Source organism: Telmatherina bonti (assembly GCF_933228915.1).
Source record: "Telmatherina bonti genome assembly, chromosome: 18".
NCBI lineage: Eukaryota > Metazoa > Chordata > Actinopteri > Atheriniformes > Telmatherinidae > Telmatherina > Telmatherina bonti.
Genome location: NC_136616.1, coordinates 15,373,700 through 15,445,788, shown reverse-complemented (window position 1 = coordinate 15,445,788; position 72,089 = coordinate 15,373,700). Strand labels below are relative to the sequence as shown.

General features: G+C 38.1%; 2 protein-coding genes across 2 annotated transcripts; one reads left to right on the top strand and one right to left on the bottom strand.

Annotated features, from left to right (window-relative positions):
* The first annotated feature begins 14,688 nt into the window (after positions 1-14,688).
* Positions 14,689-61,842, top strand: ndrg2 (NDRG family member 2). The gene is made up of 17 exons (XM_079258015.1): positions 14,689-15,086; positions 22,518-22,596; positions 46,112-46,197; positions 50,879-50,923; positions 51,871-51,976; positions 52,072-52,192; positions 52,752-52,814; positions 52,959-53,019; positions 54,467-54,553; positions 54,846-54,902; positions 54,991-55,094; positions 55,181-55,219; positions 55,325-55,376; positions 55,478-55,525; positions 55,605-55,640; positions 55,875-55,926; positions 58,751-61,842. Exons 3-17 carry the CDS (start codon positions 46,123-46,125, stop codon positions 58,912-58,914), a joined length of 1,110 nt encoding a protein of 369 aa, XP_079114141.1. The 5' UTR covers positions 14,689-15,086; positions 22,518-22,596; positions 46,112-46,122; the 3' UTR covers positions 58,915-61,842.
* Positions 61,843-65,996: 4,154 nt separating this feature from the next.
* On the bottom strand, positions 65,997-69,302 carry LOC306769187 (protein translocase subunit SecA-like; the record flags this gene model as incomplete). The annotated part of the gene is made up of 1 exon (XM_079257753.1): positions 65,997-69,302. One exon carries the CDS (start codon positions 69,300-69,302, stop codon positions 65,997-65,999), a length of 3,306 nt encoding a protein of 1,101 aa, XP_079113879.1.
* Positions 69,303-72,089: the final 2,787 nt, after the last annotated feature.

Sequence of the window (72,089 nt, the reverse complement as noted above, 5' to 3'; positions counted from 1 at the left end):
AGAGCTCAGACTTTAATCAAACTGTCTGCTAAAAGTGCACATAAACTGCAAAATAACCCACCTGACAAATGTACAGAAAATTACATAGATATTTTTCTCAGAAAATAAACTTTCTGCAAACATTATATTGAGCCTTAACCCTTTTAAGGCACTCAATGAAATACCTTGAAATTAGAAATTTTAACCTAAAATTGTCCTTCTGGTATGTACAAAGACCTCCATTTTGTTTTACTTTTTTTTTTTTTTTTTTTAATTTGTTTTATGCTGAAAATGAAAGAAAACAAAGTGATCAAAAGTAGTGACTTGCCAGATAAATGGCTAAACAACAACATACAATGTAGATGAAGCCATTCAGGTCCCAGTCAACTGCATTTTATCTGTATCTACAGTTGTGCTCATATGTATTCATCCCCTTTCATTAAAGAAAAGGCTGAATTTACAACAGTCACTCAAATAACTGGAGACTTAAAAAGGAGCAATAATTGAAAATTTGCAAAAATACAAGTTAGTAATATAAGACACTGTTTTTTTCATTTAATTGAGCTGAAGACAGAAAAAAAACAAACAAACAAACAAACAAATGGGTCCTGGACAAATTAGAGCACTTTTCTGTTGAACAGTGGGACAAAATACGTGTCAACAGGTGCAGAAGTCTGACTGAGAGGAACAGAAAACACCTGACTGGAGCGGAAACGTTAAAGGATTGTTCAACAAAATATTAGTTAATGAGTGATGTAATATGTAATTATTTATCTTATTTGTTTGCTTTTTTTTAAAAAAAAATTCTTTTGAACCAGAATTAGAAAATAATGTGATGATTTTCATAATTTTTTTTTTTATAAAATATTACTTTTGTCAATTTCAGATTATTTTAAGGGCAGCTGTTTTTCTTCTTTAATGAAAGGGTATGAATAAATATGAGCACAACTCTGTACAAATGGAGATAATTCACCTCAGTTCACTTTATTTATAGTTCAAGTTTAGAACAACAATCGTCTGAAGGCACTTTTCTCAGTGAGTAAACAAGTTAAAGTCTAATTAGATCAAATCCAATTCAAACCAATTACAGAATAATCCGACTAAATCTAATTTATCATGCAGTCATATTTCTGCAATGCTAGTCGTAAAATGTAGGAATCCCTTCCTGAGCGTCTATAGGCGAATAAAAACAGTAAAGAAGAAGAGACCTCCAGCAGAGTCAGACTCAGGACGGACGTTCACGTGTCTCCTTCTTAGAGACAAATCTGCCGGGACCATTTCCATATGAGAGGAGAGGAGCCTGATAACTGAAGGCTTTCCTTCCTGCTTTACTTTAACTCCTAAACCAGCATGACCTGGCCCTGGGCCATTTCAAAGATGATGACACAGTCATGTGGAAGAAAAATGTTTTTTGTTTGTTTGTTTGTTTTAGAAAACCAGAAGAGAGGTCTCTTAAAGTACTTGTAGATAATAAACAGATAGAGTTAATGTACTGTATATTATTATCATATCAGAAAAGCATGGATACCTTTATGAAAACCATATTTAAATATTACTGCACATGACATTCGCAGTAGTATTAAAATGTGAAATGTCTAACAGATTGCACAAGATTTTATATTAGAAGTATACATGAAAAGGGGATAAGGAAGTCTTGGAAACCTGCTGTCTATAAGCATGTAATCTTTAAGATATGGTAGAGCATGGTCATTGAGATCCTTATACATCAAGAAAAAAATGGTAGATTTTGAATGACCACTGAAGAGAAGGAGGATTTGGAGTAATAAAAGTTCTCCTGCTAATTCTCATGGATTTATTGGGTTTATGTGGAAGCATCAGATAGAATAAAGTATTGACAAAGGTTAAAAAAAAAACAAAAAAAAAAAACTTGCAGACAATCAAGCTGTTTCATTATTCAGCTCAAGCTACATTTCATTTCATTGCATCTGTGCAGACAAAACAGGAAATATATGTTGCAGACTCTCAGCAGACAACAGCATTATTATGAAAACAGACACTATATGAGTCTAAAGATTCTTCTTTTAAAAAATCTGATTGTCTAAGAACACAAACACACAACATTGTTTGCAGAAATCTCTTTGAATTAACACAAGGTGTACAAAATAGAAGCTTAGAAAAGCCTGGTGTATATCATTAGGCCAGAAGTTATTCATTGCCTGTTAGGGCTGCGATGATTTGTATTTGTCTCGATTTGATTCGATTCAGATTTTTTGGGTGCTGATTTGATTTTAATTGCGATTTTCACGATCCTTCAATATTGCTGATTTTTGTAGATTAAAAACTAAAAGAAAGTGTACAAAAAAGTGTACAAAACTTTTCTCATCATTTTTCTTTATTTCAATTAGGAAAAAACAACACAGTAGCCAGACCATCATTCTGCTGCTATAATGCAAAGAAGACAAGTAAAAAGATCAATAAAAACAATGAAAATGACAAAAAATTCTAGAATGAATTATTTTTATTCATTTGAAAAAACATTTTTTTAACAAAAAAATAATATTTAATTTTTCAATTTGACTTTCCCACCTCTAATGCCTGTTCACCTTGTAAGAAAAGGAGACTATTAAAGTGGAACAAATATGTGCATTTCAGGCTAATTTATTTGTATTTCTGAGACCAGAAGGGCTGGGATTGATTGAGTTATTGTCACAAATCGCTTTATTTACTTCAGACCGACCCTCTCCGTAGGCTGTCAGATCAGCCTGTGGGCAAAACGAGTGGATTGAGACTCTTCCGCATTAAGCCCCGCCTCCTGCCACTGCACTACAGCGGTAGCGCGCACCGCAACTGCTTTCGCCGTCATTGTAATGTCTCATAAACAGAAGGATTAGGCTCATATGAACTCAATGAAAAAACAAAATACAATGTCAACACATAGCATACAGCCCTACATGTTGGAACCTGAATCAGACCCTGAAAACGAAGTGGAAAACAGCAACCCACAGCAACGAATGCAGCAGGATGTCTCTCTTTGGTAAACTCACCAGCCATCGTTGGAAATAACTTTATCCCACGTTTTCCACCCGCCTGATGTATTTGTACATGCCCTTGTTAACAGTAGAAGGTAACCAATCACCGAACCTTATCCCCCGGGACGTCACAAGGATTTCAAAGTAGAAAAAACTCTCTAAAACGACGTGTTTTTCGTCGCCATGGAAACCGAACGGAGAGTGTGCTGGAACTCAAACTCCAACATGCGTTTAGGTGATAAAAAAAAAAAAAAAAACAGTGCCGTTCACATGTCTGATGAGGATTCAACACTGTAACACGGTAGAAAGCTCACAAAACTTGAAATACCATAATAGGACCCCTTTAAATCTTCTGTCACATTCCCCATTGACTGTATTTCCTGTCTATATGTACAACAAAACCACTTTATTGATGTCAATGTGTACTTTACACAGCTCCTACAGGCCTTTTCTTCCATTTTGCATTGGTTTCCTCCTCCCTTTTTTGTCAGAAGAGCATGAAGGGAGGATTCCATCACCATAAATAGAAGCCAGATGGTGTTTGACATTCTAAGGTAATAATATACTACATGTAGTGCAAGGTGTGTCGCCTATGCAAGTGCACTCACTTTCCCTCTCTGATTATAATCATTTCACAAGATCAATCAAAGAACAGAACGACACGTCCGTCAGAGTTTGTACAATCCGTCCTTGAAGAACAAAGTGATCATTAGGGTTTCATTGCAGGTGGCTGCATTCCTGACTATTTTCAGTAAGATTAAAGGTGAGTATGGTTCTTTAAAGTGCTGCCTTCACTGGCAATTAATACTATATTCTAAGTTATTTAGCTTCTCCTGCACTGAAGAGTTTTCAAGCTTTCTTATTCAGAGTTAACACACAAAAAAATACTTTAATAAAGGAATTCTATGAACAGAAACCACTCATGTCATCTCATTTTCATACTGGGTACATGGTCTGAGGATACAGGAGTGACCTCACTTCCATGTGGGTCAGTAAATGTGAACGCCATTAATCATTCTAGATAAGTGAGTCAGTCTAGTGCATGTAGGTCAAATGTCGTGGTGCAGAGTCTGTCGGAGATGCTGATGTTGAATTTAAAGGTATGTATGCTGGATATGAGACAAAACAAGCCAGAGCCTTCCAAAAATAGTATGCATGCCACATTACAGTGGCATTCCTAAAGACACCGCTACCCTGCAGGTATAAAAAGGTATAAAAACTGTAAATCAAAGCTTTTTTTTTTTTTTTTTTTTTTTTGCCCATTCTGGAGCTTCTCTTTACAACAATGTCCATGGTGGACAGGTAATGTCCACCATGGCTGATTTAGCAAAGAGTCTCAAAAGGACATTTTTAAGGAAAAGAAATACACATAAAAAGATTTAGAGATAAAACAAAGGTCAGCATCAGACTGACTTTTCCTGAATGAATAGAACTCAGAGAAGAGACAGGATGCAAACTGGGTACTGAATTGAGCCTCATTAGGAGCACCTGAGTGAGAAAATCCGTTAAAGTTTAGAACCCTTCTCACTGATATTTTAACCTAGTAGATAAAATAAGATAAGATAAGATAAACTTTATTTTCATCGACACAAGGTCACAGCAATAAAAACAGAAAACCTGCAACATTTAAAGAAAAAAAAATGTGTGTGATGATGTATTTCTCTGCAGAGATGCAGCCTTCTGCTGATATTTATTTAGCTGTGCTTGGGATGTTTTTGGCTGCATCCCTTTGACAGAGGGTTCAGAGACACCACCCAATGTAAAAACTAACATCATTTCACACTGCCATCACACATAGAAATATGCTCTGTTAACAAGTTAGTGTACATTAGTGTGTTATATTAATATTATACATTATTATTATTAAAATAGAAGTTTCTGACAAGTGTGTCTGTTAGTGTAAAAGTACTTGTTCAAATTAGAAAGCCGTCATAATATGTTATTCCTCTGATTTATTGTGTTATAGTAGCCGCAGTTCCATTCCATTTTTTTTGCAAAACAAAAGTGATATTTGTAAGTTTCGACAAACAAAAATTTGCGATTTGCGGGTGTCTCCATTGAACAGTATTTAGTGCATTAGCATCAGGTCTTGTAAAATCTCGTTATTCTCGCGAGATTTTACAAAAATTGCGGTTGATGCAAAGTAGCCACGTAGCGTTATTTTGGTGTTTTCTACTTACTGTGGAGAATTTTCTTCGGCTTTTCAAAGCTTTTCTCCCTCATTTTCTTTGCTAAAACTATTTGCTGTTGTTTGTTTCACACCACGCCATCTTTACGGAACTGAGCCCATGACCCTAAATGCAGTAGTGGCAACTCCTGGTCCAGAAAGTAACAATCCTGTCCAGCAGCTGCTCCAACCAGTCACCAAACGAGCTGAATTTAATGAGCAGAGTTTATTTACCAGGTAAACGAGCCTGTTAGTGAAAACATCTGTTCTAAATCTACAGGTAGATCCAAAAACATGGCAGGACTTCTACTTTCTGGACCAGGAATTGCCACCTCTGCCCCTATATCACGTCCGGGGACATGTAAATGCAAAAAAAGTGTTTCCGTTACACTTTCTTGTAATGTTTCTATATCGAAACATCTGAAACCACCTCATGAGAGCGTAAAAACATCTTGGTGATATTTCAGATTTTTTCCAAAATATATATGTTTCCATGAGCGTTTTTTTATTGCGATATTTACTTTTTCCATAATTCTAGATGTAATGGAAACACACCTAGTGTGATTGGTTCTTGCTTATTTCCACTCACGCAGCCTTAAGTGTCAACAGGGAGAGATGAGCTTTCTATCAAAAAGTTAAAAAAATACAAAGAAAACACCACAAAACGTTGACTTTTCGTGTTATTCAGAAAGGATTTTCCTTAGTAGCAGTTTAACATGCATGTTAAAATGTTAGATACAGTTGTGCTCATATTTATTCATACCCTTTCATTAAAGAAGGATAAAAACAGCTGCCTGTAAAATAAGCTGAAATTGACTAAAGTAATAAGAAATGAAAATTTTAAGAAAATCATTACATTATTTTCTAATTCTGGCTCAATAGAAGTATTTTTTTAAAAAGCAAACAAATAAGATAATTTATTACATATTACATCACTCATAAACTAATATTTTATTGAACAATCCTTTAATGTTTCCGCTACAGTCAGGTGTTTTCTGTTCCTCTCAGTCAGACTTCTGCACCTGTTGACAGGTATTTTGTCCCACTGTTCAACAGAAAAGTGCTCCAATTTGTCCAGGACCAATTTGTTTGGTTTTTTTTTCTTCAACTCAATTAAATGAAAAAAAAAACAGTGTCTTATATTATTAAAATATATTTTTGCAAGTTTTTAGTTATTGTTCCTTTTCTAAGTCTCCAGTTATTTGAGTGACTGTTGTAAATTTAGCCTTTTCTTTAATGAAAGGGGATAAATACATATGAGCACAACTGTATGTAAATAAGAAAAATAAAAATCCCAGGAAAAAGTGTCACTACTATCACTCAACCCACCCCCTTGACTTTATCCTCGCTTTCTAGATTTCTAAATAGAACTAGATTTCCTTTTTGGTGGAGGCAGATGGCTGCCCTCCCTGAGCCGGGTTCTGCCGGAGGTTTTCTTCCTGTTAAAGGGGAGTTTTTTCCTTCCCACTGTCGCTGCATGCATGCTCAGGATGGGGGATTGGATCAAAGTCATGACTCGATGTAATCAGTCGGTTTATAAAATAGGATATGTATGAATCGGCTCGAAATGATGTGTATGTTGATTTGTGTATGTAAAGTGCCCTGTGACCACATTGTTGTGAAGTGGCGCGATACAAATAAAGTTGAATTGAATTGAAATTGAGCATGCAAGCCATTTTATGTATTTAGAAGTATAAACTTCATAAAGTATGTTATTTATTTTCATTCTTTTCTCTTTCAGTCAGCCTTATCGTGGTGAACTACAGCCCGCAGGATGGTGTTTAGGTTAAAAGGGGGTATTTAGAGGGTTGGGGAGAAATTGAACTAATATATCTGTTTATGTATAGACAGCCGACAGAGCCATAATTTCAGCATTCGATACTAAAAGAGATTTAAGCTCAGCTAATGAGGTCTTCTACTGCACTACCATATGTGTTACCCAGACTGATTTCAAGTGACTGAGAGAAGAGAAAGTGACTGCAGATTAATATATCCTCATCAACATTTTTTGTCACATGAAACTTCCAAACAAAAGCAACAAATCTTCTGAATAGGAGCTGGTATAGTGTTGTAATCAGGGTATGGGAGAAGTACTGCTAGCTTAAATTTAGAACCAGCAATCACTCATAGAGACATTTGCTTGGCTTACTAAAGGCTGATCAAAGGTCTCAACACTGCTGATTGCTCTTGTTGCTGTTTTTAGATACATCAAAGATTTTCAAATGAATGAAATCTGAAGTCTAGAAAGAACATGTACAACAAAAGGAGAAATGGGCACAGAGAAGCCAATAATGATGATAATGAGGATGACGGTTTCAAACAATGTTGCTAAACTGGACCAGGAACACACAATTCAGCTCATTTGTACTGACAGTGACACAGATACATACAATTATTACACAGTTATGACATACTTTAAATTGAATATAGCAGAAATTCAAAGAAACCTCTAAGGACAACTCTCTCTAGAAGATGGCATTTCCATTCATCCTACCTTCCATCCTGCAGCACTCTGGCTGAGCATCTTTCAGCTACTTGTAATTTTTATGGCACTCTGATGGAAGACCATGTTCTTCCCTAAAACAAAGCCATTTAATAGTTCATACAGGTAATTGTGATCCACATTTTCATTAAAAATTAGATTTGATTATGATACAGCAGCATGAAAAGTGCTATCAGCTTTTAATCTGATGGTAGGATTTTCTCATTTTGACCAAAGAACCATTAAATGTCCCAAACAGGTCGAAACAAAACTGTCCTTGTAAAATTTTTCTTTTTAAGTTAGTGACTGAATGTAACCTCCAACATGTGTGAGCAAGGACTCCATTACTTTGATCGCGACACCTGTTGCATTAAAGTGGTTTTAGAGTATTTCTTTGAGAAATCAAAGGGCAAAATGCAAAAGATCGTTTACATTTCTGACTGTGCTCCAAGCAGCAAATACCCAAAGCCACAAGGATACCATTTGAGTATTTTAGAGCTCAAACACAAGCTATTTGTCAAATAAGTTGCTACTTCCCACAAAAGTGTTCCCTAAACTCATCAGGTGACCAGAAAAAAAAATGATTAGACGCCTACCTAGACTGATATATCATTTAAGAGTAATTTGATTTCATTCTAAGATTGTGCCCAGAATTTGACCCAATCTCATTATATAATGTCGCAAAGCAAGACTGAAGCAATGAAGCTGGAAGGTTTTGAATTAACGTAATTAGCCACTATGAACTGTGGCGAGCTTGTGCTCGAGTTAGCAGAATGACATGACCTTTCAAGGCAGACAACTGGTGCTTTGTAGTCAAGCTATGCAAACTGCACCGACCTGACTATGATCAAGTCTCAGTCCAAGTTAGACCACCTCCAGATGTTGTCTGGCTGATCTCACATAAAACAGACTCAGCAGTGTACAGCCTTCATGCCACACATCCAGCTGGGTTTGTACTAAAAACAGAAAATGTGACAGATACTTTTCCTTGCCTTCTGGCTGATTGCATGAACCTCCCGTAACTCTGTGTGTCTCCCAACAGTTCAATCATGATTAATCTGAAATCTCATCACTTTAATAGCACTATGGTGAATTACACCATTCAGGCTGGCATTTGATCGACACAGTGGGTGAAGTTGATTATAATGGAAGGATAGGCGGTGGCAGCATCCTGCACAATCAACAGTCCGGGCGAGATGTGAAAGTGTTTAGCAAAATGTACAATTTACTCGTGATAAAAAATTAAAAGTAAGCTGACCCGGGCACCGCTGGGTCCTTTGGAAATTTGAGTGTCAGGTGTTGTTTGAATGTTATGCCGCATGCAGTGCCAGTTAAGCTCTCTGTAATGTCACATCCTGCTCAACGTGTATCTGTTGGCTTGTCTTTGTCACTCAGCAGCCAATATTTTATCAGGAAAATAAACAAAACCTGATTGTTGTCCAGGCTACTTGTCTGTTTTTGCATAATATTACAGCATATGGGCACAATATTTTCCTCCTGCTAACCTTTCCATTGGCAGAGGTGCAAAAGCAAAGTCCTCTGTACTACTAAGTGACATGTTTATACTTGAAGCTATGTGTGTTTTTGCCAGTGCTGGTGGACTTGAGATGTGCGACAAATCCCTATAAACCACACACACGCACACACACACTGATGGTGATGGTGTGCATATTCAAGAATGGTTTATATAATAAATGTGCTCAAGGAAAAACTTGTGCCGAACCATTCATTCTGCCATGACGTCTCTGTTTGGTTGAGTAGAAATACTCAATCATGTGCAGCTTCGGCATGTTTAGATAACACATAAGACAAGCTGGTGGTTAAGCCTTAATGGCTTTGAGAAATACAGTTGAAATGGTTGTTACATCTCGACTCAGCTAATAGAGAGCATCAAATAATATCTTGTAGAAATCCATCCATCAATTTTATTAACTTGGTCCAATTTAAGGCCACGGATCCCACAGATATCCATCCGTCCATTCATCACACAACAATGGGAGGAAATAAAATCAACTCTGTCCCAAAGCAGGCTTAGCCAGTGAGTCCAGTGCTCCCTGACCAGCAGGTCCTCGATCCGCTTCAGGATGAATGAAGGGATGGGTTTGAATGTTAGCCCTGAAAGGAAATACTTCTAATACCTCCCATTGTACCTTTTCATTCAATCTTAAATAGAAAGAACCCCCAGATTGCAGAGAAAATTAGCCTCGCCCATTGGATTTTGTCTTTTTTTTTTTGCAGCAGGAAGAAGTTATCGTTAGCTATTTTAAACCAAGTAAAGTGGAAAGGCTGTTTGGGCATTTTTGATTTTGAAACATAAACTCAGTTGAATTTAATTGTTAACATTTTTTATCATTTGCTTATTTGCTTTGTGGTGACTATCATCAGATGACCGAGTCATTAGAGGAAAATGATCAAAGTGACGTCTTCGGTAATCAAAGGATAGCCTGTATGGACAATGGACATTAAATATCAAGGACAGAAAAACCCAGAAAAGACTACCCTACAAACATGCTATGAACGGAAACCAGAAGTTGTCTATAATCAAAATCTCATATGACTCTCACAGATCACAAATGGTCATATGTTTGCTAATGAAGATTAGCCTGCTAGCATACAGATGCATCACAACGCTCCTGTCATATAAAAGTATCATTTTAACACTGCTTTATTGACACAAACAGGATGTTAAGTTAAAATAATTGAGCTGTAAATGCGCTGACAGACCTATATCATTACTTTTAAACATGAATTGTGTTAAAAGTTACCCTGCTTTCAGTATCTGGGCAATGTTAAGCTAGCAAGCTAATTGGAAATCATGGTGAAAATATTGCTTTGCTGCTTTTTTATTTCACGATGCTTCATCTCTGACCACACACAGTGATAATGAAACTGTTCCCCAACACACCCTGGAGTAAGCATCTGTATTACTAGATACTATTAACTAAAACCGTCTAGCCATGTTAAGCACTTTGAGGGAAAATCAGGACTTTATGTCTTAAAGACACGTTTTAATCAGCAGAGAAAATCTCTCCCTTCATACATTTCAAACTGTGTTTCCATGACTTACTCCCACAGAGGTGAAAGTGTGACCGATCCTGCTGATTCAACAATTTACGGCACACACAGAGGATCCACTGTTTTTAGGAGCATCATTACATTAGAGAAATATGTAGCAGAAATATCTGCACAAACTGCGCCTGTTGAGGATGCTTATTCACTTCTTATTGACACAACCAGATAGCTAACGCTGATGTTGGAGGGTGTAGGTCAACTGCAAAGTGCTTTAATCCATCTGGGCTGCACAGCTGTGAGACCAAGATAAGCGATGACCACTGATATATACAACCGCAGAAATTACAGCTGCTTTTGAGAGTCTGTTGTGCTCTGCAGGTACCATCTCAGCTCTAAATGAGGCAAATGATGTAACAAATTACTGGATTCAACGGGACAAAGTGCTGCTTTTTTGTCTCCTAAATGGAGACATGAACCGCAGCACGGCAAGTCGCCTAGTTTTTCTTTTTTGTTTGTTTGTTTCCAGCTAAGTGTGGGGACATGTGTACCGTATGTGTGGATCTGGGATGAATCCAGTGGCAAAATTCCTCATCTAAATGCACACCAATGTGTTCTGGTGGAACAAATATGTGGCTCACCACAGCCTGACTGAAGCAAGGGATCATTATGTAAGCTGGTTCAAACAGAACCGCAAAGAGATTAAGCTACTAACTACAGTATTCTCTTATACACGTCACATATATACACATGCACAATAAAATCATTTGATTCCTACATAAAGCCAAACATTTTACTGGCTCTCATCTTTACCTCTTGTAGTCAAACCTCTGATCATACCACCAGTATTGCTATAATATGCAATATTCTCAGATTGAGAGTATTTTTATATGTATATATGATGTATTATTCACGCTTCCTTTAACTGTTTTATTGTTTGTTTTTCTGTCTGCACTTGTTTTAATGTATCTTTTTACCTTAAAATTAAATTTTGAGTATGTGCTTGCACAAAAATTCCCATTTACAAACATGTACAAATGGCGAACAAACTATCTGAATCTAAATTTAAAAAAATCCATGTAAATGTTATTATCACCAGGTTTACTCAAAACATTCATAATTAATCCTCAGAGGAATATTGCATAGTGTTGTTGTCATGTTCCACTCTGAATGTTGCTGGGAAGCACACACAGGAAACTATGTGGTCATCCAAAGGCAATACAATAAGACTCTATGTGTGTCACTTGGGGAAACTATGACCCGACTTACATAACCATCATTCTCAGCGCCTCTATTCTGTGTCAACTACGCAGCATAGACGCAACTGGATTAAACGTATCATGTTTATTTTTCCCTTTGCTTCTGTATGAAAGAGTTTTTTTATGCAGAGATTTATAAATGCAGGCGACTTTATGGCTAAATGTTCTTTACCTGTGATTAAAGGGTCATCACAGTTTGTGAAAGTTGTTACAGTTTACAGTATGCACATAATAACATGTGAAATACTGTAAAATAGGTATTTACATATTCTTAGCCTGATACAAATCATCGTCCACACTGGTTTATTTTAATATAAGTAGAAAGACTGTAAACAAGCCAGTTATCAAACCAGTTATCACCAATAAGACTACTCAGGGGTGTCTGCTTACCTTTTTTCTTTTAAGTGTTTTCATATTCAGTCAGTGCATTGAAACCAACATATAGGGAGCTGAGCTAAATTGAAATTTAAAGGCGACAGGAGACACTAATGACCTGCTCTAAATGCTAGAATTTCACAGGGATTTTTTTCCTTTTCTCTTTTAAGTAATGAAAGTTGGCATTTGACATAAAGCTAATCAAGGCTCTAACCCAGCGCAAGTCATGTCAAGCCAATCAAATTTCCTCTGACCCAGAGAGCAATAATAGTTCATTAACAGATTAGAATTCAGTACCAATTATTTTTAGCATGCTTTTTTTCTAACCCATTTGTGGAGAATTGGAGACCCTTTCTAACATACAGCAAAAAAAATATAATGCGCTTGAACTTCTAATACTCATAACAGGAAAGGGAATAACAAATGTTAAACAAAGGCAGAATTTCTTTTAAGCAAAACGTTCAGAAACATTATAAAGAATCTGCTGGTTAAAGGAATTCATGGTCAGCATGATGGCAAGGTGGCGCCCAGGTGTTGTTGCTGCAAAACAAGCCCAAATCATCAGCCTTCCACCACCGTGCTTGACAGTTGTTTTTGTGGTGTTATATGCTTTATTTGGTTTCCTTCAAACATGGTTCTGTAAATAATGATTTTTTTATTCGTCTAAAGGACATCGCTCCTGATGCTTTGGGGTTTGTTCAGATTCAACTTGCCACAGCAAGGCCGTGTTTTCTCCAGGCAACCCTCCCAAAAAAGTCTTCTGAGATGCAGTTGGGTCTTTTTTTATGCTGATTTTTTTGCAGATCATCTGAGTTTTGAACAACCTAATCTGAGAGTGGACTGTTAGTTGTCCACTCCTGGGAAGATTGGCAGCTGTTTTGAATATTTGAATATTTTCCACTTCTTAACAGTGGCGGATTTAAGAGATTTGGGGCAACAGGCAAAGGCAGGCATGGGGCCCCATGGTAAATATTGCACGTTCTACTCCACTACTGTATATTACTTGCGTTGCTAACAAACAGCCCGTGTAAAAGTCTCTTTGCTGACTGAGAGGACCGTGTATAATGACAGGGAAGGGTTGCTTCACTCGATGAACTGATCATTTATTATGACGAGTCATTCTTTACGTTACAGATCAACTCACTGACCGCATCACACACACACACACACACACACACACAGATCACATTAGGTATTAGTCCGTGGCCCTATATACCTGAAGGGGCGGAGCCGAGACACATAATATAATAATCATTCTGTTGACAGTTTAGCGAATGCATTTTAATGAAAAACATAATTTTTGTTAGTAATAAGTAACAAAGTAATAAATAACCATAAGTGTGTGACAGGTTTTATGGGGCCCTAAAGAACTGGGGGCCCTGGTCAATGGCTTAGTTTCGCCTAATGGTAAGTCTGCCCCTGATGGACTCCAAATTGGTTGTAAATGGCTAAATAAAACCCCTTTCTGCCTTATGCTACGATAACAACTCTTTCTTGAAGGTCATTGCTGATGTTTTTCTCACTTGGCAAGGTGAACTATATCATGCGCCATTGTTGATCTGTGCTAGGGTTGACCTGATTATAGGACCTGGTTGGAATGATTTCTTCTCTTCCCACCAACATAAGTAATGAAAGCATACTACATGCATTTACATGACGATATGAAACTACAGCTGTTGGTCATGTTTGATAAATGATCAATTAAAAGGAAAGAAAGGTAATCAGTCTATTTATCTTCCACAGAGATTACAAATTATTCTCTGGATTTCATTTTTAACAATATTACATATGATATTTGTTAAATTAGCAGCATTTTGTGTTTTTCCCCCCCCCCCACATTTTGTATGTTTTTCTGAGCTAATATAAAGGAAACTGGACATTGCCATCTACCCAGTTTGCAAAAGTTAAATAATGTTAAACATCCTTTTGTTTCCATACTTTTTTTTCCTTGTTGAAAGATCGTCCTCAGGGTATGCTTTAACTTTACATTATGAGAAGGTTTTTTTTTTATGTTTTGTGAAGGAAATGCTTGTGACAGTTCAAACAGGCAACAACTTTCATTGTTCCAGTGGACCAGAAACAGAGCAGAGTTCCCAGACCACCGCTTCGGGTTTTCAGGTCTTATTGTTTGCCTCCTTGAAGCTGAAACCACCCGTTGCTTTTCCTCCACATCTTTGTTCTTACACCAGGTATGTTTGTTTACCTGCTGACTCGAAGCCAGGCGGGAACCGTCTCTCACCCGGCTCCGCTGTACAAGCCCAGCAAGGACGGACTGTACCAACCTCAACACCACCAGGAGGCGGGGGGGGAACCAAAAAGTAAAACAAAATATTTTCCCTCCTTGTCAGAGCAGCGTTTGGTCTGGTCCCAGCCCTGAGCTGTCACAACGTCTATCAAATATCATTTAACATATTTTGGAGTTAATCTAACCCCTTTTGCTTGGCTTCTCTGTGAATTTATACACAAACAACTCTCCTTTGGCACCCCTACAAACTCTAAGACTCCATCTTGCCGTTTGATTGACCGCTACGTTTCTTTTTTTTTTCTTTCTGGTTGCTTAATTTTTTTTCCTGCTGGAGAAAAGAGAGGGGAAGAAAAAACGGCAACACAGGGAGACTGAGAGGAAGAAGGCACAGAGGGAAATAAAGGAGGTGAGGGGAAAAAAAAGTGAAATAACAGATTAGCGGGAAAACAAGACGGACAGGTTGGAAAGAGAGCAAGAAGACATTGCGCAAGTGGAGAAGGAGACTTGCCACATATATATAAATATATTTAGAAGTCAGAATTTGCACGGAGATCCTTGTTTGCTGTCTGCTCGTGAAAAGGTGAGTTCTCTCTCTCTCTTTTTTTTAATGATTTTTTTCTTTCCTTCCTTAATGCAAAACAGATCAGTAATCTATTTCACATTGTTTACTCGGTGCTTTTTCTAGAAAGTCTAAGAGTCTCATGTGCATTCAACAGACCTAAGACTGCTAAAAAAAAAAAAAAAAAAAAAAAAAAGAAGTAAAAACAAAGGGAACAGAGAAAAAAACCCAGAAATACTTCAGTTTTCACCTCACATGAGCTTGTTGTGCAAAACGCAGAAGGGATGCAAGGAGATCCATCGCGTTATTATTGCTTTATGTAAAGCGATGCGTGTTTTTCACGCACATAAAACATACCAACACGTATGAAATAATAATAAAAAAAAATGAATACCCACTTTAACGTAGATATATATTGTGTTGTGAATACGCTAGAGCTTGTGACACACATTAAGAGTGCGTGTTGTGGACGCGCACATGTGGCACAGCCAGAGGCTCTTTGTTGTCCCCCCCACCCCCCTTTTCTACAATGGTCATGACAGCTCAATGGCATGGCTTAAATCTGATGCAGGGAGAATATAGGCCAGTATTGACATGTTGGTTTCGCATGAACTTGAGTCGCACGAGCTCTTCTTGCCGTCACGTGTGTATTAAGCCACATATCAGCCAAAAGGCGCATCTTTTCCGTCCCTTTGTGTTGTTTTTTAAACAGAGCTGCATTACTGCTGGTTTTACGGTGCAATTCCTTCACGCTATAGAAAGCCTGTATATAGATATTTTTCTCCAATAGGAGAGAAGGAGGTGGGGGAGTTAGTCAAGGATTCATGAGGAGGGGGTGCTCTTGCTCTGCCGCCCCATTGCCTAATATGAGCCAATGTCAAATGGAGGTGTGTCCCCTATGTGTGTGTTTAAGGGCCTTCGTAGTAGCTTGTACGAAAACATCTGGCAACAAAAAGTGCAAAAATCTTGTATGTGGCATCTGCTGATCAGGGCGCGAGGAGGAATGTTTTGATTCTGTCGTGCCAGAGCAAGTACGCACACTCACTCACACACACACACACACACACATGCGTAAACATACACAGTCCTCTGGCTACACACCGCTCTCCAGACAGGTTTTCACCGTTGCGCAGGGCGCACGCGCGCACTCTAGCAAGCCAGCAGCTCGCGCGCATATCCTGTGAGTCATACCGCAGTTGGGAGACTCGCGGCCTCACTGCTCTTTGAGTGAAGTGGAGCCCCTGCTGATAAGCGTGCACGTGCACACTCAGACGGCCTTTTATTTTATTTTATTTTTTCCTGAAGCAGACATTTTTTTTTATTAGCTTCTCTTTCTCTCATTTGTCAAAGCTGATGTGTGGACATTTAAGGAGCACGAGGACGCAAGCGCACACCTGCTCTGCACGTACAGTGGCGGAAACACAGCTACACACAGGAGTGTGATGGTTGGGTGTGGTATTAGTCCACCAGCCACGAATCCACATTTCTACATATTGACTAGAATGGGTGACAACAATGACAACTTCCTTCTTGGAAAATACTGCTGAAGGTGTATTAAAGGGTCAATCCAACCAAATCTTCACCAAGTTTGATCTTTATCTGCTGAGGTTTTGGGATATCTGCCTCTTAAGTTTGATGCAATGGGATTAATGGTGGTGTGACAATGGGTACGGTTACATGGTGTTTTTTCAATTCGGAATTAATAATTCGGAATTAACATATTCTCTTACGAGTTTACATGAAGATAATAATTCCAAATGAACGTTTACATGAAACACATCCTCACTTAATTCCTCTTTAGAGCGGCGGGTTGGGAAGGATTCTGATTGGACAGAGGGTGCACGTGACGTATGACGTATCCTGGAAATAAACAAAGTTGGCTCCCTGCTTCTTGTCTTTTCAGTCGTAACTTGTAAAAACTACTTAATGAGTACCAGTTTCACCACTATTTTTATTACAATTTTGAAGTATCAGCTCAATACAAGCATACTACTTCACTTTTCGTGGCAACAGAGAAGAAAAAGAAAGATAGATCACCGAACACGGGAGGCAAAACAACGCGCGTCATCGGGACAGGACAGGGTAATGAGCATACACAGAACGACTGGAATTAACTTGTCAGAGGAATTAAATAATTCGGAATTAAAATGCGAATAAACCAGCCACTTACATCGGAATTAAGTTTAATTCAGAATAGAAATTAGCATTAGGAATTAAGTGTTTACATGGTCGTTTTTCATCAGTTTAAAGCGGAATTAACTTTTATTCGGAATTAACTAAATATGTCCATGTAAACGCACAGAATCTGTTGTTTTTGGAACCATGTTTTGTTACAATTATCACTGTTTTTATATGACAGTTTAGTACTGTGATGAACTGGAGGCTTGCCTACCTGAAGAAAATGTCAAACTGTTTTGAAAAATGGTTAAAAAGAAAACAGCTAAAGCCTGCTAATATCTGGATTTTTGCAGTGGGAAAGTGGTAATTGGTATTTGGTGCCACTCTATAGAAGGCACGAGCTTTTTAGCTTAACCTCTGATCTGCGTTTGGAAGATACGAACAAGAAAGATTAAAAGAGATGCTAATAACTGAAGAAAACATAACCCTAAACCCTCTACTAATGTAGAATAAAGTTTACACAACCACTTGTGGTATTTTTTTGTTTCTTTCTAAAGGAAAACAGGAGGAAATTTACAAATCCTGTCTGACCTGACAAGTAATGAAATAGCTTGTCTCGCCAGCTGCTTCAGGCCTGAGCAAACAAAAAAGATATTCGCAGATATAATAACAAGAGATGAAGGTATTTTCTGAAGAAAACTCTCTCCATTTACCTCTTGTGGATTTTCCCCTCAGCAATATTTTTTGTCCAGTTTGGACAGCAACTTTGAATTATACCTCCAGTCAGAGGTTTTGGGAAACTTTCCCATTAAATCCAATGGGAAACTTATAACCAGTATTGTTTTAACACATGTATCACAGTCTGTGTCGCCACCCTCTGGTTGTACTATTTTCTTCTTCACGTGGGTCTTGTCCTCTCTTTTGCTAAATATAAATATATATTAATCTAAGGTTCATTTCACAAAGTGCAGCGTAAACGCAATCTTGGTCGGCATGGATACACCTCCTTACATCTGAGCTGAGTCCCCAACTAGACCGACCCTATTGGACTATCCTGATGTGAATGCACTCTAAAAGAATCTTGGTTCGGTTTGCTTACAGTGTGAAAGCAAACAGACCAATTCAATTCAGTTCAATTCAACTTTATTTATATGCATCAAATCACGGCAATGCCATCTCAAGATGCTTTACAGACAGGAAAAAAACATAATGAAAGCCAACTCATAATAGTCTATATAAGGAAACCAACAGATTGAGTTGGAGGCTCCAACTAATCTCCCATCCTGAGCAAACACACTGGCGACAGTGGGAAGAAAAAAAACTCCCTTTTAACAAGAAGGAAACCTCCGGCAGAACCCGGCTCAAGGACAGGCAGCCATCTGCCTCTGCTGTGTGGGGTGAAGAGGACAGAAAGACAACAGACAACAGGAACTGCTACTCCTGGCAGGGAGACCTGCTGAGACAGGAGACCATCTAGAGACCATCTTACTATCTAGTTAACCAGAACGTAATGCAGTGTGCAGGGTAGCTTGCTGCCTCTCCTGCTAATCATACTGGATAGCTTCTAGTGAAAACTACATGAGGAAACACTGAAAAAAGAGCTGAAACCCCAAGTTGGCTTGAGCTTGGTCTCTAATTGTTTATTTGTAGTGAAGGAGCTGTTTTAGATCCTACCCAGTTTCTTCTTCATCTTTATTTGCTTCTCAGTCGGTTATCGTTTTGGGAAGTATCAACCCCTGAGCCGTTGTTGCGATTGCGATACGTTGTCCAATTGGTTTGCTCTACTTCAAGTAAATGCAATATGAAAGCAAACCAAACAAAATAAAGATGCAGAATTTCTAGGGATTCCTTACCCAATTGAAAGTCCCCCAGACTATAATAGCCTGAATGCAGCCTGAGAAATTAACTGTAGCCCAACTAAATATGTAGGTTTCGGTACACTTCATGTAAAGCGAATGCATAAGTAGACTACAACTGATGCATGGAAAAAAAAACACCACTGGATTAACTGACACAAGAGTAAGTTATTTTGTCATTGGCTCGGTTTCCATTACAGTTTTCTGCAAGATAAAAGCAAAAATTGAAATGTTTAGACAAACAACTATTAGGATTTGCATGTGTTTCTATTGAACAGTGTTGAGCGCATAAGCCGCAGTTCTCGTAAAATCTCGTCTGGCTGATGAAATTTTACGAGAATTACTGCTCATGCAAGGTAGCTACATCGCATAATTTCAGGGTTTTCTACGTGCTCCAGAGGATTCGCCACAGCTTTTTGAAGCCCTTCTCCCTCATTTCTTATTCTAATTCATTGTAAAACTGCATATTGCCATTGTTTGCTCCATTCCGCACCATCTTTACTGGAAACAAAGTGGTCACATGACATTTCTTATGTCATGTCCCAGGCCACATAAACGTGGAAGAAAGTGTTTCTATTACACTCTTGCAATACACTGCTATACTGAAACGTCTGAAAAACCACCTCATGGGAGCGAAAAACCTTTTGGAAATGTTGGGGTTTCCATTAGCAATTTTTAGGTTTTGTGTTAATTCTAGTGGTAATGGAAACACAGCTATTGTTTGTATCGTCTTCCTCGTCAATACAGCAGCCGCCTCACATGAGGAGAGAAATATATCGTTCAAACGTTTCAGTTCGTTTGACTAAGTGCACTGAGGGCAAACTCGGATGAGCTTGATTTTGCAATCCCCAAAATAAACTAAGTTTTGTTGACTATTGGGTTTAAAAACATTTCTTTTCTTTTTTGCTTCATCACCGTGAGGAAATCCCACTTTCGTAAAGTCTGAGATTGACAGCAGCACCTTGCTTGAACCTGTCTGTAAGACAGCTTGTAGCTTACTCTAAAGACTGCTGCGTGGTGCTGATGTTGTGGTCCAACGCAGGATACAGTGTAGCGCTATACCTTCACGTTGCCATAGTTACAGGATGATTCCCATGAGAGTTAGCGGTAGTTTCTGCAGACACTGAAACCCCTTACAGCACTGGGGGTAAGCATGTTACAGCTCAAACTGGAAAATTGATTTAATCAGCTTGTCCCAGCACACGCAGACAAACATGAACAAGTTCATCACTCCACTTTTGGTATTAGAGAGAGCATATGAAGCCACAGCAGATGAAAGCTGAAAAACGGGAATGCTAAGCTTCAGTGTTCACCATTTGCTGCCTTTGCCTGGATGTCTGTGTTTCCAAATCGCTCCTCGACTCGTAGTCAGAAGAAGTACTTCAGTGGGAATAAAATCCTGCATGGATGGAAAAAAATAAAGAAAAGAAGCATTTTTTTCATTTCAGGAACATTTTTGAAATACCTGAGAGTTAAGATATGGATTGTGTGTGGTAACATGTGTTTGCACCCAATTTCACTGGATTCTTCATCTTTACTTCACTAAATCTATCAAAGAGTTGCATTTTCTAGTTATTCTTCAGGCAGGAACATGGTATATGATTCCCTATATTCTACTAAAAAAATGATGGTTGCAACTGTTGCAGCCCCAAATCCCTGCTCACACGCAAAGGAATAAATCATTTAACAGGCTAACTTATTTATTTGAGAATAAACCTTTTTCAAGATGGTTTTACTTCTTATTTTAAGTAAATATCTTAACATCGCTGCTTCATTACTGTTGCTCCATTAAGTTATCATATCTTATTCTCTGCAGTGTGTCCCAGAGTTGCACATCTTTTTTTGTGCCTCTGTCAGCTTTGAAAGCTGAGTGTGTTAGAGGGAAGACATGTCTGTTGACTTCAAAGGATTTCTGGCTGTCTAATCTTCTTTAAAGCATGGCTTATTTATTGAGGTCATGAGAACAAATTGTTCTTCAGTGCATTTTTTTTATTTTAATGTTATCAGTTTCCACAGATGTTGAGCTGCAGAATCAGCATTGTGGATCGCTGACACACTACTAAGGCCTCTTCTAACATGGATTAGAGATTATATGATCTCTATTAGACGTACTTTCTTTCTGTTCATCTGGTGGTAACTTAACATGCCGCCTTCTTGTCAGAACAGACACCCTGTTAGTTCAGAGATAAGATAGAAAAAGCTATTTGAAGTAGGCCTGCTGTTATTTACACATTTACATATTGATGTCAAGATGGCAAGAGTGAATGGGAAGATTTGGACAACTAGTGATGGGTTGAGTTGGAATAAGTTCCCCCCCTCAGCAGCATCCTTCAGATTATTTAGTTGACAGAAACCGCTTGTTTCCTGCAAGTGTATTGAAACTTTCTATGATGTGGAAAATTTGACAATGAAACCAATTTTTTTTAAGTGACCTGACCTGCAACTCACTTTCCTAAAGTCTCCTGCTAAATTGCATTAGACATTAGGAAATTCAATAAATTTTATCAATATAAAAGGTGCAAAAACGGCATTTTCTTATGTTCAAGCAATACAAAATAGGTGTAGCAAGAACAGCCTCCTAGCCTGGGTGTTTGAGTCGCACATAGAGGCTGTCCTGCAGTATTCGGGGAAAAAAAACATTATTTTTGATAAAACTACAAACTAAAGTGACTGCAACCTTTATGTAAACATGATATAGTTTAATTGTTATAATTTTGCACACCCACTATGTGATTAGGCATGTTTACCCTGGAAAAAATGGTGAACATTGCTTTTAGGGAAACATGTAGGTGGCCTTGAGCGCCATCGACTAGAGCTGCTGCTATTGCTAGTAAATGTATTATATTGCTTGTGTAACTTCATTTGCATTAATAGGACAAAAATAAAGCCAATAAGGGACACAATGTTGAAAAAGACCAACCAAAGAAGAATGGTCTCACTTCTGGAGGAATATATACAACTACGGTTATTGTAGTTCTGTATATAGTAGAATTATTTACCCAAATATGATAAACTATTATCAGTAAGTTTAAGCCATCCATCCATCCATCCATCCATCCATCCATCCATCCATCCAAATACCCATGCCAATGAGTGTATAGTACAAAAGTAGTAGTTTATGTGGTGCTGTTTTTTAATGTACCTCAATACTAGTTTTTGCTTTCATTGGGAGACAGCGGTGAGGCTTCATTCTGGATCACTTTGAGCTTTGACTAGTACTGATGGTTGTTATCTGACTAAAGCTGTTAGCAACGTCAACATAAACTATTTCTATATCTGGTTGTAAGAAGAGAGTGATGAGAGTCAGTTGTGTCACATTCCCTGTGTCTTGAATTTCCTTCAAGAAAACACAAGCCTGAATCAAGTCAACACTCAGTTGTAATTTAAGTTAAATTGTGGAATATTTGCTCTTTTAAGCAGTTTGAGGGATTTGCAAAGTGCTTGCAGTTGTACTCAACCTACTTCCCTTTATCCCCAGATCTTTTCCATCGGTTACGTGACCTGAAAAGGTGACCAGCTACCTTCTATCTGACCCAGAGCATATAGCATATTGCCAGGTCAGTGTTGCTTTCAATGAGCTGGACTGATGATTTGTCACAGTGGTGATTTGTTATTTTTTTTTTTTTTTTTTTTTTTCTGGAGTCATGTTATACGCATCTGTCAAGGCCAAAAATAAACTCTTCAGCTGAAACGGTTGCCCTTTGCTCCGATGCTACCATCCCTGAGTGTTTGTGTTCTGGCCGGTCCAGTAATCCAAGGAGATAAACTTGTTGACATCATTGCAGTGTGGCGGATGGGCTTGGCGCTGGCTTCTCTGATGGAAATGACACACATTTATAAATCCACTGAGAAGTCAATAGAACTATCAAAGGAGGCAAATCACTACAAAACAACTTTGGCTTCTACATCTTTTCCAGATCTTTAGATTGAAAGAAAATTAAAATAAATCAAGGTTTTTACTTGTTTTTTTTTGTTTGTGTTTGCGACCTGAGCACTTAGGTTTCATTGTTTCAGTACCAAGAAGCTTGTTGGTAACTATTGACCAGCCTGACCTGATTGATAACTGGATGTGCCATCATTGGACTTTACCAGTGCTCGTTCAAATTGCCAGTGACAGCTTGACCTTTTGCACTCCAGGCTGGATCAACTCTGACATTCGCAGAGTTCCCAAAATTTACTTAGTGCGCATGAAAGTTACAAACAAAGCGTTACTTAACACTTAATATTACTTAGAGATAAGTGTGCAAAACAAAAACAAAAAGTAAAAAGGGATGACTGGGTTTTAAAAGAAAGTGAGGAATATTTTCCATACATTTCGCAAGAGCTACATTTGTCAAACTTCCCCAGACACTGATATCTAGATTGCCACCTTGCATTGTTACTGTACCAATAATAACATTTATTCCCGCACTGTTTGCTCAGCCTTGTTGATGATCAAAAGACTGAAATTTAAATGGTTTTCATGGCGTGTTTCGGATCTGAAAGATTTTAAAACTGGAATCACATCTGGTGACTCATATTAGTGAAAAGCATTGATGGAGGAGCCAGTTTGGTTCATGTGTTCCCAGTGACCCATCAGCTTGAATTAAAAAAAAGAGACACTGGACACAGTCTTAAAAGAAAGACCGATGTGTGGATTTGTGGTAAACTTGGCCAGTCAATGGTTTTAGTTGAACTCCTGTTTCTTCAAATGTGGATTCAGGTCCCAGAATATCAGAAGACTACATTTTGTTGTCGTCTTGTCAGTTCAGAAATAGTCTTGCTGACGGGACTGTTGGCATGCCTATCGAAGTGCATGGCATGCCAGCTGTTGGGTGTATGCGCTGCTTTTGTGATACATTTCACTAGCTGTGATAGCAAGCTCTGATGAAATGTGAAGTATGACACTGTTGAGTGGATTCTGCTGTCGCGTTTGATGGTGTTTCAGTGCCGAAAGTGCATTTTTGTGGGTGTAATTGCCTCTTCTGGCTGTGAGTTTTTGTTTGTTGTTGACTTAAAGGATGGCTTTTTTATTTGCAGTTGACGTACTGAAAAGCATTGGATGTTGCAGAAGCCCAGTTACAGTGTACTAGATATCTACAATTAATGTGAACTATGCTTGTATTAGCAACATTATGAGTCATCACCCGAGCCTGCTGTTGTCTGAATATGCTGAACATCAACAATATTTTAAATCAAGCTTGAATTAATAGCAAAAGCACCAAATGTGTCATTGAGGTTTTTATTAAATGGAAAGTGCAGGATGATGTGGTATGTTGCTCTAATTGAACAATGTGTTCACTACATACAAATTTAATAAGAATATACTTCTGCAAAAGTGAAACAGCATTTATTAAATAAGTCCAGGGATACATCCAGTTTGCCTTTTCTTGGCAAGTTTCTCACTATTTTTGACACTCGTAGGATTTAAACTCACAGTTCTTCTGGTTTGTATGAGCTCAACTTTTTGTATATATTTTTTTCATGCGTGGGGGTTAACCACATTTTCCAATGATTTAGAGAATAATTACTCCAGTAGGGGCAGCATGTAGCTCAGGGTTACTTAGTCCAGTCCTACAACAGCCAGAGTCCTGCAGCTTTTCCATGTATTCCTGCTCCAAACACACCTGACTAAAATTAATGACTCACTGTGCAGAACTTCATTTTGAGTTAGGTGTGTTGGAGCAGGGAAACATTGAAAACCCTCTTTAAGATACTCCCCCTTATAGGACCAAAGGCCAAGGTCTAGCTAAATGTAAAGAAGCTACCACTCCTCAGTGCTTTCGAACCAGGCTTGTGTCCCAGCTGGTGCCCCAAAGATGGTTGTCTTAGAAGACATAAGATGCATTGTACCAGATTTAGCTGCTGGCAAATTTCCATCTGAGGAACCAGGGCAGGTAAAAAAAAATACATTGAAATTCAAACAATATCAACGTCTTTAAACAAGCAACAACCTACTAATACAGTTTGATGTAATAACTATGAAAATCCAAAGATTTATAGTAATAAGAGACTTTTATTAATTCATTTTCCAAACCAAAGAGTCCAATTCAGAGTTGCAGGAAATTAGAGGCAATCCCAACATGTAGCCTGCGAGAGGCAGGGTACACTCTGGACAGGTTGCCAGTCCATCGCAGGGGACGACACAGAGAGACAAACAACCATTCATGCTCACATTCACTGTTAGAGTAACCACTTCACCTAACATGCATGTCTTTGGATGGGTAGGAGGAAGCCAGAGTACCCAGAGAGAACCCACACATACACAGAGAGAACATAAGGGACGATCCCCTTCTCGTCAAGTTACTGGTAATTACAAGCCATTTTGCCAAAAATCCTTAAAAAGAAATGGCCAAGAACAGCATATTCCACTGTCATAGGAACAGTTGTACAGAAAAACACATCTTAATGCCCAGTGTCTTGATCATGGCCCCAAACCTGTCCACTGAGCAGAACCATGTATTTGGTTATGAGGGTTGTGAACGTGTGTATTTTCCCTCCATCCTCTCAAAGACCAAAAGATAAAATAAATGGCCAATGTTCTGTTGTCATGTTCAACTAACTTTAGCCAAAACTTCACTTTCTAAACTCTCTCTGTCCATTTTCACAGCAGAACACCATGACACATTTCCCACTTTGCCCCACTCAGAGCATTAATGTAACTATTTAAACTTAAAAATAAATTCTTATCTTAACAAAAGTAAAACTTTGGAATCAAAGCATGCATCTGTTGTAGATGCTCCTGTTAACAATGGATCATTTTCCTTTTTCTAAGACAGACATCTAATTAATTAAATAGCAGTGATCTAAGTTCTTTATTTAAATTTACGCTTTTAATCCTAAATTTGAAATTTTAAGTTTTGATATTATAATAACTAATTTACTTCCTATCCTTTACTTTTACGGCCCAGAACCTGCAGAGCCCATCTGAGTGAAGCTACTATTAATAGGTGTGTTTAGTTTTGCACTTCTGGCTGTTAGGAGAACAGAAACACAGACTCTTCTCTGTTGGCTGTGAATTCAGCTTGGTGTGTATAAAAATATGGCCACTGCAACTGGAAAAAGTGTCAAAAATCCAGAATAAACATTTAGATATGTGCTGTCATTCTCACAAACACAAAAAAGGGGGACAGATGGGAAGAGTTTCAACTGCAGTAGATTGCAGCTGAAGTGTTTTTCCCACTCGGACCTGCACTTTTGGCAGTGTAGGAGAATTTCACTCACTTTTGTTAAGCGAACAGGTCGTGGCCTCTTGGACAGAAACTGACAAAAACAGAAACACTCAAATGAAAAGGAATTTCTACAAAGTCTTCTCAGTAAATCTGTCTTCATGGCTCAGAAAATGGGAGAAATACTCTTTAGCTACATTTGTACGTTGGAATAAAACCTCATTTCATTTTAAAATATTAAACACACAAAGGGATATAAAAGCACTCATGCATAAAAACGCTAGCTGTGCTTCTGAAACCATGCCGCTTTCTTTGAAATGACTCCTCGTGTTTCCGTTTGCAGTGTACACTAATGTGGGTTGTGTAAAATGAGCTCAGTTGTGTTTTTACTGTCTGCACGGTGAAGAAGAGCATATTAGCTGATGACCGAGACAGCATGGAACTGTGCTCGCTGCGTAGGTGTTTGAGATCAGTCTAGTCTGAATAATTTCTGGCCATGTGAGTAACATTTGCGCTAGTTTCACATCGGAGTTTATATCGGGTTTGGCTAACCGTAGTGTCTCGGACGTATGAGTCTGAGTAAGAATATGGATTTTCGCTTTTTATATCCTGTGTAGGTGTACGTGAGTGTAAGAGTGTCAGCATCTGGGTCAGTGAGTATGGATTTTATGTCGTGTAGGTGTATGAAATTACAGCAGGCTTCATATTTGAGCTTGGAGGCTGGTGTGTGTGTTTGGGGGGTGGGAGGGACAGATCAGTCCTGCGGCTGATGGCTTGGGGCCAGTTACAGATAGGCCAGGCAACACAATGCCTCGTCTGTTCCCACAAGTCCAAATGGGCCTTCACGACACCCTATTTATAGCCATACACTCTGCCCAAAACTCCATTCATATTTCTAAGGTGGACATGTGGAGTAAAGTGTTTATGGATCTATTTTTTATTTTATCTTTCCTTTTTTCTAACGTGTGTGGTGTAGATTTTACTCCCCGACCTGACTGTGTCCAAATGCGCATCCAGCCTGTCAGAGGCGATGCTTCACAAGCTGTGTATTACATAATCAGGGGTGTTTGTCAATAGATTCTTAGTCAGAAGATGAGATGAACAGGGTGAAAAAAAAACTGGAAGGCGCAAACATATACATTATCCATGTGAGGTGTTTGGATACAGAGTAGATTGAGTGCAGAGATGTCACAAATCTCCTAGCAACAAGAGATGCCGTCACTGTAGATAAAGCTGTAGGGCACTTATGGGTAGGTTTATAATAGCAGCCATCTGAAACAGACATTTTGATGCAAACTGAGATTTGGTAAATATTGTTTATCTTCCATTTAAAGTAGTTGAAAGTAATTTTGTGACAACAGTTTTAATGATTCAGGTAAGATGGTATTTCAGTCTTTTTCAAGTTTTCAACTTCTTTTAATGGCTACGTTACCTCTCTGGCCAGAGGCTTTGCTATGAAGCAAACCGATTGGTGAATTGTGGTTGATGTTCGTTAGTTATTATTGTCATTATTATTCAGAGTGATTTGCTTGTTTTTATTTTAAACTGGCTTTGACCATTGTTGGTATGGGTACATTTATCATAAAAAACCTCCATCCATCCATTTTCTTGACCACTTGTCCACTTCAAGGTTGCAAGAAGCTGGAGCCTATATGAGCAGTCATTAGATGAGAACAGGTACACCCAGGACAGGTTGCCAGTCCATCACAGAGCAACACAGAAAGACAAACAACATTCATACTCACTCCCAGGGACAATTTAGAGTCACCAGTGAACCTAAAATGCATGTCTTTGGATGGTGGGAAGAAGCTGGAGTACCTGGAGAGAATCCATGCAAACTCCACCTAGAAAGACCACCATTGTAATATGTCTTTTCTGAGCCCAACATATCACAAAATCAACACAAACAATATCCATCATATGGTCCACTTTTAATTACAGAGATTTTTTATTTTTTATTTTTTAGATTAAATGTCTTCTACTAGCCAAGTCCTGGGTCTCAGGACCAAACCGGATTCAAATTCATAACTCACTAATCCATGCCTGTTAATGTGAAGATTTGTGTATTTAGCTTCCTACCAGATGCAAAAATATTTTTCTGCTGAGTTTTATTTTTATCCTAAGGATTTGATGTTAGGAAGTCACCGTATGTAAACACACATAACAAGTATGGCTAATGAACATTCAGGGAAATTTCTGATGTTCCCCTAATTGGCTAGCGGGGGAAGCAAATGTTATTAGCAGCTATGAAAGTGTAAAAAAATATATAAATGCCAGAAGACTCCATTCACATCTGGCTTAGGACATTGCACTGAGCCTAAGGCTGGCTATATAAATTGATAATGATATGAAGATTTTGTTACATGATGTGAATTTCAAAGTATACTAATGGTTGTGGGAATATTAATGGATCCCAATTACCAATGGAAAGGCTTTTTGCTCACATCGATAAAGTTGTGCCCATGTACTGCAAAAAATTTTAAAGTAACTACAGAAAGCTGATGTAAATTGCGAAATGTCCAGTAGACATTTACTATATCCCAGCTCATGCTCACGCTGCACTTCGGTCAAATGCGCCAAACCGTTACAATAATAGATCCCCATTCCCACCAAAGGTGGCGCTGCACTAGTCTTTAGCAAAAGAGAGAACAAGACCCACATGAAGAAGAAAACTCTGTTGCCAGTTAAACATAGAGCACAAAACTATCTCTGTTTGGGTTTTTTTTTACTATGTCTTATGCAAGTATTCTGCAGAAATACACTGCAACAATGAAAGCAGTATGAACAGCAGATGAGGCAGAAGACTCAACACGATCGCTATGTATTTACCCATGATGCAATGTTAGGCTAAATGCGGGAAGTGACTTTTTTTTTATGTAGTCCACTTCCTGTATTTGGTCTACTTGAAACGGGCCGAGACCTGCGTTTTTAGGCAGACCAAATCCGCTTCTTTGGTCTGAATCAGAATTCGTTTACATACTTACATATTACATTTCACAGGTAAGTACAGGTTTATGTCTGAACCTTTTACTCGTATGCTAATTTCATTAAAGCCAGTAAAAGAAATATAACAGTCAAAAAAATAAAAAAAAACTTTTGTTGACCAGCTATATTTTAAAAAATGAGAACTTTCAGCAGATTCACTCTGGTTAAACCAGAGATTAATCGTAACACTTAACAATTCAGTCCTAATCAGGATGAGTGGAGCTCAGGATACTGACTTGAGCACATTAATGACATTTCCTGTGTCCTGTGTTAGATCACTGTGAGCCTGCTGTCACCACAGTGATGGGGAAGGAATCAATACGAGGAACAGTCCATTATAATATCCATAGTGTTTCCTGATTCCTGCTCCTATTTACAGACCATACTATTTAGAGTTAGTTGGAGTCTGCTATAATAATAGCTCCTTATCATTTAGACTTCAACACTAAATCTTTGTCTGTTAGCAGCTCTAAGACAAGTTGTGCAGGAGAACAATACACTCTATGTTAAGTCTTTGAGTATCACATCCATTATGCACCTATACATACACCATGTATCTGCACGGTCAACCACAAAGACTATCAATTCCTCATTAAATTTTCATCCATATGTCTTCAACACTCACCAGTGTGATTTGATGACTGCTTAGCATTTGCAGTAATGAAGGAAACAGGAAACCATTTTCCTATCATGATGACTTTTAAAGGGACAGGGGAACTGTGTAGAACTGTAAGTATATTGGGAGAGACCAGTGATGGCTAATGACACAATCACAGGGAGCCGTCTTTCTATGACTCATTTAATTTACGTCATGTGACCTGGTAGATGATACATTGATGCCTTTAGCAATTCTAAGAACACTTTAAATGTCCTAGAAGAAGAGTGCTTATGAAAAAAGGTTGCAGTACAATATGGTTATGTTTTCCCTTTGTCATTGTAATTTAAATTCCTTGTCACATAACCGTTTGCGCAAACACAAGGACTTGATCTTCAAGTGTATAACCATATTGAAGTGCTGTTTTTACTTAGAGACTGGTTTATCGTTCTTTTTGCTAAAATAATGAAGGCGGTAGCAGTCGCTCATAGCCTATAACCATCGCATCTGTCAAGCAGACTTCACCCAACTGCACTGATGCTCTGGTGGCTGCAACGAGCAAATGTTTAAAGTCTTTTCCAAATTCTTTTGGACAGTATTTCAAGCTGATTGGAGGCTGTTAGAGCAGCATATTAACGTTAATGGCTTCAAAATCATTTGAATCATCAAAATGGGTGGCAGTGGAAAAGAATGATCTGGGGTCCATGAACTTCTGACCATATAGCTCTGCATTGTAAATATGTGGTTTATTTTTGGATTGTTTTAGACTGAAAATGTCACAATTGAAATATTTTGACTTAATATATGTTGAACAAATAAATAGCACACAGAATAACTGAAAATGAAGCTGCAACACATCAGCTGGGTGGTCAGAAGTTGAAGTGACTGGGCTGCTGATAGGACACAGTCTCTTGGTGAGATATTTTAAATGTACAGATAAGTTATACTTTCATGTTGATAAGGTATAGTGTCATGATAATGATTAATACAAGACCAGTGGGGACAGAGCTCAACTGTGCATATGTCAATTTTTATGTTTAATTTAGCCAAAAGTCAGGATAAGCCTCTGGCTGTATAATCACCTGAATTACAACCCTAAAACATCTTCTTTTAAAATGTCTAAACAAAAGCAAAACTATTTTTTCATTAAACACAAGATTGTATTTTTTATTAATATCGTATGTGATATTGGTTTTATTTTCATTCACATTTGAACAGTAAATGATAATGGATAGTATATGATTACACATAAATCTAAACTATGCATTACTTACTTAGGCACTACCAGTACTTGTGCATAGTTATTTGAAAACAAACTAAATAAAGCAAATATGATGACTGTAATTTCATTACTGATTTACAGAATCCAAGAGTGTACACACTTGACCATAATTTCTAACACTGTTGTCTCCAAATAGAAAATTAACTTATGTTTGATGTCAAGACAAAAATAATTATTTTAGTTATTGAATTAATTCCTTACTTTTCATTGTGATTAGATACATTTTTAGGAAACTAAAAAATAAAAAGAGATCTTTCTTTGTTAAACTTAAGGAAGTAAACAGGATTTCACATACTTACTTGCTAGAGTATATGCTTTTTAAGTCTTTGATGCAAAATTGCTTATTTTTATTGTTGCTCCTGAATTTTTATTTGAAGATGTCTTGAATTTTTATACTTTAGAACAATTTTATGAAGCAACTTTTTAAAATATCTTCTTTTTTATTTGCTTAAAATATTTTGCTTTTACCTTTTTGGGTATCACCGACTAGAGAGAGATCAATAATAGTACTGCATGTTGCAGATGACATGAGGAGTTCTTTGCTTGCAGGGAAACTCCTCATTTGTATAAACGCAGTAGCCATAAATGCTCTATCACCAGTCGGTTTATCTCTTTCAGCTATTAGCCAGTGGCTGCTACTTTCATTTACCCTAGTTTGAAGGTCACTCTGTAGATGTCTGGGTGTGATTGCATGGTTCTTTGTGAGTCTATGATCATGTGCTTGCCTGTGTACTGGTGACCTAGATCAAACCAATCGATTCAGCTGTCTGAATCTCTATGGCATTTATTTATTTATTGACATGCTGAATAAAAACTCATTGGTTTGAACAGAACAATATGCCATCTTTTCTACAGTTTTTTAATAACTCAATGTCTGTTTTTGTGCTTTGCTTTAATTCATGCTAAAAGTGCAAGTATGGTGTAAGCTAACTAAAAGCCTTTCTGTTGAGAGAATCTGAATTTCATCCATGAAAAGAGAGAACTGCATGAAAATAATTAACGCATGCTTTCATTTCATTAGGATTTGTTGTCCTTTCCAGTACATTAGACTTCTTGGAAGTTCGTGTTTTTGTTCTGGCCATTAATTTTCATTAAGCAGTCTTGATGTATAATATCAGTTACTTTATTTTTTGACATTTGAACTACAGTTTAAGCTTAAAAGAAATTATTTTAAAAAGATTGCGCCTCACAGACTCTTACAGAGAAAGTGTACATTTTCAACCATCTTCTTTGACTAGTCGAAAGTTTTATGTTTACAATTAACAGGCTTTAGCTTTTAGACACTGGCGCATGTTTTTCAGCAAGTCTAATTAGCTTAGCCCCTGTAATGTTTTACTCAGTTAAACCATCAATGGCCCCAGAAGTATTCATCATGTGGAGGGAACTGTTCATGTGCAAAGTTAAGCTAACAAGGAAAGCTAACCATTTACCATTTGGAAAGTCTAGCTGGTTAGATTTGAGGAAAATTCCTGTCAGGCATTTGGTAATGTGACAGGCTGTTCTCAGCTATGAGTTTGTATTACCATATAGAGAAGTTGTCCAAATCAGACAACTTGTCCCTGACAACTGCTAGTTGTCAAAGACAAGTAGCAGTTTAGCTAATTCTCCCTTTATCAGTTTTCACGCTGCTTATTCAAAACAGAAACATTCATACTCCCTAAAAAAGGGATAAGTTCATGAAAAGAGTGTAATGAGGTTGTTATGCATTTAAGCCAGAAATGAAGGTAATTGTTGTCTTTGTAAAAGGGAAAGCCTGCATGGCGGGACAGGGGTGTAACCTTTTGAAGATATGCTAAATGTGCAAACTACCACTTGGGAATTGAAATGTCGCTGCAGAAATAGTTTGCAGCTAAATTACTGGAACCCAAACACAGCTGTCTTCCTCAACAGTAACCTCTGGGTATTTATATTTCCACAGCAGATGTTATCACACTACACACCAAGCTGTTATTTTACATATAATGGCCCATTCCCAATCTTATGACCAATTGTTGAAACAGCAGAATATGCCAGAAATTGGTGTTGCTTTAACAAAAGAAATACAGAAATCAAACATTGATGGAAAATGATCTAACACTTTTCAGTCCTGTTATGTTCCAATTCAGTTCTGTGTTTCTTTTATATCAGCCTTTAATGCCCACACGAATAATATTTATAGTGCTGATATTACACACACAATACACTTCCCAACAGGTGAGGAAACTAAATTTGTTAGCATTTTATTGTCAAATTTTTAATAATAATGATAAGTATGGTTCTATTTTGAGTGAGGGGTTGTTTCCTTGCTGGCTCTGCAATCGGTGACCTGTGTAGGTTGTACTCTACCTGTCGCTTAGTACTGGACGACTCAGTTCGGTCCTACAAGGGCTGCGTCATGTAGGTTTTCAATGTTTCTGTGCTCCAGCTGACATTGACATTCATTTGTAAAAATGTTTGGAGCCATGGAGCCAAATTCTAGATAAACTGATTAAACCTCTTTAGCTATCAGTCAGTCATCAAAACAGTTAATGTTGTATTGCCTAGTTTACTTTTTATAATCTAATAATATATCAACAAAGTGTATTTTCTACTAAGCTCTGCCCTCGTAACTTGGTCAAAGAGTTGACTCACCTCCAGAGACAGACAGACTGTAAGGCTGAGTGGAGGTGAGGTCATGATGGAGAGAATAATACTAGTTTGAAAAAAAAACACTGAGCTGAACTGCTGAGTGATGGGCCACAGAGAATATAAGTAGACAAAAGGCCAAAGAGATCTTCCGAGAGACAGAGAATTTGCAAAATCTTGGCTCAGCAATGAACAGAGGGGGGCCTTGGTTTCTCTCTCTGGGTCTCCATGGTGGCTACTGTTGTGCCTCCTTTGTCTCTAGACAGTTTTCAGTTTTTGTTCTTTCTTTCTGTTCTCGCTCTTTGTTTTACACGGTTTGCAAGTTTTTTTTTTTTGGAAGTCTGCAGGAGACATTCTTCAAACATGAAGTGAAGGTTATTTTGAAAGATTACTCTGTCTTTGTCACTCGATACGTTTGCGTATGTTAATAAAGACAGTAAATACAACCAAGGACACAGACTGAAAGCTTCCCACATTAGTGTCTGTTCGCCTTTGCTGTTAATCCTGTACGTCTGTGTTTGCAAATATTCAACTGTGTCTTATTAATCCTGATCAGCCATGTCACGTCAACATGCAGAGTGAAAAGCTGCAATTTTCATTACATTCATTAATTTTGTGGTGTTTATCTCTCATATGTGACTACACTGAATTACAAAAAAACCAAAGATAATGTTATCTCTGCAGATAATTTGGTTGCAGAGCAACTCATACTTTGGCATTGAATCACATATAGACCTAGCATAGTGGTACCCAGGTGTGACAGCAATAAAGCACTGTATACTGTCATGCTTTGCTTCAGGAAAGGGTCAGATTCAGTCTTGGGAGTGGTTGCATCTTTAACACCTGAGGTTCTCCACTGTGTATACGTACGTGTGTATGTGTGTGTTTGCACAGTGATAAATTTGTCTTGTACATCTCACTGCTACGGAGGGAAATCCTCCATTTGTTTCATTTAGAATTAAATTTAAAAAGGAAAATTAACACTTTGTTTTTAAATGTGAAATTTGGTTTTAATCTACTCAATATGTCAAGTACAAAATTTTTGCTATTTCCTTATTTGAAACAGGAGATGTTCTAATTTTTAACATTTTACTGCATTATTAGTTGAACTGTTTTGGCATTTAGTTTCTTTCAGGTGGTCTACCACTTTCATCTATCAATTAACAGCAATCTAGAAACATAAAAATGGAGCTTGTATAACAGTTGTCATCAGAAGTAACTTGCATCTACATTACATTTACCCCAGCTCAAACCTTGTGTGTGTTTCTCACTCATGAAGAAACCCATCATGGTGAATGCGGGATTCCTTCTCTTGCCTCAGGACATGCAAACATGTTGCCTGGGGAAGCTCTACTTCCTGCTCCACAGGAGCAACATGGTTTACATGCAACAATGTTAGTGCTAAAAGTCTATTGGAAAGTAATCTGTTGAAAATTCAGCTCACTTGAATGAGAAGTATGAGGTCTCAGAGGTCTTCAGGTGAACATGTGCTAAGGAGACTGACATATTTACACCTGCTGAAGTGACTGCTTTCAGAAATGGAACATCTGGTGTTTCTTATTGTCAAACTTTATGTGAGCTCGCCAACTTATTTAATGTAAAACACTTATTTTATGTTGTCAACACCATCTGCAAGCACAATCCTTAACGCTACCTGTGGTTCAAAGTAAACATATAAATGCCCTGATCACGCTAAATTGGTGGTGTAATAGAAAAGCCAAAAGACAAAGGCCACAGCTCTTCCTACATGCACTGGCAACACAGTTCAGGATGACCATTTATGTGATTAAGGGTCTATTTCAAAGGCTGAAATACAACAAATATGGTCTTCTCTTACAATATGTGGCTAACTTTTCATCTTTCTGTCCTATTTAGACACCAACATGCCATGATTTTTATCAGATTGGCTGTCATATTAAGAGCCATTTTAATACTGTTTTCAGTCCTCTTGCAATCCATTTTGTCTAATGTTAACCATTTGGTCCAGAGGGTGGACTCACTTCTGTAACTTTAATCATAAGGCTAAAAGATGAAAATAAAAAATAACTTAGAGAAGCCTTTCAGTTAGGGTGTGATAGCCTTTAATATAGATCTACAGGTTTGATGAAGAAAATATCAATGGGAGTGAAAGTAAACCAGTTACTAATTTCTACATTACTTTAAACAAGGCAACCGGACTACAAATTTGAATACGGCCTTAGTTTAAGGCGACCAGCAGTCGCCTTAAACTAAGGCCGTAAGCTACAGCTAGCTACGCCTAGCTAACACGGCCTGTCTTGCAGCTACAGTAAATAGTTTCTCTTGTTTTGGTTAACTTCTGCTGGTATTTGAAAATAAAATGCTATTAATATCTTCCATAGAAAACAAACAAAAAAAAAAAAATTATTATTATATAGTTTGACTGAATTTAAATCCTATATGTCCATTTGTCCATTAAAGAAATATTACCTTGTAGTTTAGGCTTCACATTACAGAAGTTCCTGTTTTATTGTGCCTTTAAGCTAAACTGAGCAAAGTTAGAAACTTGTTTTGCTGTCAAACTTTGTTATTGTACATGTAAACAATAAAGGAAGGTTTCAACTTAGCCTATTTTAGCGCTGGTTTTACAACTGTTAAAAGTTGGAAGTTCAATACATTTACATTTTACCACTTTGACTATTTACATAATGAATTTTGGTACCAAAAGGGCCAAAATGCCAGCCACACACAGTCAAAGAACTTATTGTGACTTTTCATTTTTATTTAAATAAGCAAACATTTAAAGATTAACAAGAGCAAAAGTCGAAGTTAGATGAATAGCACAGGGAACACACACCAAGTCCAACAAAAACAGCAAGTGAAGTGTATTCTGGAGTACACAGACAGCCAAAAAACAAAGGGAGAAAACTAATTGGAGAACATATTTTAGAGTAATGAGGAAGGAGCAGGCAATCAAAGGAAATAACAAAAACCCACAAACACAGGAAGTAAAATAAATGGAGACATGCATGGAAAGCATTAAACTTTAAAGAAGAAATATTAAAACAGAAACACAAACACTGGCACAGAGACAAGAAAACCTGGAGAAGACCCAGAGAAACACAATAAAGTTTATATTACAAATGTAGAACGTATACAAAAGCTCAGAACCATGACGCCTGTCAAAATACTTAATCCAGTTAAATGGTATTCATGCTACAAAGCCAGAAAACAGTTGTTACTAGCTTAACAATTATAATATTAAGTGCCATATTGTACCACAAGATGTGGCTAAGTGTGATATACCAAACAACTGTCTTTTCTAAATATCATGAACTTTGAAGAGGTTTAAAAAACCATGAAGGAATGAAGCATCAAGGCTTCCTTCTTATTCTGACCTTAAACCTTTTGCTACTTATCACCCTCTCATGTCCTAAATCCCATGACAGCAATACTTCCATTTGTTGTAGCAAGTCCTCCAAATGCTAAAGGTTTAACCTTTCAGTATTTCAGCCTACATTCTCAATATAGGTGACCTTAATGCTCACTGCCCTACTTTGAACAACTGTGTTTGTGTCTGGGTCTGTGTGCAACGTCTGAAGGTCCAAGTCGCAAACACTGGTGGCACCAGAGCGAGACCAGATGAAAGAAAAGCGTCTGCCCATTGAAATGTCTGCCCATTTTATTTCCTTTTCACTAGAGGGAGGGAGACAAAAAAGGATGGCAGATAAAGACTTAGAGTCATGCTGAAAAGACCCAGGAAAGCCTGGTAGAAAAAAGGAAGTAGGATAGGGAAAAGTTGGTACTGTGGTGAAAGATTGATGGAGCGAGTTGAGAAGAGCTGTGAAAGAAGGTGATTTAAATAAAATAAAAGGGGAGATGGAGGAAAATAAAGTTGTCCTGTGATTGAAGCTTACTCCATCAAGTATGCAGATAATCAAGGGGTGGATGGGTTAATTGACATTTAGAAATTAAAATAGATTTTTCCCTCAGCAATGATCAACCATTTCATTCCACCACCATATCTTTCCAGGATCAGTCTTTTCAGACTCAGGTTTTAAGGATTTATCTTGAATTTTTATTTATTTATTTTTTGTTTGTTTGTTTTAATGCATGAAGTAGGTGTAAAGGGGACGTCCAAAAACAAACTTAATGTAGAAGACTTAAGACCCTTACACACCAAGCTGAAGATCAACCACATGGAATATCTGCAGTGTTGGTGAATGTGTCTTTCTTGGATCATCAAATAGCTCCATTCCACCAAAGAAGAACATGTGCTTGTTCAGGGCTGGTTCGAGAGTAAGTGCTTATCTGGTTCAGCTACAATGCTTCCAAAGAACCGGTTCTGGTTTCGACCAAAAGCCTAGTCAGTCCCGTGTCATTACATCATCTACTGTGGCGGAGTTCAGGGTGCTGGTTGTTTGGTTCCCTGGCCGGTAACCAAGAACAGAATTTAGTATCTTAAAACGTGGGTTTCTTTTGTGTCGCCGGTTGCCGCTGTGTCCCAACTCCCTTTAATTTGTTGACCAGCTGGTTGATGCTCCATTTGTAGCCAGCTGCAGCCATCGATTGTTGTAGCTGCTCGAACACGGGCTTTGTCTGATATGCCCCGTCCAATTTACCTCATCTCTGTGGATGAGCAAAAAGCCAGGAAACACAGAGTCTCCACCTCACACCAACTCTGCTTGTTCGTGGAGTCCATTTATTCATTAGTATAAAGATGTTGGTCCATGACAGCCCTCTTAGTTTGGCCCGGTAACCCTGAGCTGCTGACACAAGCAACGTGAAGTGGTTCTCAACTCTGACCCAACCAAGAGTTGGTGCCCAAATGGAACCAGTTTTGAAAGCCAGGAGTCGGCGCTGAGGTGGTCAAAAGCCACAGAACCAGTGATTAGTCTGGCTGTGGTTCTGAATCAGCACTGAAACCAGTTTGGTCGAAAAGAGGCTAAAGAGTAACACACAGTTTGCCAATTCAGCATGCTCATTGCTGCTGGTCTTTTGGCTTCTATAACGACACCACAGTCACTTTCAAACAAGGAGATTTATGTCCACTTCCACAGACATACGGTAAATTGTTAATTTGATGCTGTCAAGGATCCCAGTAAGAGGTTTTTGCTACTTCTTGACATCAGTTTGTTGTATTACAGTCTTTAAAACCGACCCCAAACTATATCAGTGCCTTAGTTGTTGCTACTACGCCCTGTGGAGAGTCCCATGTGACAACTTGCAGCAACTTTGCAGTTTTCTTGCATTTTTATTTTCTTTATATCAGTAACTATTCTAATGTGCACAGACACATTAAGGCATGTGCAAGCATGTGCTACTTTCAGCTGCAGCTAAACAGAAGGATAGATTTGTAGAACTGAGTAGTTTCAGCTGTAGGTTCATACACCTGGATTGGGCAATCAAATTAATCTAATTTCATTGAGGGAAATTAAATAAATAAGCACCAAGTAAGCTGGTTAAAAAGATGTTAAGCATTAAGGCAGAACATGAGAGACATGCAGTCTAAAGACCAGTGTTGGTTGCACCAACATGTAGAACCGCCTTAAATATGATGGAGTACGAGGTATGCTTGCTGAAAGTTACAAAAATCCTTTTCTGTCAGCTTCCCAAGGTCAAAGAATGATGCATTATCTCTGGGGGGGTCAATTTGGTGTGCAGCCATTAGTAAAAAAAAAATAGCCATCAGTAACAATGAATAAATAATCTCTTACAGGCAATAATTGCACAAGTGCATAATATACAACCTCACCAAATGATATCATGGAAACCAACAGAGCAGTAGAATTTCTGAGTCTGTTGGTTTTTGATGGAGGCGAACTGGATCTGGACTCTGACTGAGGCACTGAAAGGGAAAACTAGGATCAGCCAGGATCTGCTTAGCCATCGTTGTGGCTTTAAAATAAAATAGTCAAGAAGTGAAATTCATGCCAACAATTTAAATTTCTATAATTGATGAAGTTGGTGTTTTTCCAGCAGCATGACAAACGTCACATCCCAATACCAAGAATTTTGTCCTGATAATCTAGTTGCAGTTTATGTAAAATCAGTGTGATTGAAATCCACAGTAAAGAGCCAAACTGTTAAGTCTGTAAAATTAAAGTGCATTATTTGTAGCTTATTTGCTGTGTTTTAAGCATATGGACCTTTATGTCATTGGACCTTTAAAGTAAAATAAATAATTGTTTACTCATAATTCAGGTAATTTGGACATTTACACACAAGCAAGACATGGCTTCCACACAAGTGGTTCAGCTGCTTCCTTTAAGAAAAGTCAGCTCTATAAAATTTGCAGCCTTGTTTTCTTAGTTTATCAATTTCTTGTAGCTGCACTTTGAAACCTGACTTGTACCATAGTTAAAAAGTATTTCTTTTCTTGAACTGCTTTTAAAGTTGCACAATATATCATTTCAGCATCATCATGGCAATGTATGTGTGTGCAATAGTCACGTTGCAGGTCCTGCAATGGAGGAAGCAAAAGAACACCTTTATTTTGTCCATCTGTCCATCTACAAACAGCAGACGCAGATCGGGAGTCCGTCCATTTTCGTTTACAACTGCTCTAATGTGAGCAGTCGTAATTGGAACGTAATAAAGCAAAACATTTTCTGAGAATTTAGCACAACTAAAGCTAGCAATGAAAGATAACAATATAAGAAACTCTCAAATAAACACAAAAACTAAACTTTTAACATTCACAGCTGTAAGATAATTTCAGGTTAGCTATCAACCAGATGGCAGCAGAGAGAGTCATCTGTTGAAAGTACCTAAATTTTTTCAAATCGCTATGTGAGTTTCTTCCTGAGGCTCTGACGGCATTTTGTTAAAGGCATTCTAGTGTCAGCTCTGACATAAAAAGCAAAAAAACCATGTGAAAACAGATTTTCTCTGTTAGTTTCATTCCCTTGTTGCCATAGAAATTGCAGTCATCAAAGACAGTTTTCATCATGTTTATGTAAAACAATTTTGATAATTTGACTTAATTGTGGCATGCCTAAACACAGTTATGATCGGTTATCTGCCAATACTCAGTCTAATCCCATATAAGAAATAAAATCCATAAAACATAAATGTTTTTAATTGATTTAATTGATATAAAATACTGAAGATTATGATGAGATATAAAAGCAAGTGTGATACCATAAGTAGTCTGGTGAGGAAAGTCCTTCCACCCAACACTGAGGCATTATAACGCTGATTCAGAGCCACAGCACCGTACTAAACTTCCAGTCTGAGAGGTTTTACGTTATTTGTTTAATTAATTATCAATGTTTATAGCAAACAATACAAATTTTGCATCAGGTGATTGTTTTCATGGCATATCATTTGCTTGAGGAATTAAAAAGTGGCCACAAAATGTTTTTGGTGAAAATGAGCAAACCTGCAGCGCCGAGGCTCCAGAGTTACTACGTGGTGACATTGTAATGCATTGAAGGACGAAGACATGGAGTCAGCCTGATAGAGCAGGAGAGAACAGGGTGAAGAGGGAAAAAAGGGGGGAGGGGAGTTGATCTGACAGAAAGGATTGACAAAAACAGACAGTGACATGCTCGACTGAGGCGGCCTCACCAACCGGATGGTGCAAACTAAACGCTGCAGCTCTGAATAATTATTAATGTGCAGAAACTAGTTAGGATGAATTTAGCTGGAGCAGTTTTCCGACACAGTCGGACATCTGAGACATGGAACCTGTTCATTACGGCAGATGAACTGAACAACTGTTGTCTGACAGCTGAAATGTGGAAGTGAAGGCAAATGAGAAGCAAGGCATGCCTTCTTTTTTTTCTTTTTTTTTTCTTTCCCTCTCAGCCAGCAACATGTTCTCCGCCATGGTTTGTCTTCCTCCCTTGCTGTCCATGAAAATCTCTTCATCTTTTTATTTCTCTTTCCATGGTGACAGACGGTGCCTCCTGTGCAGTTTAGCAGTTATTACATGCTCTAAATCACACACCAACTCAGAGCGGCAGCAGCGAAGCTAAAGATGGATGGACGATGGAGAGAGTTAGGCCGATTTAACGTTACAGTATCAGGAAACTGTGTGTGTTTGTTAAAGTGTTTGTTAAAGAGAAGATTACACATATTGATTAAGTTACATGAGACCTATATAAATAATACTTAATAATACTTAATTAACAAAGTGGTTAATGTGCAGTGGTGATTAATACAGTCTTTAATGAGTTTCCAGTTTTATTAATGCGTTAATAGTTTTTTAAGGACAAACGTTTGTGAGATACGTACATGAGGAAACAAACATCTAGGTGCTGGAAAGTTAAATCACAAGTTTGACCTAGTTTAAGTTCAAGGTTAAGTTTGTATTTTACATGAACACTGACATAAGTACATGTAATTCATTCATTCATTTTCCTAACCGCTTAGTCCGATTAAGGGTCGCGGGGAAGCTGGAGCCTATCCCAGCAGTCTTTGGGCAAAAGGCAGGGTACACCTTGGACATCTCGCCAGTCCATCGCAGATGTAATTCATTTACATTTTTTATTTATTAGTATTATTATGATGATTATTATTAGTCATTGACTGTCCTAAATATTGACTGATGCACATTAAACAATTGTGTTGAAACTGAAAGAAGTTATCAGTCACAAACAAAGAGAGACAAACATCTTTGGAGTTTCTTTTAGGCTTTTAGCTTATTGGAGCAATTTGTTTTGGTTTTCCATCCATTTTTTTTTGCAATTTCCTTTTGGGAGAAACTTATTTAATTATTTAAAGTCCCTCTTGACTTTTTCTACATTACCACTTTAGCAGTGAGTAATTTACAGAGTTGGTGGGTAAATAGTAGGACTATCGGCTAAAGAGTAGAGTTAATGTACAGCAAATGAGAACAGGAAACGAGAGAGAACTCATTATTATTAAATTATTAATTATCCCTAGACTGTTTTCCTCTTTGAATCCCTTACTAGAACTGAAGACAACAAGAGAACAGCTGGGAATTTTGTTGTCACCATCCCTTCCTTATGGAGGAATTCTCTTGCTCATGGTGGAAGAATTTCAGTTCAGTCTATCTTAACATTGGTAAAGGTTATTGAGGTTTGCAGTGTTTGTTTAATGACAGCTCTCTTTAAGGTTCTCCTATAACTTTTTGTGGGTCATTGCAACAGTTTGGTTCCTTGGTTATTTGATAGATTTGGGTACCTGTCAATCAAAAGGACATGCCCCTTAATATGCTGAACTTCGAGATTAAATTACTTTTAAATGGGCGAATTTAAAAAATTTACTCCCCCCACAGTTGTCATGAAGGTAAACCTGACCTGTTAACCAAAAATGGATTTTTGTACCAGGCTGTAAAAATGTTTATTTCTGCTCTGAAGTTTTTAACATGGGAGTCTATGGGGATTTGCTCTGTTTTGCAGCCCCTAGCGGTTGAAGAGGGAACTGTAATTTTATGCACTTCCGCATAGGCTTCACTTTTTACCGCAGAAGGCTCTGTCCATCTATCATATAAGATATATATATATATATATATATAGATATAAAAGAAAGATTAATACTGTGTATGTAAGGCAGCGAGATATCCAGCAGCTAATAGATTAAGCAAATCTGTTCTTCGTACAGACTGATGAAACCATTGTTTCTTTCTTGTTCAGTGAAATTGCTTTTTGTGATGTTAAACTTTCTTTGTGTGAATTTTGACACACAAATTAATCTTTCTTTTCATTGATTAAAGTCAAGTATGTCATTAGAGAAGTCATCAATGTTCTGTCACTTGTGAAAGTGATCTTTTTCTGCACTTTTATTCATTTTAAGTTGAAATTCTTTGCAGCAGAAGACGGTTTCATTCACAGAAAGGTCAACATGACAGATTAAAAAAAAAAAAAAAACCAGTTATTAAATTATGAGAAGATCAAATAAAAACAGCAGATTGACAGGACAAAACAAAACCGTTCGAGGTAGAATTTGTTGTGCTTAAACACCCTTTTAATAAGCTCAAAACAGTCGTTTCTTACTCATTACTGTACAACAGTCATGTGAAAACATAAATTAAACCTCTGTCAGTTGTAGTTTTATGCAACAAGCATTAAAAAAATTGAATAATAATAATTGAATACTATTATCCTTACCAGAGGCCTGTACTACAAAGATAGATACTCTCTTGTAACCTGAGGGTTAACCTTGAGTTTTTACATTTTATAACAGTGTAAATCACCATGGTAACTTAATCTGAGTGGCTAACCTGCTCCGAAGCTCACTATGTTCTAGATGAGAGGTCAACAGGTAATAAATTACTTTAAAATGGGTCAACAGGTAATAAATTACTTTAAAATGATGATGATGGGGGTGTTACAGCAAAGTGGTGGAGCTTTACTTGTAATGTGCGGTCTGAAATAGAGCCAAATGCATGTATGGGTCATCCATATAGTACTGCAAGCGGGCATGCTCGACTGCACTGTATATATGGATCATGTGACAAAGGAACGTGTTACTATGTCTGGTTTAGGATATCTAAATCATGCTTCAAATATGAGTGGGTTTAACCGTAAAACTGATCTGATATCTGCTGGCTCACTCAATCTGCTGGATTTCTGCCATTAGATGATTACTTTTTTTAAAAAAAATTTTTATTCTTGCACATGATGTCTCTGCTCTGCTTTCGGTACCAACAGCATAGCAATGAAATGTAATTTCCTCTGAAAGGAAAACCCTGAAGAAGACAAATCAGAGCACTTACAGAGATGACAGCATTTCAAAGTAAAAAAAAAAGAGAATTCCTCCACTGAGGGCCTTTTAGTTAAGTCTAAAACCAAGCAAAATTAAGATACAGACAGATGTGTACAAAATCAGTTTTGCAAGACTATTAAAAAGATGAATGCGAGGAGCGAGCAGAAGGGATTGTGAACAATGGAAGCAGTGAGTGTTTGGATGTCTGTGTTGGGGTTCTTTGGTGACTAACCATTTCCGTTTGAGACACACAGCATCCCCCTAGGGCAGCTGTTCATTTTCTGATGAGTGCACACGTGCACGCCAACATGCACCCAAGCGCACACACACACATACAACATCTGCCCCCCTCTGATGTAATGCCAATCCTGCAGATAGAATACAGTCATCGGTTTATGAGAGCATGAATTATGCATGGGTGCACACACTCACATACACAAAAAGTGATGTCAAAAGGTCCTACATTTCAGATCTAAATGTCAGATTGAATATGATGATGCCAGATAGACACAGTAACAGAAAATTGTTGCCTATTTACTTTTAGACATATTTAAAAAGTAAAAGAATTACAGCTGACACATCTACTGCTACCTGAGTAACCTTGTATTTTCTCATTGTACAGCCAAAGCATGATGCTATTGAGAGAAAAGCCATTTTGATATTGTTGTGAGTTTTTGTTCGATTCCTTCTTTTTCAGTTTGAGTTTTGCATTTGTCCATGTCGATATTGTTTTTAACTTTTCTCTTTCATGTTTTCAATCTTCAACTGATTATATTTTACCAACAGGGAGGAATGCTCTGATGTAAAACTATGGCTAACATTGGCTCGCATTAGCTTACAGCCTTGCCAGCATATTCACCAAAGCAGCTAGTATAATGCCACATGATTAATGCTAACAGATAGCTTAGCCAGTGTGATTAACACCCACTGTTTAGCACAGGTATGCTAACTGATAGCCTAGCCAATGAAATTAATCCAACTGATGACATAGGCAGCCTAATTCATGCAAACCAAGCACCTACCAAGTGTATTTTATGCTCTTTGATAGGCTACTCAACATAATCATAATAAAGTTATAGCTGTAATAAATCATGCTAATTGGTGACCTAGCCAAGGGGTGGCAAACTTTGTTCCTCAAGAGCCGCAGTCCTGCAAGTGTAACAGACATGTGCAGAGTTTGACATTAAACTCTGCACAAGTCTGCTAATTACCCATTGATCTGGGTCAGGTGCATTGTAGCAGGAAAACATCTAGCACTTGCAGGACTGTGGCTTTCAAGTGCCACAGTTAGCCACCCCTGGCCTAGCCAATGTAATCTAACAAACCCAATGCAATACAACTTGATTTGTGGTAACTCATAGCATGAATTATGCTAGTTAGGCTTACTTTTATATTACCTGTGGTGCCAATTATCACCAAATCTTTGTCAGCAGAATTAGAGCTGCTTAGCTAGCTAGTCATATATCTTGACATCAGAACCGCTTCTTTTTGTGTGTCTTACATGTCCATTACATGGTTGTAACAATATATTGATGCAACTTTGTGCTTTTGCCTTTTAGCTCTTCTTTTTCTGCCCCCAAATACTTTTCTGCTCATCTCTGCCAGCACTATACTAATTAACTTTCATAGGGTCCCACAGCCCAAACAAAGTCCCAGAGGATAACAGCTACGTGCAGTATTTAATTACTTGCTCTGTGTGTGTAGAAATTAGTGTACAGCCCACAGTGTTTGTGTGAGTTCTCATATCGCAGTGTACTCAAAAGAGTATTTGTGTCAGCTTGAGAGTGAAAATAAGATGTATTCATTGTGTCTTTTACTTACAGGAGGTGACACTATGACAACAGAAATGCAGGAGATCGCCATTACAGAGGACAAGCCTTTACTCACGGGTCAGGCTGATCCTGCCAAGGTCAGAGATGGTTTCCATGCACACCTAGATTTAAATGTGCACTCATTCCCCACACACTCTTATATCCATATAGGCTGCATGTGCAAAAAAAACTCATATTTACTGTTTCAATGTGATCGAGCACGATGAAACAAAACAAAGCAAAGCTATACATTAACTTCAGCATGTGCCACTTAATCTGAAACAGTAGATCTCAGCCTCAGCTTCTATGTGTGTGTTCCAAGAGAGAAAAACAAGAGCTGGTTAATGTGCTTATGTATGTTGCCATGTGTCCTGGCTGTGCATGTGCGCATGAATGCGCGAGTGTTTGCTCTCTGGAGTCTGAGCAAATCCTACATGTGACAGCGTGTTCGTAGCACATATGTGAAACTCAGTGTGTTTGCGAATGTGAGCCTTAGTGTGTGTGTTTGTGCACAGCTGCAGCGCTGGCTCATATCTACCGGGTTGACGTCAAAGCCTTGAGGGAGCAAGAGCAGATCCTCTGCTCTGCTGTGGATGTGTTGCCGTGCAGATGCAGCGCTGCAGAGCTGAGCTGCTTGTTTTCTGCTGCTGGCACCTGGTGGCCAAAAGGGGAATTGCAGCACTCAAACAAAACCAAGCTTAAAAAGTTTAAAGAAGTAAAAAGTCATATACTCTTTCATTCATGGCATGCTAAATTGAATTTGTGAGGCAAACTAGCACGCACATGACATTTGCGTAATAAGTTGAGGAATTCTAATTGCAACATGTCCAACATGAAGACTAATGAAGACTTGGACATGATGAATTACAGACTTCCTTTCATCTTAATAAATTCGATTGACACATTCAGTCTTTTCAAGACCTTCAGGACCCTCCATTTTCTCCCACCTCCACTTCAACCGTCGACACCGCTAATTTTCTAAGAACTTTTCATGTCAGTAATTCATTAGCTGGAATGAAACGGATTCAAGGCAGCAAATGAGCGACCCACATAAAACCCGCCGCCAGACTTCCTCCATATAATGGAGGAAGTGTGTGTCACAAGTTCCTGCTCTTCTGAAGAGGGCCGCTGCTGCTTTATAATGTTGCTGCAATTGTCAAAGTTGGAATGCAAGGATTTACTTCCATAATAACGCAGAATTAAAAGATGAGAACTTATATAGATGGACACTAAGAAATAAGAAAGACCAAGTCTAAATCCAAGGAAACTTTGTTTGCAATACTGGATCTGTGTAGTTTATAAATGTGCCGAAAAATGGGTCCAATATGAGATTGTCAGCACGTTTCATATTGGCCCCAGGTCAATTACACACATAGGATATTGGTAATTCGCTGATAATAAATCAACATACTCTCTGGGGCTCTCTTGGGACCCATCATGCAGGAAGTAAGCCAATTTGGACTGTGCACATTAAACCATTATGGTTCACATGGACAGTTCAATATGTTTTCCCATTTCACAGCCATTTAAAACCCAACTTGGACCAACATACAGTCAGGTCCATAAAAATTTGGACAATGTTTTTTTTTTTTTTTTTTTTTTATGTATTTAAAAAAACAGAATTACATTAGTCGTCTAATCAGTATGGGTTTACAGCGCACTTTCAGCTTGGATTTCAAGGCATTCAGATCCAAATTAGACAGAATATTGAAGGAATACAACTTTTTTCATTTAACCAAAAGTAATTGGACAGTTTATTCTAAAGCTATTTCATGTGCTATTCCTCGATGCCTTCATTATAAATCAGTCAATCAGGTAAGCGGCCTGGTGTTGATTCCAGGTGTAGGGTTTGCATTTGGGAGCTGTTCATATGAACCAACAACATGCAGACACAGCTTCTTTGGCTGAAAAAAGAAGAAATGTATCAGAAATTGTATAAATGTTAGGACTGATAAAATGAACTGAGGTGGATTTTTGCAGGATCTTTGCCATAGTGATTAAAACCCCTTTACACCGTACATCCAAACCAGCAAAGAGATGGCCAGACTATAGCTGTCAGTATCCAAATCCACCCTAAAGACAAGACATCATCTGGGCTAATTTCACTTCTATCCAAAGCGACTTACATGCTCATACCCCGATAGAGACATCGGCGGGCAACTTGGGGTACAGCGTCTTGCCTGAGGACACTTTGGCTCTTATTCAGGGGAAGCCTGGTATTGATCTCTCAACCCTCCAATTGAAAGATGACTGCTTTTCCTCCTGAGCTACAGAAGCTCTATCACAGAGCTAATACAGAGCATTCACCAAAATGAATTGGCCTCAAACAAAGAAAGTCCACCTGACTTTACCAGAAACCATCTAAAGAAGCCGGCTCAGTTTTGGAACGGCTTTCTTTGGACAGATAAACTATCGTCCAACACCAGAATGACGTGATAAAGTATGAAGAAGGATGTAACAGCTTGTGATCCAAAGTTACACCTTATATTCTGTAAAGCATCACGATGGAGGCAAAAACATGCATGTCTTCCAACAGCTCTTGATCTTTGGTGTTTATTGATCATGTGACAGCAGGCAGAAGCAGCCAGATGAAATATGGATTTATTTCATGGTCTGATTGCAAAGTTGATTAAATGCCATGTTACAGTACAGATGGATAATTAACCAAAACATACTGGGAAAGCCACCCAGTAGCTTTTTTAAGGCAATAAAGTGGAATGCCATGACTGAGTCAATCATCAGAACTCAATTCAATTTTCAATTAAACTTTATTTATATAGCGTCAAATCACGGCAATGCCATCTCAAGACGCTTTACAGACAGAGGGGAAAACATAATTAAGGCCAATTCATAATAGCCTATATAAGGAAACCAACAGATTGAGTTGAGTCCAACTCAGTCTCCCATCCTGAGCAAGCACACTGGCAACAATGGGAAGGAAAAAAACTCCCTTTTAACAGGAAGGAAACCTCCAGCAGAACTCGGCTCAGGACAGGCAGCCATCTGCCTCTGCTGTGTGGGGGGAAGAGGACAGAAAGACAACAGGAACTGCTGCTCCCGGCCAGGGAGACCTGCTGAGACAGGAGACATACATGTTACTGATGCAACACTGTGATTGGGGGGCGGGGGGGGTAAAAGAGAGAGATAAAGAGAAATAGAAAGAAGCTCAGTGTATCAGGAAATGTCTCTCAGCAGTCTAAACCTATAGCAGCATAACTAAGGGATGCTAACCATCCCTAGCTATAGGACTTATCAAAAAGATAAGTCTTCAGCCTAGTCTTAAAGGTGGGGAGGGTGTCTGCTTCCCTAACACTAACTGGGAGCTTATTCAATAAGAGAGGGGCCTGATAACCAAAGGCTCTGCCTCCTGCTCGGCTCTTTGAGACTCTAGGAACCACAAGTAAGCCTGCATTCTGCGAACGAAATACTCTGCTTGGTATATAAGGAACAATGAGGTCTTTGATATATAGTGGTTCCTCGTTGTGGAGGGCTTTATATGTAAGGAGAAGGATTTTAAATTCTATTCTAGATTCAACAGGCAGCCAATGAAGAGAGGCTAAAACTGGAGAAATATGATCTCTCATGCTGGTTCTGGTCAGGACTCTGGCTGCAGAATTCTGGATCAGCTGAAGGCTTTTCAGGGCATATTTAGGACAGCCCAGTAATAGAGAGTTATAGTAATCTAGTCTCGAAGTAACAAAAGCATGAACCAGTTTTTCTGCATCACTCTGAGACAGAATGTCCCTAATTTTAGCTATATTACGTAAATGAAAGAAGGCTGTTTTAGTAACCTGCTTAATATGTGGACCAAAGGACAGGTCAGGGTCAAATATTACTCCAAGGTTTCTCACTGTAGCACTGGAAGCTAAAGTAATGCCATCCAGGTTCATCACAAAACCAGAAAATTTAGCTCTGAGTTTTTCAGATCCAACGAGAATTACTTCAGTCTTATCTGAGTTTAAGAGGAGAAAATTTCTAGACATCCAAGTCTTTATGTCTATGAGACAATTTTGTAGCCTATTGGGCTGATTTGTTTAATCTGGTTTAAAGGATAAGTATATTTGAGTATCATCTGCATAACAATGAAAGTTTATTCCATGCTGTCTAATAATTTTGCCTAAAGGGAGCATATATAGCGTGAAGAGTATTGGTCCAAGTACAGAACCTTGAGGAACTCCATGACTTACTGTAGTTTGTGAGGAGGACTTGTCATCTACATGACCATTTACATGACTCAACTCGACCATTAAATTAAGGGAGGGGGGTGGAAAGACCCAGAAGTAAACAACTGAAGACAGCTGCAGTATATGTTTTAACAAAAGATCACAAAGAAGGAAATCCAATGTGAGGTGATGTTCATGGGTCCAGTCTTCAGGTAGTCTTTGCTTAAAGGGTTTTTTGAATGTGTTTGCAGTCATTTTTGTCCAATTACTTTTGAGTCTCTGAAATGAGGAGCCTTTGCACAGATATGGTTGCAGTTCTTAAATACTATACAGGAATTTAAAAAAAAATTTTCAGCCTCTTGAAGTATAGTCTGCACTTCAGTTACATCTCAGTTGTTTCATTTATATCCCAATGTGGTAGCATGCAGAAGCCCATGTTATGAAAATTGTGTTACTGTCCAAATGTTTCTAACCCACCCCTTTGCCAGGTTCTTTGGTTAGTCCTTTGTGTCTGAAGAGCAAGTATAGACATCCTTTCTTCATTCTTTGGTTGTTCTTTGGTCAGGGGAAAACATTTCTTTTTCTTTTCTAATAAGACCACCCTCCTGTTCCTCAGGATGTTGCTGAACTGGCAGCGAGGATACTCCTGGATCAAGGACAGGTAACGCAGCATCACATGCCACAGAATACTAACACTAACACAAGCACTAATATGAAAAAAGACATTATGAAAGGCCTCTCTGGATTAACTATTGACAACAAGTAAATGTTCTGTAGAGGAAAGTTGATAAAGAAAGACCTCAGAGAAGAAAGGATGCAAATCAGTCATATGACTGAAGTCATTATATTTAACTTCATCCAACATGAGGTGTCCAGAAGTTGCAGGGATAATATGATGTCCAGTTAAAAGAGATGAGATGGTTGTTGGACATGGATGAAGGATATATACAGAGCAGGCCATGTCTTTAAGTCAGATCCCAGCATGGTAGAGGAGGCGTAATGGTTTGGGCTGCTCTAACTGGAGAAGTCAGACTTTGTATGAAAGCAGGTAAGAATCAACTTCTAAACCTGATTCAAGTTACTAAAAGATACATCCACTAAGAAATGGCTTACAGGAAGAAATCTGCAGCAGTTCTAAGGTAAATAGTTGAGGTCTCAGACATGACTAAACAATTACACGCCTCCACCTCATTGGCTGTGAACTAATTGGCCTGTTTTCTCAAACATGGTATTTACAGTATAGGAAGCCAACCCACTTTTGTGATGAGAATTTAGGTGTCTGTGGTTTCTATGAGTCAGCCAATAAACTTGATGATGAGAAGCTCATGGCATAAAAATGGTTGCTTATGCTTGTCTTTTTTTAATTTTTTTTTATTAGTATTAATATTATTCAAATGGACAAAAAATTATATTTCAGATTATGAGAAAGTAAATAAATTCTAATAAAATAAAAATGGAATATCTAAGAAATAAAAAATTATCTAAGTTTATTTGAATAAAATGAAAAAAATAAATAATATATGTAAGTAAAAAAAAAGAAAAAAGAAAAAAGGAATAGAAAAAAATAAATAAATAAAACATCAACCATCAATTTTATTTGTCCTCCAGGAGCACAGTGTTGAGACCCCCCATGGTGTTCTCCATGTGACTCTCCATGGCACACGGACCACCCGCAGGCCTGCCATCCTCACCTTGCATGATGTGGGTCTGGACAGTGAGTAGCCCCTCTTTCTCTCTTCCTTTAATTAACAAAATATCTAATTTGTGCTCGACTCTTCCTAACCTGCCCCCCATCTCTCTGTTTGGCAGGTAAGAGTTGCTTCTCCACTCTGTTCAAGTTTGAGGAGATGCAAGAGATTGTCAAGAATTTCACCCTGATTCATATTGATGCCCCGGGACAAGAGGAGGGGGCTGCAGCCTACCCCGCAGGGTACGCCGCTGTGTTTGTGCTGATAGACAGGATGTCCTGCATTAACCGTGCCTTACTTCCAAGTACATTTCTCAGAAATGGAAACAATCTTCCCTGCAAGCTTAAAATTAATCCCCTTTAAATACCCAACAGTCCCATCTCTCGCATCTACCCCCCCCACCAATCTGCTTTCTAATGCGCTCTCATCAGAGCTTTAAATAAATCCTCACTTTTCTTTTTCCCCACTTCTGACTCCCTCCTTCTCTTTGGTTCTTCGTTACCTCTCCTCCTTGTGCGATTCTTTTAGTGGCTCTGGAGGATTTCGTAACATGCATTGTGAAGGTATCTCCATGGCGACTCATTTTCTTTTTGGTCTCATTTAAATCCCACTGGATTAAAAAAAAAAAAAAAAAAAAATCACCTATCAGCGTATGTGATAACTGAATTTAGTCTGAAAATCAGCCTGTCTAAATGCTCCATGTCGTTTGGGAGCTTTCAAGTCAGACAACTTTCCCAACCATAGATCATATTTCCTCATTTTTACATTGTTGATTCGCTGGTTTTGTGTTTGTTATTGTAGTTACCAGTATCCCTCCATGGAGACCATAGCAGAGATGATCCCTGCTGTTCTGCAGTTTTTCAAGTGAGTTGACCGCATTTCACATCACCTAATCCAAACTGGTTTTAGTAGCTGAACACCTACAGAATAAAAGGAAAAGTTCACGTTGGTGTTTCCACGCAGAATTGAATATAATGCATATGCTAACTTGTCCCCCCCCCCCGCCAGCTTCCGTACTGTAATTGGAGTGGGTGTGGGAGCAGGAGCGTACATCCTCTCCAAGTTCACAGTGAGCATCATCCTTTGTTCAAAGCTGTCACACGTTTGTCTACATGTTTTACCATAAAACAACAGCTGTCAATCATTGATGCTGTTTCAGTAGAACATGGTACCGAGTCCTGGCTGCAAAAATGCTAAATTATATAATTATTTAAAATAAAAATCACATTGATAAAATCTTTTATCTAGTGATTGGCAGCTCTTGAGACCAGAAATAACTGGCAGTACTTTATTATACGGTTGTGTGTCCTTTCTTTGTGTGTCGTCATCTGGGATGTTTTCTGTTAATTATAGAAGGTAGACAATTAGCACCGTTCAGTTAGCATACTTCCGGTACGTTAGCTCCTTCAATAACTTACAGATAATGCAGTTATTACAAAAGTAATAGCAGTGTCTCTTTTCTTACAACATCAGAAAGGTTAGGGAGCTTTCTAATATGCAATATGCACTTAAGCCCATAATTCCTATTGTTTTGAAACATTAGCTAACGGACAAGTATAAAGTACATAATTTTCAGCATATCCACTGACCGATTTCATTGCATTTAGAAAATTTGATATATTGGCATTTAAAGATTGTAATACACTCTAGTTGGTACTGTTACACCCTAAAGTCCAAGACTTACTGCAGGGTGAAGATGCCCCCCTTAATGGTTGCATCTGCATCTCCAAATTTCCGATATACACTTCAGTAGTATATTCACAATACAAGACACTTGTGCTACATACTGTCACAGATGCTAATTTTGCAGCTTTTTGTTTATCCTTTTGTCCACAAACAGCTTAAATTTAAACTCATCTATGTCTACTGTCACATCTGCACATAGCTGAAACATGGCTTCTAGATTGATTAAAACATATTTTGGTTACTTTTCTGGATGAAATGTGTACTGCTGAGCCCATGTGTACATCAATCATGGTGCCACTTGTGGTTATCTATACAAAGCTTTAGGGTAATGTTATAGTTCCCAACATATGCCCAAGATTTTTAGCTGTCTTTATTCTCTTATATTAAGAATGTTGTTATCCCATATTGATGATATCAATGATTCTGTGACCAAGTAATAAGCCACATCTCATTTTTGCTTGAAAAGTCTAAGTCTGCTGTGGATGTTTCTCTTATACCCAGTGCTGACACCCACACCTGTCATCAAATTACATGCTGTGTCGTCTTACTCCAGTTTATTTAAAATGAGCTTTTTTCTTTAAAATAAAAAAAAAAGTATGTGTGTCAGTGAAGACACTGAAAATATTCCTTTTTACTTGTTTGTTTCACGAATAAATAGCTAAATGTGGTTTGGACATTTAGAATGAAGCATCTTTACACAAGTTTTATCCAGAAATAGGAGATAGAGTTTAGTAATGAAGATTTTCACATGTTGAATAATTCTTCTTCACTCTGGGTATGAAAATGCTGAATCTGAAGTATTTCCTTTTTACCACACAATCTGTCTTCAGCTTGCAAATCCAGATTCAGTGGAGGGTCTGGTTCTGGTCAACATTGACACCAACGCTCGAGGCTGGATGGACTGGGCTGCTCAAAAGGTACAGCATGTCTGCATTTTCTTTTAACATTGACATTTAATTGTCGTGTGCTCCTTTTGAGCCAGGAATGTGCTGTCTTGTGTACAGAAATCTGGTATTTTAATCCAATTAGTCCAAATGGGCGTTATAAATCAGTTTCACTTTAGCCATGGTTTGTAAATAAGGCAACTTCATGCATGGTTTGTGTCCATCAGGGCTATTAATAATGTGAACGTTTGTTATATATCATGTTATTCTGCTTCTTGTAATACTCTTAAGTGTAATTAATCTCTGTCTTTGTTGCCCACTGTAGCTCAGCTCTGTGACTTCCTCCCTCACAGAGCAGATCCTGTGTCATCTTTTCAGCCAGGTACAACATATTATTTGGTCAAAGGAAAAATTCTCCATTCCAGATGATGTTTAAGCACCTGCTAATGAGCTTTAAACTAATTTTGCAGGAGGAGCTGTCATCAAACACAGACATAGTGCAGTGTCACAGAGAGCGCATCTCTAAAGCTTCAAATCTGGTCAACATAGAGCTCTTCTGGAAGACTTACAACAGGTGAAACTCTCCTGCGGACACGAGTGCACAAACACAAACATGCTTCCCACTGAACCGCAATCAATAGTGTCCTTTTGTCCCAACAGCCGCAGAGATCTGAACCTTGATCGCAGCTACACCTTCAAGTAACGATACTCTTTTTAAAAAAAAATATATATATATATATATATATATGTACATGCCTAGAAAATATTTAAATGCTACTCACCTGATTAACATGTTCACCTCAGGTGTCCAGTGATGCTGGTGGTGGGAGATCAAGCCCCATACGAGGACGCTGCTGTGAGTTTTCTTTGTGTTTTAATGACTTTCATTAGACGTTTCCTTTTTATTTCCCACATAGTGTCACAAGCCTTATTGTACTTTCTCTCTGTGACCACTAGGTGGAGTGCAACAGCAAACTGGACCCAACAACAACTTCATTCCTCAAGGTGCACATGATGTTTATGTTTCACCTCCTTTTCTCTTTCTCTTCTTTTACTTAAACTCATGTCTTCTGTCCTGTTACAGATGGCGGATGCTGGCGGTCTCCCTCAGCTGACTCAGGTAACATCAGGAAGACTGAAATAGCACATTATAACTAGTATTGTTGAACACCACATGATTTAATGGCAGTTTGATCGGAACGTTTTCTCACTGTAAATAAACTGTAGTCTGGTCATAAATAAAAGAAAAAATTAGTTGTCATCAGTTTGTGCCATGATTTAACTCAGGTAAGACTAGATTGTTGTTTTAATAGAGTTTGACGTTGATAAATTTGATGATGTGTTTCTTCTGCAGCCGGCTAAACTGACTGAGGCTTTCAAGTATTTCATCCAGGGCATGGGCTACAGTAAGTTCACTTGATGCTAAGTAGGTGTCTGTTTACCAATGCTGCAAGGCTTTAATGTACCGGTTAGTTCTTATTCATTTGAATTTTGATCCATTTAAATAACTTAAAGTGGATCCAGGTATATTTTGTGCATTGTCAGATATGCAATGAGGATTTATACTTTTTTTTTTTTTTTTTTTTTTTTTTTTTTTTTTACCTTTGAGTTAATCATGTTCTGTGAGATTCTTGTTGTTTTAAAATAATGAATAATACTGCTACCTTTTTTTTTTTTTTTGCCCTTTTTCACATTATATTTATCTTTTTTTTTCTTTTGTAGCCTACATTTATTAAAATGAGCAGATAAAATTAAATGAAGCATTATAACATATCATTAGTGGCTCCAAACAGCTGCACTGTTTATTGCTTTATGCTTCTGGCCTGTGTTAAGAGAAGTCTTGCCAAGGAAAAAGTTGGGATTTTGGAGAGATGATCTGTAAAATGCTGTAATGCTATATTTGCCTTATTCTTTAACAGGGATGTCACAATGGCTTATTTTTTTCTTGGTAGTTATTTTCAGAAATATTCATATTTTAATATACAAAGAAAATCATTAGTAATGTCTTGAAACACATGACTATTCATTTTAGAGTCTAAATTTCTGTTTTTTGATGGCAACTTCTGTGATGGACTGGCGACCTGTCAAGGGTATACCCCCCCTTCTCCCCCAATGATTTCTGGGATAGACACCATCTTCCCCGCAACCATTAATTGGACAATGTGGTTTGGAAAATGAATGAATAAATGATGCAACTTGGGCAAAAATTCTCATTCAAAACAAAACTAAGCCACATTTTAACCCTATATCTGAGAGGAAACATTTGGAAAAGACAACAGAAACTCTACTCTGTAGAGATCCTGTCGCCTTTTCCTTAGAATATGAGGCGGAAATTTTGCAACACAGAGAAAACATCTTGGTGGCTTTCAGCTGCATGTTAGCAGGCTAGCTGCCATTTCAAACATAAATCACTATGAAACAGAAAAAGAAGTGAAAGAAACAAGTTACAATATTAAATAAAGTTTCTTCTGCAGATCGTTTCACACAAATAAGGTCAAAGTCCATCATATTTGAACATCCATCGAGAGTTTGACAGTTTCCATCATGCAGGAACACAGAGATGTTTTGCAACTGTGTTTCCGTACACACAAGTTCTGCTGATCTGCCGATACGTTTCCAGCATAATGTTTTGTGGAAAGTGGCGATATTGAAGGATCTTTACAAATAGATAATTGTGGCTTTTAAAACAACAGATCCATCCATCCATCCATCCATCCATTCATCCATCCATCTATGCATTCATCCTTCCATCCTTGCATTCATCCATCCATCCATCCATCCATCCATCAATCAATCCATGCATCCATTTATCCATTCATCTATCCATCCATCCATCCATGCATCCATCAATCAATCCATGCATCATCAATCCATTTATCCATCCATCCATCCATGCATCCCTCCATCCATGCATTCATCCATCCATGCATCTATCATCCATCAATCAATCCATCCATCCATTTATCCATTCATCTATCCATCCATCCATCAATCAATCCATGCATCATCAATCCATTTATCCATTCATCCATCCCTCCATCCATGCATTCATCCATCCATGCATTCATCCATCCATCCATCCATCCATGTATCTATCATCCATCAATCAATCCATCCATCCATTTATCCATCCATCCATCCATGCATCCCTCCATCCATGCATTCATCCATCCATGCATCCATCCATCCATTCATCCATCCATGCATCTATCATCCATCAATCAATCCATTCATCCATCCATCCATTCATCCATGCATCCATCCATCCATCTATGCATTCATCCTTCCATCCATGTATTCATCCATCCATCCATCCATCCATCCATCAATCAATCCATCTATCCATTCATCCATCCATCAATCAATCCATGCATCCATCCATTAATCAATCCATCCATCCATTTATCCATTCATCTATCCATCCATCTATCCATCCATCCATGCATCTATCAATCAATCCATGCATCATCAATCCATTTATCCATCCATCCATCCATCCATCCATGCATCCCTCCATCCATGCATTCATCCATCCATGCATCCATCCATCCATCCATTCATCCATCCATGCATTTATCATCCATCAATCAATTCATCAATCCATCCATCCATTCACCTATCCATCCATCCATCCATGCATCCATCCATCCATCAATCAATCCATGCATCATCCATCCATCCATGCATCCATTCATCTATCCATCCATCCATCAATCCATCAATCCATGCATCATCCATCCATTTATCCATCCATGCATCCATCCATCAATCAATCAATCCATGCATCATCCATGCATCCATCCATCCATGCATCCATCAATCAATCATTCCATGCATCGTCCATCCATTTATTCATTTATCCATCCACCCATCCATGCATCCATCCATCAATCAATCCATGCATTATCCATCCATTTATCCATCTATCCATCCATCCATCTATGCATCCATTTTCATAATCGCTTAGTCCAGTTGAGGGCCTGAACCTTCCTAAACAGCAGCTATTATAGTGAAAGCAAGTAGTTCTAGTTCTAAAGTTTTACAGTCATTTAGCAGATGCTTTCCTCCAAAGAGAAACAAAACAAAACGAGCAAGAAATCAAACATTCAGGGACAACATAGACAGTAATTGTGACATCCCTTTTCTTTAGGTACAGATAACTGTTTCCATCAATTCCCTTTATCTGATTGCAATCTTATTGTTCACTTCTCTGTCTCTCTTCCTTCTCAGTGGCTTCCTCCTGCATGACCCGCCTGTCCCGCTCCCGCACCACCTCCCTCTCCTCCTCCTACTCCATGGATGGCTCCCGCTCTCGCTCCCGCACCCTGTCCCAGGGCTCGCAGGGCGGCCAGATGCCTCCCAGCCCCTCCCAAACAATGGAGGTGTCCTGCTGAAGAAAAAAAAAATAACACAAGAGAGAGAGAGAGAGAAAGAGAGTGGGTGAGAGAGAGTGGGAAAGAGAGGGAGGGGAAAGCATAAGGAAGGAAAAAGCGAAGCTTGACAATAATGCAGGAGCACGATGGAAGGCTTTCTTGTTTGCCACAACACAACTCCCATCATTCCCCACAACAGCAGAATAGAAATAGATGCAGTAAGAGAGAGGGAGGGAGGGAGAGGAATGGAAGTGATTTCAGTGGAGGACAGAGCTGACCTTTACGTGTTTGTACTATATACAAGTCCAGTCTTTCTCTTAATATCACAAGCTGAAAACCAGTAGACCAGGCTGTTTTACAGCAAAGCACAGTTTTTATTTTTAAAGTATGACAAGAAGAAACAAAGCAAAGGAAGGAGGTGAAGAACAGTAACCAGTCCTCCCTCCTTCCTTCTGTTAGAGCCTCTGTCAGCCAATAGAGCCCTTTAATCTAGACTCAGAGTGGCATATAGAAGCCGCACACCTCCTGTTAACCAATAGTAATAATTTGGAAGTGGTGCTCTTGTGGATGATGATGATGATGATGATAATGATGATGATGATGATGATGAAAATGTAATAGAAAAAAAAAAACTGTAACACTTTTCTCTTTAATACATAATGACTTTAATAATGACATAGATAAAAAAAAAAAAAAAAAAACATACTATAGCAGAGATACTTACAACAATGTGTGTCTTCTACTTTTTAAGCAAGTTTTTATTGTGTTTTTTTTTCTTTTGTCTGTATTTTCATTTTGTAATTTGTGACCTGTCTCAGCAAGGGGCTGAAGCGACTGATTGGTTGAGCCGTCACGTGGTAACAGCCAATGAGAGCCATTATAGTGACTGCTTCCTCCTTGATGTTGCCAGGTTGTTTATGTCTTCCATTTGCCCCTCGTCTATCAGTCGGTGTGTTTTCTTTTTTGTTTTGGTTTTATCTTTTTTTTTTTTCTTTTTAGATTTAGACAGAAAACTCTTTGGGGGTCTTTTGTTTTTTTTTTTTTGTTTTTTTGTTGTTTTTTTTCCTCCTTCTGGACTGTTTGGAAATTGCATGCCTGGTCTCAGCCCATGTGAATACTGACTGGATAATGTTTTACTTTCGTATTGTGTGGTTTTGTGTGCATGTGTGCGCTCGAGTGGAAAATGATGCTCCGAAAGTCTGAACCGGTGAAAACGAGAGGGGGGCCGGCACACTACCGTTACCATTAATCGCGCATTATAAAGTGCTTCCAATGTCACTGGTTGTATCGCACCACCTGTTGTGATATCCACACTTGTGTGCTCCTCTGTAGCTGGTTTGGATATCGCACTTTTAGTGCCAGATGTGGCCAGAAGGGATCACTGTGTTCATCATCTGGGTTGTAGTTTCTTAGCCTTGCCTGTGCATTGATACCTCCTAACAAACCCAGCCAACATACTTGAGTTTATGTGCGCTCTGAGGTGAAATGAACACACAGTCCTCCTCACCAAGAAGTAGCTTTATTCGTGCAGTGAGGTCGAGATAAACGCGTTTGCATGCGATCATTGTGTGAATGAGGAGGTAACTGGGAGCGCGTTTATCCAGGAAGTACAATTAACAAAGCAGCATAGAGGGAGGACAGACAGGGTCCACAAAGAGAGTGTAGTAATAATCTTCAAGACCAACAAAACCCCTTGTGACTTATCGATGACAATGAACCAGCCCCTTCACTGCCACCACACTCAAGGTACAGAACTGCCTGTCCACGTGGAAGAGTGTTTAAACCTTAAACCAAATGGTTGTAGCCAAATAAGCATCAAATAAAAGGGGTGTTTTCTTTTTTCTTCTTTTTAGTCCAAACCCTGCCATCAGAAACTAAATATAGTCTCAGTGACTCTAACCTTCCTCTGAATTGTTCATATTTCAACACAAAGCTTACCACTGCCCTGTGACGTGAGCCATTATGACGTATTTGAAACGGAACCTGTAATTGGACCCAAGCATGTGCATTTTTAAGCGTGTTCTGATTCAGTTCTTTGGTTTTTTTTTTTCTTTTAGTTTCTTAAAAATATATATTGAGGACACATCACTTAATCGAATCAGCTGGAGGTGGCCTGTTTCTTGCACATGCTATCCAGTGCTCCTTTCCCAAAACCTTTTCGATAGACTGAGTGATGATTTCGATGAGAGTGACAGGAAAGTCAGCAGAGTGCCTCAGATTGGAGTTTGTAGATTGACATGATGATGACGGCAGCAGTCCGTTTTTGAGTTCACTCCCCTCAGAGCTGCCAAAGCGATGCACAGCCAGCCTTTTGGCTGTTAGGTTTGACGGGGAAAATACAAATCTCGACGACTGGGAAATTCACGCTGCGAGTGCTCATAGTGACATCAAATCAGGATGCCGTTTGTTTTCAGGCGCATTAGATTTCTGGAATGTAAATGTTTGGCTGAGATCAAAGCTTGAAACAGTCTGGCATGGAAAGGTCTACCAAAAACAGATAACAAGAAGAACCATGGTAATAAAAAAAAAAGTCAACAAGGAAAACAGAGTGGTACTTCTTTCTGGAGAGTTGAGCCGGGTGGTGTGATTGTAAATGCTTGTCCATTTTGTCTTTTTTTTGTCTCTTGATTTCTACTTTTAACATGTTTCTTTTCCCTTATACAGTTTGGAAATTCTTTTTCCTTCTTTTTTTTTCCTTTTTTAAATCTATGTGACGTGTTAGTTTCCTGTCCCGATGTGCTCACAAGTTAGTTAACCGTGTGATAGTTCTTGTGTAACTTTTTTAGCATTAGCGCTTGTAAGGGAGAATAGTAATATAATTAACAATAAAAGATTAAATGCTAAGAGAATACAAATCAAATTTACCTGTGTGGCTAATTTCTCTGTGTAAAACAATGGACATCTTAAAAAAAGAGCAAACCTAAATATTAATAAATGATTAAGAGAATTCTTCTGTCTCCTGTCGTCTGTTACATTTGGTTCTCGTGTTTGGATCTTTCACCAAACATTCCCATCTAGTTTAGTGTAAAGATCTTTGACAACAGCCACACAGTGCTGGCCAGACATGTGGGTCTTTGCATGAGCATAAATGACGGTTTTGAGGGCTGCTCTTACTTTTCAGAGGTCCAGACCTCTAAGAAGTGGTTCAAGAAAAGTAAACCAGTGAAAAAGGACAAACTAGAGCTCAAAGATGTATCTGGGGAGCAGATACAGAGACCAACAGCAGAGCTCAAATGACTGAAAGAGCTCAAAGTTTATGCTAACTTCACCAGTATTGAATCAAAACCTCACAGTGCACCGTAGTTTGTTGCATATAGGACTGTGATTTTAGAGCTTCCAGAGTGTTCATGCTCTACAATGGTATTGTAAGCACCAGAATTAAACAGAATGGCAACTAGAAGAGGTAGCATTGTCTGATGAATGAGTGTTTTTTTTTTCACATTACGTGCATCCCTCACTGTGAAACAGTATGGAAGCAGGACACACTTTGGAAGAAGGTGAGATGATGAGGACTGTCTGAGGATTTTATTTGATAAAGCATTATTTTTCAAAAGTACACCCTTTATAGACCCTATAATTCATTCCCTAATGACATTTTTATTTTTCAGCAGGGGTGAAGGACCCAACTCCAACAGCATCTGCTAACTTCAGAGATTTAGTAGCTTTTATACCAGGACACTTATGGGGCTTGCGAGGGGCAACATAATATTAGTTGAGGTTGATTAGTGGGGATATTTTTTATTGGCTAATCATCATAACTTCAATGATTTCAGATTCTATATTATAAATGGTTTTAAAATTGTGCTTTTGAAAGTGATTGTAATACCTCTTGTGGCCTTGTGTGGCAGGATTGAGCAGTGTTCCTTGATAAGACAGGAATTTTATGCCATCTTTAAACAGGGGAATTCTTCTGTTAGACCTATATACAATTTATGGGAAATTCCCAGTGTCCTCAATTCTTTGACAGCAATATTTGTTTTTGTTTTTTGTTTTTTTTTTTTCCACTTTTTGGTGGTGGGTTCACTTGGTAAGTAGAACAAGCATTAATTAAGAGCTAGCTTGTTGAGTGCAGTAGCAATGAACAAAGAACTAATTAGCATGGTTGCTACAGTTAATGTTACTTGGAAGTAAAACTCTCTTATTTCATGCATTTCTTCTAATTTATCAACATGGGGATTTAACAATACTAAATATGAATGATATATAAATCAACTATCAATAGTTTTATTTTATTTTATTTTATTTATTTTGTTTAAGTTTTATTGCACATTGTAGGATCCTACACAGCCCACAAAGTTTAGCTAGTATTTACATCAAATTTCAGTGCATAGATACCTGTTGTGAACATGCTCATAATTTTAAAAGTTGAACACAATTCAAATGTCATATGTGTTCATTATGTAAATTATTTTTTTCATCATCTTTTGTGAATATTCTGATATTATCAAGCTTTGGTATGAAGCTAAAATGGTATTTTCGGGTAAGCAGGGTACGTCTGAATAACTATCATATTTCGTAAACAAATGAAAACAATGTGGTACAATGTGGAAAACAATGTTCCAACATTTTTGGGATGCTAACATTATAATGCTGTAATGTTAGCATGTACAACATTATACCAGAGGGGCAATAATGATGTGAGTATTGGACATCACTTGGCCTTTACAATGTATTTGTGGTAAATTAGATACTTCAGCTCTGAAAAGCCATCAATAAAGGTAAGTTACTGTATGTATTCAAGTATTAAAGAGTTGTGTTTAACAATTTTACAGTATTAAATGCACATTTAAAATCAGTAGTCAATAACTAGTAGTCTCTCGATAATATAATAATAATATGTTTTATTTCACAAAATAATAGTCAAGTGACATTTAAACCATAAAAATTTGCTGTGAATATTTAATCAAAATGGAATGAAATGGATTGTACAATAAAGTACATTATTTTAATTATGTTTTTAGGCACACTTTATAACTAGAAAAGCTGTTGTGGGGAATAACTAGAGCGCAAACTTCCCTTCAGGGCGTTTAAAAAGTTCTTGTATCTAAATGCTAATCCAGATCACCACCAAAATTTAATCACTACTTCCTTTTCACATTTCCAGCAACTCCTGAAAATTTCATGAAAAGCTGTCCATACCTTTTAGAGTTATCGTGAACACAAACAAACAGGTAAATGCCAGTAAAAACATGGCAGAGGTAAGAATGACAATATTTAATTTAATGCAAAACTAAATTGCATTATCATTAAACAATTTTATTTTTGTAACCTCATTACATACACAAAACATAGTAAATATATCATATATAGTCAGAATTTACAATTAAAACATGTTAAAATCATGTAAATGAAATGAGATAGGAGTTCTCTTTCTTACAAGAGGAAACAATCTGCCTCTTATCTATCTATCTATCTATCTATCTATCTATCTATCTATCTATCTATCTATCTATCTATCTATCTATCTATCTCAATGTATGAGCACAGAATTAAATCAGAGTTTTGCTGTTGTAAAACTATTCAGCATGTCCGCATAAAAAATACAAACTCAAATAATGTGTATTTCTTTCGTTAAGTATACCTTAGTTTATGCCATGAGTCAACATGTTGTATTGCCAGCTATACTACATTTTACCACAGAGTGGCAGTAATGATATTTAGTTGTCTTCAACCTTAATGTCAGGTGTTGTAAAAATGTGATGCTGTGGCATTGAAAGGAGATCCCACAAAGAATTATTGTGAAATTACACCGTATGTTCTGGCACTTAAGAGAATTTTATTGTATTTTTACTACACAGTGTACAGAAAGAGAAGACATTTACCAGTATTCAACATGCAGCAGTCTACTTGTATTTGATTGTTTTATTTCACAAAATCAAAATCCCTTAAAATGCTCATCAGAAAATAAATTTTCATTAAATATAATATAATCAAACAAGCTTGAATGATTCTGGTGATACCAATCAACACAAGAGTTTATATTGCTTATATTCTGAAAACTCAAACCAGAATTTTTTGGCCAAACATAAGATGACGTTAATATATCAATACGAAAGGAAAGATTAAATAATGTGATTAAACATAAAGTCCATATTTCTGACTCACTTAAGAAAACAAAACCATCCATTAACTAATAGGTATCAAATGATGTGCAAAGCTACTTTTCTTCATGGAATGTAGAGAACAACAGTCTGAGGAAACATGTAGTTTAAGCAAATAGACAATAATAAATAATAATAATATTAATTGTCAAGTAAACATATAAAAAAAGAGATAAAAACAAGTCAAAGCACTTCAGCATTTTGCTTATTTTATCTAAAAATGACAGTCATACTATTTACTTGGTTTATTATGTCCACAAAATTTCACCAGCATACTCAAGTGGCTTTATCCCAAATGCAAGAAACTCTTCAATAGTTGTATTAACAAATTCATTTCAAAGGCAGTGTGTTCAACAGGAGAATGGCATTCACTGGATTTAGACCTGTAGTTGATGTTTAGTCGTATTCTTAGCACCACTTACTGCATAGTTTTATGCATAACGGCAATGCTCTGTTACTGGAGGAAAAATGATTCACTAAAACGTACGTAGCTTTCTGCCTGTCACTGAAATAAACCCACTTAAAAAGAAGCATGGATCTCGCACATAGATATGGGTCAGGTTCATAGATTCTAGACTGCTGAGTTCCATGAAAATGTCAAAGGATGGATGGCTCATGAGTTGGTGACTTTTCGGGGGATCTCTGTAGATAATGACCCCTATCTATCTCAGGAGGAAAACTTGTAAATATAATTTAAACAACTGTGTACAGATCAGTAAATCTGAGCTTTTGAAAAAAACAAAAAAAAAAAACAAAAAAACAAAACAGCCAGTATGTAATAAACGTAAAGAAAAAAAACAAGGTGCTGTTTTTTCTTTGACACTAACTTATTGTAATAGAATAAAAATATCTTAAAATATCTTAAAAATATCATAAAATTATTTAAAGATTTTTTCAGTTCATAAAAGCTGATGGTACACTTAGTATCTGAATATAACTTTTTTTTTTTTTTTTTTTAACAATTTCTTGCTAAACAGTTCTGCTCGATTGCAGATTCACACCTTAACGCACAATCCTGGCTTTTCTTGAAAAAACACCCCCCTGAGGCACCAAGGTATCTAACAAATAGATGTGAGTCAGGCCCATGGCTTTAAGACTCCTGATTTCAATAAAAACATCAAACGAAGGATTGCTCATGAGTTGGAAGCTCATCAAAGGGTCTCTTGAGAAAATCTCAGTCACTGATCTTGCAGCAAGGATCACCATTGGCAAAAAATGCTCATATGAGACGAGAAAATACACAAATCTCTTCTTCACATTTACAAATCCACCTCTGTCTATGGCCCTCTGAACCCTCTGTGTGGCTTCAAAAATGTTTGTTTTGAAAGACACCAAAACTGTGTGTCTGGCCATGATACGATTGTCAAATCTTGTCAAATCATTGATTTCCAGTGTGGCATTTCTGAAAGTGATATCTAGCTGTTGGAGGTAGAGCTGAACAGATTTGAGAGCATTTTGCAAATCCTCCAGAGCTTGATTAAGGCATTGGAAGTCCTGACGACTATTCTGCTGGGTTAAAGTTGCAAAAGCTCGGTTGTAGTATGCAACTGCAGCCCAACACTGGTCTTCCTTTATTGCTTTGGTGTACATGTTGATGCTCTCAGAAAGTTTTCCCAGTTTTTGTAGCTCATTGCCAAAGGCAGTGTAGTGATGCAGGTTTGATAAGGGAGACTCTCCCTTCCTGAGTTTTTGCATGGCTTTGTTCAGATCTTCTTTCAGTTGGATTTTCAGTTCACTGATGGAGTCTTCCTTGTTAAATTTAGTGAGCAGCCACATACCCCAAAACTCATTGAGTGCAGCCACATTTGATTCTGCTGGCTTGTTGTTACAACTGGTGTACAGGTCATCTAGGATTTGCAAATGCTGTTTGAAGAGCTCTTCCTTCTTCTTTATGTTTGGCATGTGACACTCTAGGTACTTAGATAGTCCTTTAGCCACAGAGTTATCTCTTAATGTTTTTACCATTGTTATATCTGAATCTGACTTTTCAGTCAAAATATGTGACAACATCGAAGACATTGCTTTGCGCTTTTGGCTGTGGCCTCTCTGGTACAGCCTAAATTCCATCATGAAGAGATTGTGAAAAGATGAAGTGACATCTGTAATATTTGCCAACAAAGACTTAAGTTTCCTTGTTAAAGCCAGCAGCTGAAGCAGATCTGGCAGATGCTTGGAACAGACAATGAGCTGGGCGGAGCCAGGAGAGCCTTGTCTAGCAGCGCGACCAAAAGCCTGAGCCTCAACACGAGCGTTCTTTGGAAGGAAGGTCTGCACAACAAACAAACCTCCAGCTGTCTTTACTGAGTCGCAAATCTGAAGGTCTGTTCCTCGACCTGCCAGGTTTGTGGCTATGATGACGTCTCCTGCTCCAAGATGTTTGGAAAAGATCTCACTGTTGTCCAAGTTGTTACTTATGTAAAGCTTTTTGTGTGGGACATTGTCTTCTAGAGATCTGTGGACAGTTTTTGCCCACTTGATGGTCTCACAGATGATCAGAACAGCTCTGTGACCCCTGTATGGTGTTGGTGTGGTTTGTTCAATAACAACATCACAGATTTTATCAATCCATTCATTTTCATTCTCTACAATTGTCCCCTCAATCTCAAAAAGCTTTCTACGTATGAAAGAAGGAATCTGGCAGGTTTTGATACCTTCGTAGATTTTCTGCAAAGTTTCGGTCTCTGCTTGTTTGCCAAGAGTTCCAGACAGTCCATAGATCTGACTTCCATACATCTGAAGCAAGCCAACACTGGACATGTAGTTAGTGATGGCTGTCATATCACTCAGCTTATATCCATGTTTCATCTCCAGAAACTGGTGCAGACCGTCTGTCCATTGCATGAAGTTCTCTAAAACACCTGTGCAGCTGTAATCCACAGGGACTATTCCATGTTTCTCCAGGACATATTCATGATCCATCTGCATAGTTTGAGCACGGAAAGCATTTTCGATCCAAACTTTTAGTTTAGATTCAACCAGTTCTGACAGGAATCCTGGGATGAAGCAGCCACTTTCAGTGTCCTTCAGTTCACATGGTGTAAAATGCAGAGCGCCTCTTATTTCTTCTTCTGCAGCTCTCATCACACTGGTTTTGTTTGTGAACATGTCCTGGCAGAATAAAAGCAGTGATACTTGTCTCTGCTCATCTCCTTCTTGCGGTCTTTTGTGCAGCTCTTTTATTTCTCCATTTGAGCTTTTACTGTACAGAGCAAACTGGCATGATGGGAATTTTCTCTCAATTGTTTTGAAAAACTCCACCAGCTTGTCAGCAGAAATGTTTGTGATTTTTTCCATTAAAAGGCTTGGCTTTCTTCTTATTTCCCCAACCGATCCTTTGGCCAGTACACCAGCTTCCTCTGCTATCTGAAGAACTGCAAATTCATCAATTCTTTCTTCCTTAATGTGTCTTAATACGGCTTGGTGAAAGGGGTATTTGGGGCCCATGGTTGTGTCTGTGTTAACCTCACTGTACTGATTAACTGTGTTCCATATGAATGCCAGCAGTGGGCTGAGATGCTGCAAAGCAGGCATGTCACTGCCAATGTACACAACATGATGACCCTTATCTAACATCAAGGAATCCACCTCATCTACGATGGCACACTGGAATGTATTCTTCCCAAATATGTCCTTCCGTTCAAAGTGCTGCTGAAGCCAGTGTCCAGCAAACTCATGCACAGTACCATAAACAACTTGACTCTTGTAGCACTTTTTTAAACGACTGTCTTGTTTGTTGATGTTGCAGTCTACAGTGATATTTAAAAACTTATAAAATTCTTTCCACTGATCTAAATCTCTCTCTGCTAGAACAGGTGAGCTCGACATGATATCTACTCTATGACCTATCAGAGCTCGATACGCTGCAAACATTGCCACAATGCATGACTTCCCTTCTCCTGTGCCAACCTGAAGTAACCGCCCCGTTGTGGAAAGAGCCATGAGACACCAGCTCACCATCTGAGTCAGTCGCGGTCTGTATTTGGCTGTGTTTTCTACTGCATCGCAGATTCTCTGCAAGATCATTTGCAGTTTGCTCTTCTCTGATCCATCATTGGGGATTGTCAGTTTTCCATTAACCGATGACACAATATCCTTTATTTCATCTAAAAGCTTTTCATCAACTTGGTTCAGCTTTTCATTTTGGATTTCCTGAATAATCTCATCAAGTGTTTTGTTTTCATCCTTTGATAGTTGATTCTTGAGATTGTCATCTGTTACAGTCACATCTTTGACCAGCTCTACGAGTGTCTTTCTTGATTTTGATCTCCAACTGGAAGTAATATAGTTCACTTCAATGCAGTGCAACATTTGCATGAGCCAGTTGATTAGATGGGATCTATCATTTGCAGATGTTGATTCAAATCGAATTAGAAGAGAATCAAACAAGTCTACTACATCCTCTGGGCTCCATTTGATATTTGTAACAAGTGCTTGAAGCTTCTGGAGAAGCTTTTTCTCATCATATGGAGACAATAAATGTAGAGAAGTGCGTAAACATAGAAATCTGAATAGCTGGTTGACTCCAGGATTTGAGTTTGATTTATCCATTTTGTAGAAAACTTGCTACGGGTAAAACAGAAGTGAAAAAAAAAATGGTTATAAGGTCTTTTAATAAGTTATACGCTATAAAATAACTTCATATTAGAAGTGACTAAACATCTAAAGGTCCAACATTTAATGTCATTAGAAAACATTTAGCATCTATTCTATTTAATTACATCAATAATATATAAGTCTATGCAAACACTAAAACAAAAAAGTGCATTTATTGCTGCATATTTTCTCATTGCTATATTACATAAATTTTCCATCTTACCTGGTGAGAGGATAGGAAATGTTGATGCACACCTTTAGCATACCCAGGATAATCTGCCACCCTTAAGCTGTGCCCTCCCCTTTTATACTATACCTTTGTTTTTGTTTCTCTTTCGTCAGCTATGCTTGGGCAACGCCTGAAGGGAATTTTCTATCTTTCGATTTTGACTTATTATAAAAGCATTTATTTACTGTATGTGCAAGGTTCCATTAAATATGTTTAGATAACTTAGTCTGTATATTTGTTTTTTTACTAGTCTGTTTTTAACCTTTTAGAGTGATAACTTTATAGATTTAGACAGGTTTTGTTACCTTATACTGTATCTAATTATAGAACAAACACACACAGGATTTATCTAGCTTGACATCCATCATGATGTCAAGGTAGTCACTATGAGTTCAACAGACAATGCAGAGAATTCAGACTTTCTCCTCCTGAGCCTCCTCCATCTGTGGAGGCACATTGATGCTTTCCCGAACCAGTGGAGAAACATAGCTTCTCCATTAAGTCCTGAGTTTGCTGTACAGCTTATCTTTGGTCATATATTTCTGGGAAAAAAAACTCATTTGGTAAACATCTGGAAGTGATTCTGAGCAAACGCCTGATCCACCTGAACTGGTACCTTTCAACATATGGGAGTTGCGACTCTACTATTTGTAACTAATAAACAACACTTTAGAGCAGGGGTCGCCAACTCCGCTCCTGGTGAGCTACCATCCTTACCATCCTACAGGTTTTAGTGTTTCCCCGCTGTGATACACCCAACCCAAATCAACAGTGCATTACAGGCAGGTGCAGAAGATGACAACAATTTGTTGGAGAACATTTTTATTTGAACCAAGTCTGTCCCAGGGGAAACACTAAAACCTGCAGGATGGTAGCTCACGAGGACTGGAGTTTGAGACCCCTGCAATAGAAAAAGCTTATTTCAGCTACTTGCATTCACAATCACAATTGGCAAAGGAAAAAACAAAGATTGACTTATTGTGTTAATTCTATTTCTACAGGCAGACAGAGGTGATTCTGCCCCTGCGTGTGTAAAAAAAAAACAAAACAAGATACATCATACAATAACATGCTCAAGAGTTGTCTTTGGAGTTTCCTTGGCAATCCATTCTTGTCTAACAAGACACCATGACCTTAAACAGTTGGCCCTTTTCCACTAGCACCAACAAAACCCCCCTCGACACTACACCCACTGGTTTGTAGGCGTTTCCATCAGGATATTCCTGGTCCTTGTAGACACCTTTTTTTCACCTTCTCCATTGGGATTCTTCCGATGCAGATTCAGGCTGAAAATGTCATGAGAGGGACTCCCGATAACAACTTTGGGTAACATCAGCAGACAGTAGCACAATGGCTTTTGCCCAACAGCCTTATCTGGCTCTGTTTATGTCCTTATTACAAGCCATATACCGAACAGCAGGTAAAGCATGACCTCAATGTCCTCCATTTTTGTGCCATGTGTGTCGCAAACAAATGACTTCATGATTACAAGCCACCTTGCTATGGTGAGGTTGCCTACAGTGAGGGCATCTCGGTTGTAATAGAAATGACTGCCGGCCGAAAAGGGGGCAGGGCTTAGGTGGTAGTGGAAAAGGACCATTAGAAAAACCAATTTCTATCCAAGCTGCAAACCATGTCAGTGTCAGTGGAGGTCTTTAGTTTGTAAAAACTAACAAGACTACGTCATCTGCAAAAAGCAAAGATTCTTTGTAAAGCAGAATGGTATCCTTTGGTGGTATGTTCAGACTGTGTCTGTAAAGTTCATTTAAAAAATGGTTTATGCCTATAAAATATGAATAAAATATGTCAATTATGTTGTTTTGTGTCTGAACTTTAACTTCATATTATCTTATTAATGTAAGGAGCAATTATATTCACTGAACATTACAGCTTATATTTTTTCCAAATCACCTAAATATCAAATAACCATCTGCTAGAAGACACTCTCAAGTGTGTCAAAATTTGTAGGTTACAGTAAATAATATGGCTAACTCCACCCCCCTCCCGAGCACCAACATTATATAATCCTCCTCTTAAGCAACCATGTACTTTCTTTGCTTCTTTGATGTTTTGATACTGGAGTGTGGTGGAATTTCCTGTTAAGTCATTGCTGTGGTGGTTAGTAAACACTGTGCTGTATCATGGGACACTTGTTTTCCTGCAGAAAGCCCCGTCAAGAATTTGTGGTTTCAGTTTGGTTTTGCTTTTCTTTATATTGACAATGCTACGACTTCTCACCAGTACATTACCTATGTATGCAGCCAATGAGGCTT

Bases quoted from the DNA above. Each gene is read 5' to 3' on its own strand.
- ndrg2 (XM_079258015.1), top strand. From the start codon at position 46,123: ATGACAACAGAAATGCAGGAGATCGCCATTACAGAGGACAAGCCTTTA. The intron at 51,977-52,071 runs GTGAGTAGCCCC...TCTGTTTGGCAG, and splicing joins GCATGATGTGGGTCTGGACA to GTAAGAGTTGCTTCTCCACT. The intron at 52,193-52,751 runs GTACGCCGCTGT...TTGTTATTGTAG, and splicing joins GCTGCAGCCTACCCCGCAGG to TTACCAGTATCCCTCCATGG.